The sequence below is a fragment of the Erpetoichthys calabaricus genome, chromosome 11 (assembly GCF_900747795.2).
Source record: "Erpetoichthys calabaricus chromosome 11, fErpCal1.3, whole genome shotgun sequence".
Taxonomy (NCBI): Eukaryota; Metazoa; Chordata; class Cladistia; order Polypteriformes; family Polypteridae; genus Erpetoichthys; species Erpetoichthys calabaricus.
Genome location: NC_041404.2, coordinates 100773338 through 100845426, shown reverse-complemented (window position 1 = coordinate 100845426; position 72089 = coordinate 100773338). Strand labels below are relative to the sequence as shown.

At 40.3% G+C, this 72089-nt stretch overlaps 3 long non-coding RNA genes across 3 annotated transcripts; 2 read left to right on the top strand and 1 right to left on the bottom strand.

Moving 5' to 3' along the window:
• Window positions 1–34376: 34376 nt before the first annotated feature.
• On the top strand, window positions 34377–54129 carry LOC127529578 (uncharacterized). The gene is made up of 2 exons (XR_007936198.1): window positions 34377–34676; window positions 54009–54129. It is a non-coding gene; the product is annotated as an uncharacterized LOC127529578 (long non-coding RNA).
• Window positions 51692–53286, top strand: LOC127529582 (uncharacterized). The gene is made up of 3 exons (XR_007936202.1): window positions 51692–52033; window positions 52720–52808; window positions 52889–53286. It is a non-coding gene; the product is annotated as an uncharacterized LOC127529582 (long non-coding RNA).
• A 56-nt stretch (window positions 54130–54185) lies between the features above and the next one.
• LOC127529577 (uncharacterized) lies at window positions 54186–55760 on the bottom strand. The gene is made up of 3 exons (XR_007936197.1): window positions 55640–55760; window positions 54761–54930; window positions 54186–54318 (listed from the first exon to the last, which is right to left on the bottom strand). It is a non-coding gene; the product is annotated as an uncharacterized LOC127529577 (long non-coding RNA).
• Between the last annotated feature and the right edge of the window lie 16329 nt (window positions 55761–72089).

The window sequence follows — 72089 nt, the reverse complement described above, 5'->3', positions numbered from 1 at the left end:
TGATAGGCTAACCCACATCAGGCCGATTCTCAAAGATCACCTGACGCATGCTCAAGCAGCGCAGGCGCGCTGCTACAATAAGAACTCCACCCTCAGGGAATTCCAGCCTGGGGATCGGGTGATGGTGCTCGTACCATCCTCTCACTCCAAATTATTGATTAATAAAGTATCTATCTATCTATCTATCTATCTATTGGCACATTGGCTAGGGCCTTACGAGGTTATAGAGAGAAAGGGAATGGTTGACTATTTGGTCCGACAACCAAATCGCCGGCCACGCGAAAGGGTGTATCATGTGAACTTATTGAAGCCGTGGAGAGTTCGGGAAGAGGCCCCGATCTCCGGTACAACCCTCTCCCTGTTTTCAAAGAAAATGCCACGTAACCTCGGTCCGGATTTGTCATCATCCCAACGGCAGGAGCTGGAACAGGCTATCCTAGCCGTCCCTGAGGTGGTAAGCGAGACACCGGGCCGCACCGCGCTGATTGAGCACGACATCAGTACAGATGCCGGGGTGGTAGTCAGGGAAAGAGCCTATCACCTACCGGAGGCAAAGCGCGTGGAGGTCGAATTGGAGATCCAACGGATGTTGGACTTGGACGTCATTGAGGAAAGTCACAGCCCATGGTCCAGTCCTATCGTCCTCGTCTCTAAGCCGGACTGCTCCTGGAGGTTCTGTAATGACTTTAGGCATCTGAATCAGGTCTCCAAGTTTGATGCCTACCCTATGCTCCGGATAGATGACCTTATTGAACGTTTGGGTACGGCCCAATACTTGACTACTCTTGACATGACCAAAGGGTACTGGCAAATTCCCTTAACGGCATCCGCAAAGGAGAAAACCGCCTTCAGTACCCCTAGCGGACATTGGCACTATAAGGTTTTCCCATTTGGGCTGCACAGGGCACCAGCAACCTTCCAGCGTCTGGTCGACAGAGTGCTACGGCCCCACCAGTCCTTTTGTGCCGCCTATCTGGATGACGTCGTCATCTATTCCGGCACCTGGGAGGAACATATCATGCAGGTGTATGCTGTCCTGGCCACGCTAGCGAAAGCCGGTCTCCATATAAACCCTCGGAAATGTTTTTTTGGGTTGAAAGAGGCAAAGTATTTAGGCTACCTAGTGGGGCAAGGTCAGGTTAAACCACAATACTCCAAAATTAAAGACATCTTGGAATGGCCCCGTCCGAATACCAAGAGACAGGTGCAGGCTTTCTTAGGGTTGGCAGGGTACTATCGCCGGTTTGTACCCCGTTTCTCTGAAAGGGCAGCACCCTTGACTAACCAGACAAGAAAGGGGGCTCCTTTGTACGTGGTGTGGAATCCAACAGCAGAGCGGGCATTCAGTGACTTAAAAGCGGCCCTAACCTCGGCACCTGTATTAAAAACGCCTGATTTTTCCCTTCCATTCCTTCTCCAGACCGATGCTTCGGACACAGGCCTAGGTGCAGTGCTGAGCCAGAGCATCGATGGTGTCGAGCACCCCATTTTTTACCTGAGCCGGAAACTGTTGGACCGGGAGACCAGGTATGCGGCAGTGGAGAGGGAAGCCCTGGCCATCAAGTGGGCGGTTACACATCTGAGGTACTACCTGCTGGGCCGGGAGTTCACCCTTGTGACGGACCATGCAGCCCTCCAGTGGATGGCGTTACATAATGAGTCGAATCCCCGGGTCACCAGGTGGTTTTTGGACCTTCAGCCATACAAGTTTACCGTCACTTATAGGCGGGGTAACCTTCAGGCCAATGCCGACGCCCTCTCCCGGGTTCACGACCTCTCGGTCCGGTCCGCCCGCCCCGTTGGGACTGGGCTGAGGGGGGGGCCCTGTCACGCACGCGCGCATGGGGAGTCACAGTACGACCCGGGTAGTGGCGCGAAATCCGAAAGCCATAAGGGACGGACGGGCAACTAACCTTTTTCTCTTTGTTTCCTAGAAAGAAAGAAACGGCGACACCCTGAACCGTCCCCCATTCCTCCACTTCCGCATCTTCCTTCCCTCTGATGACGTCAGAATCCCAGAATACACCACAACTTACCACCCAGCATTCCTCTGTTTAATTCCGGTCCCCTCTATAAATGTTCCCCCATCAAGACATATGGTTGTTCAGCAGTTGGCAATTGATTGTACTCTGGACTGTATAACTTTGATTTGCAACTTCTTTACAGTATACGGGGCCGGAAACCCCAAACCTTTATGTGCAGTTGTGTCCTTTCTTTTACAACCTCTATGGTTTCCAGCATTTAGTCTCTTATTAATCTTTATTTAAGTTTATAAGTATAACGATTTATTAATAAAGCATTCTGCTTTAGGTAATTAAGTTTGGGGTTTACTTTTTAGTTTCAGTTGTTATCTCTGACTACTGAGGCAACAACAGCAACACCACCACCTTCTCCTTTTGCATATGTAAATACTGGGACTCTAACAGTACGTATCACAATTCATATTTTCTCTGTCACATTCTGTTCTTGTCTACTGCAGTGTTTTCTAGTGCACCAGAATAAACTAAATGGTCTTTTATAAAAGAGAAGAAAAAACTATATTTATTAAATGATGTGATTTTTTTTAGCATATTAATTTTTTGTTAAGGAGAGTTATACATTCTTTTAACTCATTATGTAGTAAATTTACAAAAACAAAGAATTATGAGAGGGGTGTAGGGTGCAGTTTGGAGCTTAGTTTTGAATCAGAGCTGTGGTTATTAAAAAATAATACTGTGCTTCTTGTGTGGTCTGCATTTTCAGTTTATTTATTTATTTATTTATTTATTTTTGTAAGATCCAAATACACCAGTCATATTCTGAGGAAAAGGAGTTGGATCTTAAATGAGGTACTATTACCATCCACTCAAAATTTCTGAGTGACATATGTGTCAGCTCATCCATTGTATACCACCTAGGTTCTGCAGGTCAGCCCTGCTTTCTATTTTGTTTAATACCTCCACTATAGACAATGGAATACTGTTAGATGATTTTTTTTTTGCACATAACAACAGCAGAGCGTAGCCTACCTACTGTGGAAAGCTTTGAAAGATCTTACTGCAGTCAGTGCACCTGAAAAACAGGACCTACTTAATTTTTTTTCAGTTCATGGCATGTATACTCTTCCTTCTACATCCAATTTTAAAAGTCAGCTGCTTTTAGTTGCACAGAATGAACTTATTATTAAGCCAATGTATTTGAATACATTCATTCGGCAATCAATACCAGAACTACACATGGCAATATTTTGGTCACAGCTAGACACAAACCTCATTTCTTATTTGTACTGGAAGGAGATGCCAACTGTAGATCATGTTTTACACTGCCTTAATACATGCGAACCTGACTTAAGACCTGAAGAAAATGTAGTCTATTATTACCTACGTGACTTTATTAAGTCACTAGACCTAGATGACGTGTAAATTTCTTCAGTTTGTAAGTGGTTCCCCACTGTTGCCATATGATGGGATAAAGGAATCTTTCAATAGACTAAGTGGCACACAGCGTAGACCTATTGCACATACATGCAGCAATATAATAGAAATTCCTGTAACTTACACATCTGTGCAGGAATTTAGACGGGAAATGAGGTCTGTTTTGTATTCAGATGAAGCATTTACAATGACAATGTTGTAATTTGGGACGGCATGGTGGTGCAGTGGGTAGCGCTGCAGCCTCGCAGTTAGAGGACCCAGCTTCGCTTCCCAGGTCCTTCCTGCGTGGAGTTTGCATGTTCTCCCCGTGTCTGAGTGGGTTTCCTCCAACAGTCCAAAGACATGCAGGTTAGGTGGATTGGCGATTCTAAATTGGCCTTGGTGTGTGTGTACCCTGCGGTGGGCTGGCGCCCTGCCCAGGGTTTGTTTCCTGCCTAATGCCCTGTGTTGGCTGGGATTGGCTCCAGCAGACCCCCGTCACCCTGTAGTTAGGATATAGCGGGTTGGATAATGGTTGGATAAAGGGTTTTGAAAATCACTGACACATTATTGTAATAATCTCAAATAAAAATGTCCAGTTTTTCATGTTTATTTGTTACACACATTGCTAAAATTACATATTTCAGAAACAACATTGTGTTGTTTAACTACAATTGTTATTATTACAATGTTGTTTAATAGAAGTGGAAGTCAAATATGTATAGTTTTTGCTGTTTGTATTACCTTCAAACATACTGTGTCTGTTTCAAACTGGAAGTGATATGTAATTTTTACAGAAATAATGTGAAGTGTTATGTATGATACAATTTATAATTGTTAATATTTTTGGTAAAGTGCTTAATAATATTGTTTTAAATCCAAATAAATTGGTATCTGACAACATTGCACAAAAAAATATTTGTTTTCTTCATGTCTGTCTGTGAATTATAGTTTGTACTGCTGCCTGATAGCACCACATCGTATTGATTAGTAACTCTGAGCTGGCCTTGTGTGAGTGGGCCCAGCCTGTAAAAGACTGACATCCAATTCAAGTGTGGTTTCTATGTTGTTCTCATTTCTTCTAGTGGTACAATCAAGTAATAAATTTAAATGCATTGCCTACGCAAGCTTGGATCCCCTGCATAACTGTGGAGTAGTTCACCCTCAGCACCCAAACATGGTACCCCCTCTTCCCTTCTTTAATCTCTCCCTCCTGCAGTTTCAGCCTTCAACACCAACCTTCCTCCAGACTCAATAAACTCTTGTTGTAAAATGGTTTTAAATCCCGTCATGGTGTCACAGACAACCTGTATTAGCTCCAGATGCTGCAGACTTTGTGCAGGCAACATCATCATTAATCTGTTATACAGGTCCTTCATTTATTTGGATCGGGCATTCAGACATGAGGCCCATGTTTTTGACCTATGTGGTGCTTTTAACAACACTACTGTAATATAAGCTAAGATCAGTGAAAATGGGTGGTTGCTGTGTGTCTGGGATTTCTGACAATAAATGGACCACTATTTGAAGCTACATAACAATGTGCAAGGTTAAATGTTTGGTAAGTGACACAGGGACTCTCTGAAGAACTCCCTGATTTCTTCCTCCTTACCCTATAGTAATATTCTGAGACTAACTGCTGAGATTCTTGTATGGGTATGGCAATGTGGGCAGTACAGGAGGCCAGATACAGAGGCCTGGCGGAAGACTTCTTTTAGTGAGGAATGAGGAAGCATATGCAGCTTAATGTTAGCAAAACAGAAGAGATGATGGTATACTACTAGAACTGACCAATTCCTTAATCCAAGAAGTAGGTGTATTAGTATCCAAGGATGTAACTGGACAAAATATGTATTGGGCTGCAAACACTGAAACAATATACAAAATTGGCTAACTGTGTTTCCAAGGGTTGCTGAGGTCATTTGGCATGAGTAGAATATATCTGCATATGTTGCATGAATTTAAGGTACCAAGTGTGCTCTTTTAGATAGATAGATAGATAGATAGATAGATAGATAGATAGATAGATAGATAGATAGATAGATAGATAGATAGATAGATAGATAGATAGATAGATAGATAGATAGATAGATAGATAGATAGATAGATAGATAGATAGATAGATACTTTATTAATCCCAGGGGGAAATTCACATACTCCAGCAGCAAAAAATATTAAATTAAAGAGTAATAAAAAATGCAGGTAAAAAACAGACAATAACTTGAATAATGTTCAACGTTTACCCCCTCTGGTGGAATTGAAGAGTCGCATAGTTTGGGGGAGGAATGATCTTCTCAGTCTGTCAGTGGAGCAGTTGCCAATATACTGGATAAGTTAATCAAGAAGACCAGTTCTGTTTTAGGAGCAGGCCTGGACACTGTTGGCCAAGCTGCTAGCTATCAGGAACAACGTCTCATACCTGCTGATACCCTGGCAACCTGTGGATCACGTTTAGTTCTAGGCTCTTCTACTGTGGTGCAGTGAGTGCTATTGGATATCTTTCTTTTTTTACTATTTACCATTAGATGTTAAAACATAAACCTTGAATGGACAATTTGTTTTCTGACATTGTAATAGGTTAATGTTAAATTTATTATGGTCAAATTAATTTTTTTTTGCTCTCTGTCTAGTATTTAATATGACTAATAACTAATCTAAACTAACATTTTCTTTGCATAGTTCATAGTTTAAATTTTCCAATCCCTTCTGTTACATTATCCGCTGTTTTTAATTTTTATTAATTTTATTGTAATCATTCTATACAAATAGATCAATTTATAACAAAAAAAAAAGAAAAATTGAAAACAAATCAAACCCCACCCCTGAGAAGGAGGGCTTAGCCAAAGGAGAATTGCTTAGGGCTTTTTAATAAGGCAACAATAAACAAAAAGAAGGTAGAAATATATATAGGTATATAAAAAAATGGAGAAGGAAAATAAATGCGGTAATAGCTATTTCTCTTATTCTAAAATAATATTGATTAGATCCTGCCAGGTTTTGAAAAAGTTCTGTTCAGATCCTCTAACTGAGAATTTGATTTTTTCCAATTTCAAATAATATAAAACATCGGTTTCCCACTGACTTATCAGAGGAGAGTTAGGATTCTTCCAATTTAACAAAATAAGTCTGCGTGCCAAAAGTGTAGTGAATGCAATCACCGTTTGCTTGTCCTTCTCCACTTCAAGTCTGTCTGGAAGAACACCGAACATAGCTGTTAATGGGTTAGGAGGGATTGTGACCCCAAGGCTGTCTGAAAGGCACTTAAAAATTTTGGTCCAAAATGATGTTAGTTTGGTGCTGGCCCAGAACATGTGACCCAGTGAGGCAGGAGCTTGGTTGCAGCGTTCGCAGGTTGGATCTTGCCCTGGAAATTTTGGACAGTTTTAAGCGAGACATATGCGCTCGATATATAATTTTTAGTTGAATAATTCTGTGCTTTGCGCATATGGAGCTCGAGTGAATTCTCTGCTTTGATACCTTCCATTCCTTTTCTGATATATTGATTAAGAGATCTTCTTCCCAATGTCCTCTTGGGTCTTTGAAAGGTAGGGACTCTAATAAGATTTTATATAATGCCGAAATGGTGTTTAATTCCTCGAAATTGAGCAGTATTTTTTCCAGCATGGTGGAGGGTACGAGGTGAGGAAAATCGGGCAGTTTCTGTTTAACAAAATTTCTAATTTGAAGATAGTGAAAGAAATGTGTAGTTGGGAGGTTAAATTTGGAACGTAATTGTTCAAAAGATACAAATATGTTGTCTATATATAGATCTCTGAGCATTTTAATTCCAAAACTTTTCCAGGTATTAAAAACTGGATATGTTTGCGAGGGTTCAAAGAGGTGGTTCTCTTGCAGAGGTGCCGCGGATAAAAGATTTTCCATCTTAAAATGCTTTCTAAGTTGGTTCCATATTCTGAGTGAGTAAAGCACAATTGGGTTATTAGTATATTTGCGATAACTTGCATTTATTGGAGCGCAGAGCAGGGAGTATAAAGAAGTACTACAGGATTTTACTTCTATTGCGAGCCAAGCCTGTGTATGTTCATTTATTTGTGTCCAGGTTTTTATGGCTTGTATGTTTGCTGCCCAGTAATAAAACTGAAAATTAGGTAAAGCCATGCCACCTTCTGCCTGAGGTCTTTGTAGGGTCGCTCTTCGGATACATGGGTGTTTTGAGTTCCAAATGAATGAGGATATTGTTGAGTCTAATTGCTTAAAAAATGATTTATTGATATATATTGGAATGTTTTGAAATAAAAAAAGAAGTTTAGGAAGGATATTCATCTTAACAACGTTAATTCTTCCGGCTAGAGTGAGATGAAGGGTTGACCATCTGTGCAAGTCTTGCTTAATTTTTTCCATACAGACGGCAAAATTTTGTTGATAAAGAGCCTTATGTTTACTTGTGATATTTACCCCTAGGTATTTAAACTGATCTGCTATGGTAAAAGGTAGGGTGTCCAATCTAATATTATATGCTTGTGAATTCACTGGAAAGAGTATACTTTTATTCAGATTAATTCTGAGACCGGATATTTTTTGAAATTCTGTTAGTGCTGTTAGAACTGCAGGCACAGTGTTTTCTGGGTCTGATATACAGTAATCCCTCACTTATCGCGGGAGATAGGTTCCAAGGCCGACCGCGATAACTGAATTTCCACAAAGTAGGGACACCATATTTATTTAATTATTTAACGTGTATTTGGACGTTTTTAAACCCTCCCTGTATTGTTTACAACCCACCCTTTACTCTATTAATAACAGGGACAACTGCTAAGCAATATGAAATCGGTAGATAAGTTTACACTTACTGTATAGCGAAGTACACGTAGCTATATATGACGTGATGATGGTGATGAATATGCTGCGCAGTAAAAATGATGACGATGAAGGTGATAATCCCCTGAATGCAGTAGCAAGAGCACGTTAATGCTGAATGAGTGAGATGAGACTTCCTAATGCTGAATGAGTGAGATGAGACTTCCTGGTTAATGCAGCACTCCGTCGCTGAGCCAATCAGCAGCACACAGGAACTTAACTGCGTGCTCTGATTAGGTAGCTTCTCAGCCATCCGCCAATAGCATCTCTTGTATGAAATCAACTGGGCAAACCAACTGAGGAAGCAAATACCAGAAGTAAAAAGACGCATTGTCTGCAGAAACCCGGGAAGCAGCGAAAAATCAGCGTTATATATTTAGATATGCTTACATATAAAATCCGCGAAGTCGTGAATCCGCGAAAAGTGAACCGCGAAGTAGCGAGGGATTACTGTATATAAAACCATATCATCTGCATATAGAGAAATTTTCTGCTCCAGTCCTTCTCTGATAATACCCTTTAGATAGATAGATAGATAGATAGATAGATAGATAGATAGATAGATAGATAGATAGATAGATAGATAGATAGATAGATAGATAGATAGATAGATAGATAGATAGATAGATAGATAGATAGATAGATAGATAGATAGATACTTTATTTATCTGATAAGAATTTCAACAGTGAACTGCCAGTGGTTCCATGGTGATTGCAAACAGCAGTGGTGACAAGGGACATCCTTGTCTGGTACCACGTTCTAGCTTAAAGTAGTCTTAGCAAATTTTGTTAATACAAACTGAAGCTTCTGGATTGGTATACAATAGCTTGATCCATGCACATTATCGGCTGTTTTAACTCAGATTTCTTTTGTCTATTTAAAGTGTTCACTGAATGGGTTTTTTATTTCTAATATTTACCTTTCCTTGATTTTATCTTTTCTATGACTCTGACACTCCATTCTGCCCTACTGTCCACTGCACCTAAACATCAGACGTTTTCTCAATTCTTTTGCAATTTAGAAACTGGAAGTAAAGTTGATTTTTTTTGTCTGCTTGTGCATTGTGTATTTTAAGGCAGGAAATATAAGACATACATTTACTAAAGATGCAGTCAAAGAAAGAGATTGTTTACTAAGCATAATTGTAAACCTATTATATTTACTGCCAGCACAATACAAACCATAGAAAATTATAATAAAAAATGTAACATGAAATTATATCTTTAGAGTTCTTCCATTAATACCAAAACTGAAAATGAAATCATGTTTGACAACTCTCTTAATTCTTTTTCCAATATGCTGTTAAGATGATGATGCAGTGCTGTCTGCATTAGACTGTAAAAGCTCAACAACACAATAGACACATTGAGAATATTTATCCTGTAATCCTTCTCCGTTCTGAAATTCAGCAGAAAGCATTTCCATCTGCTGATTAGTTACATTTAATGTGTTGGATGACTCTTCTTCCTCAATCACATCAGAAGAAATGAAAGCTGGCCCCCCAATTCTTTGTAAATTTTCTAATAAAAGCTGTTCAATAGTAGCATTTGATGGAGCAAAATTTGTGATGAGAAGCCCATCTGACCAAATCTGTTCTGGTGTTCAGTTTCCTTCTGTTCTAATTCTGTGCATATTCCAACCATTTCTAAATAGTTCAAGTCATTTGTTGATTTCATTAAGGTACACTAAATGAAGACATGCTATGTGTACATTATTGTCTGGATTCAGAATAAGAAGATCCTCCATTTCATAGAACTCCTTGTAAAATGGTTCAATGACCTGTGAGAATATGCCTTTCCAAAGCCTTTCAATTCTTTGGTTATGTACTGATTGTCCAGTAATATGGCTACCACGCTGCAGTCCTCTCAGGATATTCATGAGCAGTGCTACTTGAGTATTTTCTCCTCCATGATCTGATCTTACTCAAGATGGTAAGCCATACTTCACAACAGCCTTGCAAAAAACTTCTAAAACTGTGAATGATTTGTTATCCAATGCACAATTTAAATATGGAATAAGATGTGAGAATCCATCAACGCATCCATGAACAGTAAATCCCCATCTACAAAAAAAAATTTTAAAGGAAACCAGAACATAAATTATATATCCTAAATATTTTTTGATCAGAAAATACTGATCATTATGTTGATTGACATTCTATTACTTTTCTCAAATTAATGAGATTACAATAAACTGGCTTACCTTGGTCAGATCAAATTCAGTAATAAATAACTCAGGTAGCTAAAAGTGTAAGACCTACCTAATATACTATACAGCAGTACAAAAATGTACAAGAATCAACTTCATGTGGCTGTCCATGTGCCAGAGACTGTTTGGGGATGCAACTCGGTATGATCTTCTTTGGATTACCTGGGCCCATCTTCCTGCAGTACTCATAGGGTCAATTCTCATTAAAGAGCTGCGTATTCTTTTTCTTTGAACAATTAATCCCTTTGCTCAAAGATATCCACTGATCATCTGTTAGGAATTCATATAGCAGCAATGTTTTAGTAAGCTAAAGAACACTAATATGTTGGTGTGTCTGAGTGTGTATAACCACAGGATTAAGTAATGAAAGGCTTCTTCTAACTTTTTAAAGGCCTGCATAAAAATACCACATAAAACAAACTTAATAAGTGATTGCAGAGAAGCAGAGGTCACTGAGGCAGAACTACTGTAGGTTAAAGAAAGGAAGAGAAACTGAAGCCAAGCCTATGAAAGAGCAGAACTAAACACATTCACCCATAATGTTCCAAATAAGATTAATGTAACATCCTTGGCCTTTGCATTGTGAGAAACAACTATGTCTGCAGAGACAACACAAACATGGGGAAAACTTGTAGACTCCACATTGTTACTACATATAAAATATGCAAATAAAAATAATTCAGCTTTCTAGAAGCTAAAAAAAACTTACCTCTGTCCCACAATTTGAATATTGAGAATGGAGCAGTTTTACTTCATTATCAAGTTCATTGTCAGTAATGCCACTGAATTTACTGCGTGGGGACAGTCCTTCTTTTTTAAGTCTCTTGTAGATATATGACACAGAACCACCTAAGTGCTCAGCAATCTTCTGTCCAGTATATACTCGTAAAATGTAAATTTGAAGTTGTTCTCTAGTAATCAATATCTTTGGTAAACCATGGCCACCTGTGTATTATATTGTTTGAATAAGTATGTATTCTATGTATTATTTTATACTGCATATTTTCTTAAAAATACACTAACAGTATTATAAGAAAAAATAAAAAATGGAAAAACTACATATATTTTTGTATTGCAGTTGTACATAGTTGGATAGCTTGGAACATCATACTGTACATTACAAAGCAAAACAGCATGATTGTTATAAAGAATTGTAAGTAGTAAGATAATTGAAAAAATGTATGGCCTACAGCAAATATATCATTTACCAAGTTGCATATTTGTAAGTAATTATAAGTAATTCAATCATACTGCACATTACATGCATTTAACCAAATGGTGACTGTTCCTAGCATGAAATATAAAGGAATTAGCTTATTCTTAGCCTGTTTAGTTCAGTTTAAAGTGTACAGCATTATGGCCATTCATTATATCATAAGTAACTCATGAAGTAATGAAGCATTGTAAGCTCATTTTCAAAAATCACTCAAGTCTCAGCTTTTAAATCCCGGCTGAAAACTCATTACTTCAGTTTAGCATATCCTGTCTAGAGCTGCTGATTAACTGTACAGACTGCATCTCTGTTGTTAGTCATTAGCACTAAAACATAAGTAATATGATAGTTATAATTGGATACTAACCCTCACCTGTTCTGTTTCTCTTCTCGGTACTCAAATGTGGCACTTGGTGCCACGGCCCACCTGTCAAGTTGTTTTGCCTGCCTAAGGTAAAGTCATCCCTGATGGAGGATCGCAGGAATCATGGGAAGGAAGGGTCCTTTCATCGGATTGGCCGGCCCAGTGCTATTTCAGCCATGGAATGGCCAAATGGGAGAGGCAGCTTGATGGATGAAGTCTCCAGGACTCTAAATATAACCAAATCTTCTTATGTGATATACCATTTACTGTTAAATTATGCTCCGTACTTCTAAATTTTTTATTTTTATACTGTATTAAGGATTTGTTCTGTTCTGTGTATTGTATTGTATTGTATTGACCCCCTTCTTTTTGACACCCACTGCATGCCCAACCTAGGTCTATCTTTGAACTGCTTTTCCCAAGGTCTCTCCCATTTTTCCCTACAAGGTTTTTTTGGGACTTTTTCCCTGTCTTCTTAGAGAGTCAAGGCTGGGGGCTGTCAAGAGGCTGGACCTGTTAAAGCCCATTGCGGCACTTCTTGTGTGATTTTGGGCTATACAAAAATAAATTGTATTGTATTGTATTGTATTAATTTCCAAAGAGCCTTCTTCAGCATTTCGCTGAAAGGTTCTAAGGATATTTTTAACTTCCCTGAGAACAGAACGTGATCCTGATGTTTCTGCCATGATTACTGGTTGCTAGAAAATAAATATGATCCAGAGATGTTGTTAGTTTAGCAGAAAGGGATGTAAACATATATTTAAATAAGGAGGAAGTGATTTAAAGATATCTGTAATTCATTTGAAGTTATCTCTAAATAAAGAGGAAGTGATTTAAAGATATCTGTAATTCATTTGAAAATGTCTCTAAATAAAGAGGAAGTGATTTAAAGATATCTGTAATTCATTTAAAGATATCTCTAAATCATTTAAAGATATCTATAAGTATGCAAGCACTCTTTTAAAGATATCTGCAAATCTTTTAAAGATATCTGTAAATATGCAAGTACTAATTTAAAGATATCTGTAAATCATTTAAAGATATCTTTAAATACAAAGTGCTCATTTAAAGATATCTGTAAATCATTTAAAGATATCTGTAAATCATTTAAAGATATCTTTAAATACAAAGTGCTCATTTAAAGATATCAGTAACAAACTTGACTAAAAAAAAAAAAAACTAAGTCAAAGTGACATTTGGAGATATCTGTAATTGATTTAAAAATATCTGTAATTGATTTGAAGATATCTGTAAATCATTTAAAGATATCTTTAATAGCATTTCATAAGGATATCTTTAAAGGAATTGCAGATATCTTTATTGCATTTAAAGATATCTTTAAAAGATTTAGAGATATCTTTAAATGTTTTCAAGATATCTTTAAATACGGCAACGGCTCCCAAATGGCTCTTCATTTAGTATCACTCTGAGCTTTCTATTTTAGCCTAATTTAGCAATTATGAATGGGCTGTGTGTTTGTAAGCATTATTTTATTCAGTGTTTTCATAAAAGCCTTATTTTTGTGCATTTTTATTACAATTGTTTAACATTTTAATCAAACCTTTAAATTAACAACTGAACACAGAACCACAGCAAACAAATCTAATACATGAGCAGGGAAAGATGTGCAGCAGGTTAGGATGATAAAGGATAAAGATGGAAACATACTCAGAAGCGAGGAGAGTGTGTTGAGCAGATGGAAAGAGTACTTTGAGAGGCTGATGAATGAAGAGAACGAGAGAGAGAAGAGGTTGGATGATGTGGAGATAGTGAATCAGGAAGTGCAACGGATTAACAAGGAGGAAGTAAGGACATCTATGAAGAGGATGAAAAATGGAAAGGCCGCTGCTCCAGATGACATACCTATGGAAGCATGGAGGTATTTAGGAGAAATGGCAGTGGAGTATTTAACCAGATTGTTTAATGGAATCTTGGAAACTGAGAGGATGCCTGAGGAGTGGAGAAGAAGTGTACTGGTGCCGATATTTAAGAATAAGGGGGATGTGCAGGACTGCAGTAACTACAGGGGAATAAAAATGATGAGCCACAGCATGATGTTATGGTGAAAGATTAGTGGAAGCTAGGTTAAGAAGTGTGATGATGATTAGTGAGCCGCATTCCAAGAAAGAGCACCACAGATGCAATGTTTGCTCTGAGGATGTTGATGGAGAAATTTAGAGATGGCCAGAAGGAGTTGCATTGCGTCTTTGTGGACCTGGAGAAAGTATATGATGGGGTGCCTCGAGAGGAGCTGTGGTATTGTATGAGGAAGTCGGGAGTGGCAGAGAAGTACGTAAGAGTTGTACAGGATATGTACAAGGGAAGTGTGACAGTGGTAAGGTCTGCGGTAGGAGTGATGGATGCATTCAAGTTGGAGGTGGGATTACATCACGGATCGGTTTTGAGCCCTTTCTTATTTGCAATGGTGATGGACAGGTTGACAGACAAGATTAGACAGGAGTCCCTGTGGACTATGATGTTTGCTGATGACATTGTGATCTGTAGCGATAGTAGGGAGCAGGTTGAGGAGACCCTGGAGAGGTGGAGATATTCTCTAGAGAGGAGAGGAATGAAGGTCAGTAGGAACAAGACAGAATACATGTGTGTAAATGAGAGGGAGGTCAGTGGAATGGTGAGGATGCAGGGAGTAGAGTTGGCGAAGGTGGATGAGTTTTAATACTTGGGATCAACAGTACAGAGTAATGGGGCTTGTGGAAGAGAGGTGAAAAAGAGAGTACAGGCAGGGCAGAATGGGTGGAGAAGAGTGTCAGGAGTAATTTGTAACACACAGGTATCAACAAGAGTGAAAGGGAAGGTCTACAGGATGGTAGTGAGACCAGCTATGTTACATGGGTTGGAGACGGTGGCACTGACCAGAAAGCGGGAGACAGAGCTGGAGGTAGCAGAGTTAAAGATGCTAAGATTTGCACTGGTGTGATGAGGATGGATAGGATTAGACATGAGTACATTAGAGGGTCAGCTCAAGTTGGATGGTTGGGAGACAAAGACAGAGAGGCAAGATTGCATTGGTGTGGACATTTGCAGAGGAGAGATGCTGGGTATATTGGGAGAAGGATAGCGCTGCCAGGGAAGAGGAAAAGAGAAAGGCCTAAGTGAAGGTTTATGGATGTGGTGAGAGAGGACATGCAGGTAATGGGTGTAACAGAGCAAGATGCAGGGGACAGAAAGATATGGAAGAAGATGATCCGCTGTGGCAACCTCTAACGGGAGCAGCTGAAAGAAGAAGAAGATATTATTTACATTACACTGCCTATTCCACCACCAGGTTACAAAATTTCAACAGAGTTGTGATTGGTGAAACAAATCTTTCTGGATCATCAACACAACTGAAATTATTGTGCAGTAGATTACTTAGTGTTAAAAAAATAAAACGACAAATTTTGCACATTGCAAAGGTGGCGCAGTGGTAGTGCTACTGCTTTGCAGTAAGGAGACTGTGGAAGATTGTGGGTTCGCTTCTCGGTTCCTCCCTGTGTGGATAGTGCTTTGAGTATTGAGAAAAGCGCTATATAAATGTAATGAATTATTATTACATTAAACGGCTGACTATTAGCATAAGAAGAGCTGTAGTAATACGATTCAAAACACTTCCTTCACCATAATACTTTGGCTGTTCTCATAAATATTCCTGTCTCTGTATCACGCTGCCTCACTTCTATAGTGAACAGTGTTATATGTTTATTCACTGTATTTAGAAATATATATATATATATATATATATATATATATATATATATATATATATATATATATATATATATATATATATATAGTACAGTTGTGCTTGAAAGTTTGTGAACCCTTTAGAATTTTCTATATTTCTGCATAAATATGATCTAAAACATCATCAGATTTTCACTCAAGTCCTAAAAGTAGATAAAGAGAAACCAGTTAAACAAATAAGACAAAAATATTATACTTGGTCATTTATTTATTGAGGAAAATGATCGAATATTACATATTTGTGAGTGGCAAAAGTATGTGAACCTCTAGAATTAGCTGTTAGTTTGAAGGTGAAATTCGAGTCAGGTGTTTTCAATCAATGGGATGACAATCAGGTGTGAGTGGGCACCCTGTATTATTTAAAGAACAGGGATCTATCAAAGTCTGCTATTCACAACACGTTTGTGGAAGTGTATCATGGCATGAACAAAGGAGATTTCTGAGGACCTCAAAAAAAGAGTTGTTGATGCTCATCAGGCTGGAAAAGCTTACAAAACCATCTCTAAAGAGTTTGGACTTCACCAATCCACAGTCAGACAGATTGTGTACAAATGGAGGAAATTCAAGACCATTGTTACCCTCCCCAGGAGTGGTCGACCAACAAAGATCACTCCAAGAGCAAGGCGTATAATAGTCGGTGAGGTCACAAAGGACCCCAGGGTAATTTCTAAGAAACTGAAGGCCTCTCTCACATTGACTAATGTTCATGTTCATGAGTCCACCATCAGGAGATCACTGAACAACAATGGTGTGCATGGCATGGTTGCAAGGAGAAAGCCACTGCTCTCCAAAAAAACATTGCTGCTCGTCTGCAGTTTGCTAAAGATCACGTGGACAAACCAGAAGGCTATTGGAAGAATGTTTTGTGGATGGATGAGACCAAAATAGAACTTTTTGGTTTAAATTAAAAGTGTTATGTTTGGAGAAAGGAAAACACTGCATTCTAGCATAAGAACCTTATCCCATCTGTGAAACATGGAGGTGGTAGTATCATGGTTTGGGCCTGTTTTGCTGCATCTGGGCCAGGATGGCTTGCCTTCATTGATGGAACAATGAATTCTGAATTATATCAAAGAATTCTAAAGGAAAATGTCAGGACATGTGTCCATGAACTGAATCTCAAGAGAAGGTGGGTCATGCAGCAAGACAACGACCCTAAGCACACAAGTCGTTCTACCAAAGAATGGTTAAAGAAGAATAAAGTTAATGTTTTGGAATGGCCAAGTCAAAGTCCTGACCTTAATCCAATCGAAATGTTGTGGAAGGACCTGAAGCGAGCAGTTAATGTGAGGAAACCCACCAATATCCCAGAGGGGAAGCTGTTCTGTATGGAGGAATGGGCTAAAATTCCTTCAAGCCGGTGTGCAGGACTGATAAACAGTTACCGGAAACGTTTAGTTGCAGTTATTGCTGCAAAGGGGTGTCACACCAGATACTGAAAGCAAAGGTTCACATACTTTTGCCACTCACAAATATGTAATATTTGATCATTTTCTTCAATAAATAAGTGACCAAGTATAATATTTTTGTCTCATTTGTTTAACTGGTTTCTCTTTATCTACTTTTAGGACTTGAGTGAAAATCTGATGATGTTTTAGGTCATATTTATGCAGAATTATAGAAAATTCTAAATAGTTCACAAACTTTCAAGCACAACTGTATATAGTCATGTTATGTTATATAGTGTTAAATGTTATACACTTTTTTGTTTGATATTCTATATGTTCTATTTAATGTCCTATATGTTGTTTTTGTACTGTCTGCTACAATATCACTGTTTCAGTCCCTTCTCATAAATATTCCTTTTCTTCCTCAGGTTCATTATTACTGCTATAATTACTGCATTAATGTTCAAGATGTCAGTCAGTCACTCATTGTTCAACCCTCTATATCCTAACACAGGGTCACGGGGGTCTGCTGGAGCCAATCCCAGCCAGCACAGAGCGCAAGGCAGGAACAAATCCCAGGCAGGACGCCAGCCCACCACAGGACACACACACACACCCACACACCAAGCATACACTAGGGACAAGTTAGGATCGCCAATGCACCTAACCTGCATGTCTTTGGACTGTGGGAGGAAACTGGAGTACCCGGACGAAACCCAAGCAGACATGGGGAGAACATGCAAACTCCACGCAGGGAGGACCCGGGAAGCGAACCCAGGTCTCCTTACTGCAAGGCAGCAGCATGATCAAGATGTACAGTGCATCTGGAAAGTATTCACAGTGCATCACTTTTTCCACAATTTGTTATGTTACAGCCTTATTCCAAAATGGATTAAATTCATTTTTTTCCTCAGAATTCTACACACAACACCCCATAATGACAATGTGAAAAAATATACTTGAGATTTTTGCAAATTTATTAAAAATAAAAAAATTGAGAAAGCACGTGTACATAAGTATTCACAGCCTTTGCCATGAAGCTCAAAATTGAGTTCAGGGCATCCTGTTTCCACTGATCATCCATGAGATGTTTCTGCAGCTTAATTGGAGTCCACCTGTGGTAAATTCAGTTGATTGGACATGATTTGCAAAGGCACACACCTTCCAGAAGGACAACCATTTCTGCAGCAATCCACCAATCAGGCCTGTATGGTAGAGTGGCCAGACGGAAGCCACTCCTTAGTAAAAGGCACATGGCAGCCCGCCTGGAATTTGCCAAAAGGCACCGGAAAGACTCTCAGACCATGAGAAAGAAAATTCTCTGGTCTGATGAGACAAAGATTGAACTCTTTGGGGTGAATGCCAGGTGTCACGTTTGGAGGAAACCAGGCACCACTCATCACCAGGCCAATACCATCCCTACAGTGAAGCATGGTGGTGGCAGCATCATGGCTGTGGGGATGTTTTTCAGCGGCAGGAACTGGGAGACTAGTCAGGATAAAGGGAAAGATGACTGCAGCAATGTACAGAGACATCCTGGATGAAAACCTGCTCCAGAGCGCTCTTGACCTCAGACTGGGGCGACGGTTCATCTTTCAGCAGGACAACGACCCTAAGCACACAGCCAAGGTATCAAAGGAGTGGCTTCAGGACAACTCTGTGAATGTCCTTAAGTGGCCCAGCCAGAGCCCAGACTTGAATCCGATTGAACATCTCTGGAGAGATCTTAAAATGGCTGTGCACCAAAGTTTTCCATCTAACCTGATGGAGCTTGAGAGGTGCTGCAAAGAGGAATGGGCGAAACTGGCCAAGGATAGGTGTGCCCAGCTTGTGGCATCATATTCAAAAAGACTTGTGGCTGTAATTGCTGCCAAAGGTGCATCGACAAAGTATTGAGCAAAGGCTGTGAATACTTACTGTATGTACATGTGATTTCTCAGTTTTTTTATTTTTAATAAATTTGCAAAAACCTCAAGTAATTTTTTTTCATGTTGTCATTATGGTGTGTTGTGTGTAGAATTCTGAGGGAAAAAATGAATTTAATCCATTTTGGAATAAGGCTGTAACATAACAAAATGTGGAAAAAGTGATGCGTTGTGAATACTTTCCGGATCCACTGTATATTATGTTACAATAGGTAAACTGCAGGTCTTGTACTTTGAATGTTAGGTGGTATATGTGTATCAAGTCTTATTTGCGTATGCTTCGAGATACATGATTAGTATGGGCTGCTCTTACGGTAAACAAGAATAAATGTTTCTGGCAAAGACATATTTTTTTGGAAATTATTATAAATATGGATAGCTGCCTGCTCTTTTTTTCCAGTGCATAAGTATCTTCATGTCGGCGTCTGTATCAATCATTGAAGTGTCTACAGGGTCATCATTAACAAGGCTAACATGGGGTGAAGTAATTGACTCAGTTACAGCGTTGATCAAAGTAACACACAACAGATCTCGGTGACATTTGGCTTTGCTTCCCCTTCATCATGTCACGTGCACTTTTTAAACAAGCTTCAAGGTGTCATTTCGAAACATTTGTGCCTCAAAAGCTCAGTGTCTCATTTCCAAAGCACGTGATGATGTGGATGTGTAGCGCCAGTTCGTATCAGTATATCAGTGACATCAGTGACACCTGGACCTTTGAATGTCACAGTGTCCAAAACACTCACCTGATCCCAATTCAGTCTATTACACACCTAAACTACTTAAAAGTAGTAATGCATGCGTCTCAGTTTGAAGGTTATTTTTTGGAGACAAGTGAGTGAGTGATAGATATACACATACCAATAATACGACTAATCTACTTTGCGATTAAATTTGGAATACACTATGGAAGGTTCACGCAAGAGGTCTCGATCTCTGGTATGGAATTACTTTGATTTAGTATCTCCATTAAAATGCATGATTTGTGATAAACAACTTGCATTTAGTAATAACACATCTTCAATGCTTTGCCACTTGAGGTCAACGCATCCTGGCGTTACAGAGGAGTATGACAATCCCGCTGTATCTGCTGTGGTGGATTGCCGGCTTCATATTCCGGCCCTCACCCCCAGGCCGCCAGGAGGAGCTCTCCCGACAGCATGGATGTGCCCCAAATTCCAGCAGGGCCTCATGGACTATGTTGTTTTTATACACAGCCCTGCTGGATACCTTGGGGACCACGGGAGTTGCTGTCGGGAGGCCCGTGGACTCATATGTGCCCTATAACCTGGAAGTACGTCCTGGTCACGTGAACAGGAGAGATGACGTACTTCCAGGTTGAAAAAAAGGACTTCTACCCTGGCCCGGAAGGAATAAGGACTTGTGGGTAATGGAACAGGAACACCTCCGGGTCAGGGAGTATAAAGGACTCTGGGAAAGCCCAGTACACTGAGCTGAGCTGGGAGGTAGGGTGGCTAAGTGTCTGGGAGGACAGAGAGAGAGAGAGAGTGTTGTGATTAGTAGAGAGTTGATTTATTGTATGTAGTGTGGAGTGGAGGGTGCTTGGTGCACTGTACTATTGCAAAATAAAGAAGTCTTAGATAGATAGATAGATAGATAGATAGATAGATAGATAGATAGATAGATAGATAGATAGATAGATAGATAGATAGATAGATAGATAGATAGATAGATAGATAGATAGATAGATAGATACTTTATTAATCCCGATGGGAAATTCACATTCTTCAGCAGCAGCATACTGATACAATAAATAATATTAAATTAAAGAATGATAATAATACAGGTGAAAAAAACAGACAATAACTATGTATAATGTTAAATATTAACGTTTACCCCCCCTGGTGGAATTAAAGAGTCGCATAGTTTGGGGGAGGAACGATCTCCTCAATCTGTCTGTGGAGCAGGACAGTGACAGCAGTCTGTCGCTGAAGCTGCTCTTCTGTCTGGAGATGACATTATTTAGTGGATGCAGTGGATTCTCCATAATTGATAGGAGCCTGCTGAGCGCCCTTCGCTCTGCCACAGATGTTAAACTGTCCAGCTCCATGCCAACAATAGAGCCTGCCTTCCTCACCAGTTTGTCCAGGCGTGAGGCGTCTTTCCTCTTAATGCTGCCTCCCCAGCACACCACTGCGTAGAAGAGGGCGCTCGCCACAACTGTTTGATAGAACATCTGCAGCATCTTATTGCAGATGTTGAAGGAAGCCAGCCTTCTAAGGAAGTATAACCGGCTTTGTCCTTTCTTGCACAGCGCATCAGTATTGGCAGTCCAGTCTAATTTATCATCCAGCTGCACTCCCAGATATTTATAGGTCTGCACCATCTGCACACAGTCACCTTTGATGATCACTGGGTCTATGAGGGGTCTGGGCCTCCTAAAATCCACCACCAGCTCCTTGGTTTTGCTGGTGTTCAGGTGTAGGTGGTTTGAGTCGGACCATTTAACAAAGTCATTGATTAGGTCCCTATACTCCTCCTCCAGCCCATTCCTGATACAGCCCACGATAGCAGTGTCATCAGCGAACTTTTGCACATGGCAGGACTCCGAGTTGTATTGGAAGTCCGATGTATATAGGCTGAACAGGACTGGAGAAAGTACAGTCCCTTGTGGCGCTCCTGTGTTGCTGACCACAATGTCAGACGTGCAGTTCCCAAGACGCACATACTGAGGTCTGTCTTTAAGATAGTCCACGATCCATGCCACTAGGTATGAATCTAATCCCATCTCTGTCAGCTTGTCCCTAAGGAGCAGAGGTTGGATTGTGTTGAAGGCGCTAGAGAAGTCTAGAAACATAATTCTTACAGCACCACTGCCTCTGTCCAAGTGAGAGAGGGATCGGTGTAGCATATAGATGATGGCATCTTCCGCTCCCACCTTCTCCTGATATGCAAACTGCAGAGGGTCAAGGGCATGTTGAACCTGTGGCCTAAGGTGGTGAAGCAGCAGCCTCTCCATGGTCTTCATCACATGTGATGTCAGAGCAACAGGCCGAAAGTCATTCAGCTCACTAGGACGTGATACCTTTGGGACTGGGGTGATACAAGATGTTTTCCAAAGCCTCGGGACTCTCCCCTGTTCCAGGCTCAGGTTGAAGATGCGCTGTAGAGGACCCCCCAGCTCCGATGCACAGACCTTCAGCAGTCGTGGCGATACTCCATCTGGACCCGCTGCTTTGCTGGCACGAAGTCTCCTCAGCTCTCTGCTCACTTGCGCTGTTGTTATTATGGGTGGGGATGTTTTTCCTATGCTGGTATCAGCAGAAGGATGTGTGGAGGGTGCAGTACTCCGAGGTGAGAGTGAGAGTGGGTTAGGGTGGTCAAACCTGTTAAAGAAGTTGTTCATTTGGTTTGCTCTCTTCACGTCTCTCTCGATGGTGGTACCCCGATTTGAGCTGCAGCCAGTGATGATCTTCATCCCATCCCACACTTCCTTCATGCTGTTATTCTGCAACTTCTGCTCCAGCTTTCTCCTGTACTGCTCCTTCGCCGCCCTGAGTTGGACTCGGAGTTCCTTCTGCACGCGCTTGAGCTCATGCTGATCACCGTCTTTAAAAGCCCTTTTCTTCTGATTCAAAAGGCCCTTGATGTCACTTGTAATCCATGGCTTGTTGTTAGCATAGCAGCGTACTGTTCTTACTGGAACTACAATGTCCATACAGAAGTTGATGTAGTCAGTAGTGCAGTCAACAACTTCCTCAATGTTCTCATTATGAGATCCCTGCAGGATATCCCAGTCTGTAGTTCCAAAAAGTTCTCTCAGAGTATTCTCAGCCTCCGGGGTCCACTTCCTGAATGATCGTGTGGTTACAGGTAGGACTCTAACTTTTGGTTTATAGTGAGGCTGAAGCTGAACCAGGTTATGATCTCCTTTCCCAAGCGCAGGCAGCGGGGTGGCGCTGTATGCGTCTTTAACGTTTGCATACAGTAAATCAATAGTCTTATTTCCCCGGGTGTTACAGTCCACATACTGGGAGAATGCAGGCAATGTTTTGTCCAGCGTCACATGGTTAAAGTCTCCAGCGATTAGCACAAGCGCCTCAGGGTGCTGCGTTTGTAACTTAGCAACAGCGGAATGGATGATGTCACTCGCTGACTCCACGTCTGCCCGAGGAGGAATGTACTTGTACTTTTACCTGGTGTTTGGAGTGGTACTTGAGGGTTCAAGAGGTGGATACATGCCTCTACTGCTACACTGCTCACACTGGAACTTCTAAGCAAGGTTTGGCAAATTTTTATTCTTATAGTATTACAAATATTTTAGCAATTCTGAACCAGCAGTGGTGAAAGTTTGTCTAGAGCGTGAGGTCTGCTGGGGATGTACACAGTTTGCTTGCTGCAATAAGCATGTTTTGTGTGTTTTTTTTTCTTTTTTAGGCAGTTTTGTCTTGGTAGAGTAATATATTGCTCTACTTTCCCCCTCTGTATTATTATGTAGCCTTTCTCGGAATGCCTCAAATCTCACAGACTTTCCACTGTTTATAAGGTATTGTCCAATATAACTTCTCCCCACCTTCCCTTCTCCATTTATAGCCTCATGCAATTAGGTGTAGTAAAAGACAAGCAGGAGTTTAGTTACAATTTAAACAATGTATTATTGCATAATATTCATAAATAATAACAATATGCAAAGTACATTTGAATATTGGCAATCATACAACCTGATTAAATGCTGATGTGTAGTTTCAGGCCGCACACAGACTTTTTAGTTACTTAAAATGTCTCTAGTTAAAGCATCATTGGTGGTCATCTTTCTTCAGAACAGGCCGCATGCCTGTCTCAATATGGCTGCCGTGCTGTGTTTTTCATTGTGTGTGTGAATTGCTCCTTCATCAGTTGGTAAGAGAGAGAGAGAGAGAGTGAGGGAGTGAGCAAATTTATAGATGTTCTGTCCAACCCCTAGAGCCAATAGGACGTCATGGTACTTAAAGGCCTCTGATACAAGCCAGTTCCAAACAGCCATACTTCAGACCAATGGGGCAAAGAACATCTTAAAACCTGCCATCCCCCAAAACCATATGTTTAAGGTAAAGCTTGGCAGTTAGGCTGCCTGGGTTTGTGTGGGAGTTGAGAGATTTCAGATAAACATTTACCAAACTTGTTTCAGGCACTTCCCCCAAATCCTGCCGTAAAATTCAAAGAGACTCAGTCCTGTTGGGGGGAAGGGGTTCTTAACACTAGAATTACCAGAGCCTACGAAAAAAACTCGTAAATCCGTCCCACCTTAAATCGCGTCTTAAATCCATTTGCACATCTCCGCCAGAGTCTTTTGTCATCTAAATGTGCTGATAAACACAAGCTACTAGCAGCCAGCTATTCCATCCCCCCACCGACTTAGAATGAACTTCTCCTAGCTCATGCCTTGCCTTGATTTGATTATCTGGGATTGAAGTGGAGTTTTAGAGTGGAAATAATATAGCGTTATTTGGAATACACGCATTTCATGTGTGTTCCGTTTCTATAGTAGTCTGTGCAAACACATTTTTAAAACAGAAACGTTTTTCATATTCTAATAGTAAATGACAAAATGTAGGCATAAACTATATAACGTATGAAGCCTGAAGTCCATATATCAAAGAAACACTTTTACAAAAGGTACAAATAAGAAAACACGTGCGCTTTTAATCAAAAATATCCATCCATCCATCCATTTTCCAACCCGCTGAATCCGAACACAGGGTCACGGGGGTCTGCTGGAGCCAATCCCAGCCAACACAGGGCACAAGGCAGGAAACAATCCTGGGCAGGGTGCCAACCCACCGCAGGACACACACAAACACACCCACACACCAAGCACACACTAGGGCCAATTTAGAATTGCCAATCCACCTAACCTGCATGTCTTTGGACTGTGGGAGGAAACTGAAGCGCCCGGAGGAAACCCACGCAGACATGGGGAAAACATGCAAACTCCACGCAGCGAGGACCCGGGAATTGAACCTAGGTCCCCAGATCTCCCAACTGCGAGGCAGCAGCGCTACCCACTGCGCCACCGTGCCGCCTATTCAAAAATATAACTGCACAAAAAAAAAAAAAGCCACGTTAGCATGCCACATTGACACTCTTACTACAACTGCCACAGTGGCGTAATGGTATCAGTTCCTGACTGGGAATCAGAGGGTGGCAAGTTTGATCCTGCATGGCTCCACTTCGAGAAATGAACTGCTCTTATTCTTACAATTTTAGAATAACAACATAAATTTGATTTCAGTCTGTAACAGCCGGTGTAACTTATGATACTGGTAAAGGTTAGCTTTTTTTTTTTTTTTTAATTCACTTTTCATTCTCGCAGTCGCATTCAGAATCAATCCATACAACCCCATCTGACACAGCTGTTTTCACATAAATAAAAGTGCACTTTTATTCAAGACTATAACCGAAGAATAAAGAAAGCAAGTTACAGTTGGTGGTTGATACGACAGCTTGCGTGGTGCAATGTTAAGAACTGTTGATTTCCGATCCGTGCTATATAAAATCATCACATTCAAATATTAACAGTTCCCACACACCCAAGGTCCGCCATTCCTACATTTACGACATGTGTACTTGTTGCAGTGTACACACCTCTCTGTGCTATGGTTCCTATTACAGTGAATGAGCACCTGACACTGTACTTTCTTCCCTGGGGGAAGCTGAGGTCTTAGAACAGAAGTTTGTTGATGCTGTATCATCTTTTCTTTTTCCATCGCCTTTTCCTGTAAGAAGCGATGACGAAGTTCCTCTGCAAAGTGAGCCATGAACACTCTTCTTTTCTCAGTGGACCCCGTGCATGCCTTATACAGTACGTGTGCATTCATCGCTGCTAGGTCAGGGATGTTGTAGAACACAGCAACCGGCCACCTGCGTGTTCCTGTTCACTCTGAATAAGCACGCGCCTTCTGGTCCATGATGTCAACGCCACACTGGGGAAAAAAGAACGACAAATATATGTGACATTTTGAAGAAATCATTTTATCACCAGAATAGCACCAGAATACTTCGTCACACTAATATTTTTTTCATTAGCATACCTTCATGTGGTTGTAGTCTGTGACCGTGTTTGGTTTTTTTTTTTATCTTGCCCAATCTCCACATCATGGTGCATTGTGCTGAGAATGCAGACAGACTTCTTCTTTTTGGGCACATACACTGTCAGCATGGTACTGGGAGATCTAAACACCAGCGTGGAGAATTGTTCGTGTACTGAACTGACTTTAGCTGCAGGTGGAAGTTCCCGTCGCACTTTATTCATGGTGCCAAGCAGAGTTGTATTACGGTGCAGAAGTCTATTAGCCAGCGAAAGTGACGTGAAGAAGTTGTCTGTTGTTACGGTTCTGCCTTTGTCCAGAAATGGCTCCATAAGCTTTATGACCACAGACTCGGAAAGTCTTTCTCCCGTGGGACGACTGGGATCTTTTCCTAAATAAGGAGTGGCATTGCACATGTACTTTGTCTCCAAATCTGCCGCAATCCAAAACTTGATGCCAAATTTGTCAGGCTTGCTCGCAATGTACTGTAAAAAAGGACAACGGACCTTGGTTGGAAACAGTTGCTCATCAACTGTAATATGCTGCCCTGGGTTGTAACTCAGAACACAGTTCTCAACAAAACGTTGCCAGATGTCCGAAATCGCAGCAAATCTGGTTTTTTTCACACGTTCTGCACAGGTGTCTTTGTTGTCAAAGCGCAAATGCCACATGATAGTCTGATAACGGTGCCGGGGCATCGTATCTTTGATTGCCGGTACAACAAATAGTTCTGACCAGGCATCAGCCACAGCACCAACTGTAGTCATCGCTGCTCTTGTCAAAAGAATGGAGATAAATGCCATCAGTTCAGAGAGGGAGAGGCTCCAGCTGGGGTCTGCTCTGTGACCTTCGTGGACTGTGCAATCTCTGATTGTCAACAACATAAGAAGCTCTGCAGTCAACTGGTTACTTTACGCTGTAGGAAGATAAGTAAATAAATAAAGGTAAATACGTAAACAACATTCGATGCATCTTTTATATAAGTAACATAAAAATGTTTCTCATATACAGACCATCAAAAAACATTATTGAAATCAGGACTTAGCACGAAACCTTGGCGAGCTCCGTAGGTCCGGTTGCTTCGCTGAAGGACATGTGTGTGACAGATCGACTGGCAGGACGACGCCCAACTTCTTACTGTATCCAAATGGTGCCATCTTTTGCCTTTATGCCTGGTGCAGCTGTGCTGTTCTTATGTTGGACTGGACAATTCTTGCGGGGAGGGCTTCTGTTCTCTTTGTCTGATATAGAATCCTCATCTGGGCTCTCCTCTGTGTCTGTCTCGTCGTCTTCCTCAATATCGAAAATAAGTTCCTTGCCACCGTCTGAGTCGCAATCGTCCATTTCTTGCAGCAGAGCCAAAGCCTCCGAAGGGGACAACCTCCTCTTTAGTGACAGAGCTGTGGCCATTGCAGTGTCTGTTTGCTCAAAATAATAATCAAGCACAACTGATTCACCTAGGTTTGTGTGTCAGGTTTTATCTCACCACATCAGAGAATTCCACATCTGAGAATTCCTTGCAATTTGCAGCTCCATTCATTATCTCAAAACACCACGCAACATCAAAGTAATTCCCAGTTATGTCCACCACTCACACCCACGCCCATAACCATACAGAAGTGATTCATTCAAGTTTATGTGTCAGCTTTTTATCCCGCCACATCTGTGAGTTCCCTGTAATTTGCAGCTCTATTCAGTATCTCAAAACACCATGCACATTCACAGTAATTCCCAGTTATGTCCACCACTCACACCCACACCCACATTCCACATCAGAGAATTTCCACTTCCAGCATAAATTCACACCTGATCTGACGCTGTTCGTTTTCAAATAATATTGCATTAGTGCGATGAAGTTTTCACATATATTGTCTCTTTCAGGTGTGTAATAGAAACCACAGCATAGAGAGAAGTGAGTACATTGCTTCTTACAGGAAAAGGCGATGGAAAAAGTGCATTGGTACGAGAATGCAGTCACGAGTATACTGCAGAGCTATAGCGCGTCTTTATGTGAAAACAGCATAAATAATGTAAAATCATTCTCTCCTCTGCATGTCCTGGAGTACAAAAGAAACAGCATACAGCAACATGTGGGGACTGGCAGGAACACTCAATAACACTGAATAAAAAGAAAATCAAGTGACGGTGAGATACGAAGAAGGCAGCTTCACCAGCGTTTGTGTGTCAGAACCCTTTGGGGTGCGGGGGGGGGGGGCGTTAGTATGCATTGTGGTACACTGCAGAGCGTCTTTATGTGAAAACAGCTGTGTCAGATGGGGTTGTATGGATTGATTCTGAATGCGACTGCGAGAATGAAAAGTGAATTAAAAAAAAAAAAAAAAAAGCTAACCTTTACCAGTATCATAAGTTACACCGGCTGTTACAGACTGAAATCAAATTTATGTTGTTATTCTAAAATTGTAAGAATAAGAGTAGTTCACTTCTCAAAGTGGAGCCGTGCGGGATTGAACTCACCACCCTCTGATTCCCAGTCAGGAACTGATACCATTACACCACCACGGCAGTTGTTGTAAGAGTATCAATGTGGCATGCTAACGCGGCTTTTTTTTTTGTGCAGTTATATTTTTGAATAAAAGCGCATGTGTTCTCTTATTTGTACCTTTTGTGAAAGTGTTTCTTTGATATATGGACTTCAGGCTTCATACGTTATATAGTTTATGCCTACATTTTGTAATTTACTATTAGAATATGAAAAACGTTTCTGTTTTAAAAATGTGTTTGCACAGACTACTATAGAAACGGAACACACATGAAATACGTGTATTCCAAATAACGCTATATTATTTCCACTCTAAAACTCCACTTCAATCCCAGATAATCAAATCAAGGCAAGGCATGAGCTAGGAGAAGTTCGTTCTAAGTCGGTGGGAGGATGGAATAGCTGGCTGCTAGTAGCTTGTGTTTATCAGCACATTTAGATGACAAAAGACTCTGGTGGAGAGGTGCAAACGGATTTAAGGTGCGATTTAAGGTGGGACGGATTTACGAGTTTTTTCGTAGGCTCTGGTAATTCTAGTGTTAAACCATCAAACCATTGCTGTTATTATCAATAATGTAATACTAATATTACATTGCTTTGCCTAAGTTACAAATAAAGACACACAAAATATTTATCAACTTATATGCAAAATCTCACATCACAACACTTCACCCCGATAAATCTTTTGTACAATGTCTTTATAATTAAATAGTCTTAATTGTTTTAAGAGTCTATTGAATAACTTGTGCTTTGATTTGCAGTATTTGCTTTCCCTGTATTAAAAGTTGTGCGTGACCATTTGTCCATTACATATCTTCTTTATTTCAATGACAATCTGAAGAACTTGGATGCGCTCTTGATGATTTGTATCTGCTCCGGCTTGCTTTAACTGTTTCTTTAGTATTCTGCAGTCTTCATATGTCATCAGATCTGGTGATTCAAAATGAGACAAGTCCACAACTTCCACTAACCTAACCTACTGCAATTTAAATCTATTGTGTGAATTATTTTCTTAATCTGTACTTGTTTTGTATCTAAATGCTAATTAGACCCCTGTCCCAAACTATCCATTTAAGCATATGCAGCTGTACTATTAACTTCAAAATATGAAAGGTAATATGCCACAGGTGCCAGTACAACCACTTCTGCCCATGTGAGAGCACATGTGCCATTGCATAAACTGTTTACAAACCAACGTTTGTGGCCCCTCTTCACACATTTGGGGTTGATTTAGTTGCCTCTTGTGCTTTTCCACCCATGATGTAACCTTTGACTGCCATCAGCCTTTACTAGTATAGGCTGGCATCACCACCATGAGATATCATAGCTATGCAACTCAGCATTCCCCCTGTAGGCCACCCCTAGATTTGTTTGCTCACCATTTGCATACTCGATGTGCTAAACACCTCGGTTCAGAATTGGCCCACTAGTCCTGTGCCTGTACCACAGCCAACAATCTCAGCAGGGTTTCCGTATTTTCCCAATTAAACTATACCTAAAACAATAAGATGCTGCAGATGTTCTATCAGACGGTTGTGTCGAGTGCCCTCTTCTACGCAGTGGTGTGCTGGGGAGGCAGCATAAAGAAGAAGGATGGCTCACACCTGGACAAACTGGTGAGGAAGGCAGGCTCTATTTTAGGCATGGAGCTGGACAGTTTGACATCTGTGGCAGAGCGACAGTCACTGAGCAGGCTCCTGTCAATCATGGAGAATCCACTGCATCCACTAAACAGTGTTATGTCCAGACAGAGGAGCAGCTTCAGCGACAGACTGCTGTCACTGTCTTGCTCCACTGACAGACTGAGGCGATCGTTCCTCCCCCACACTATGCGACTCTTCAATTCCACCCGGCGGGGGAGGGGAGGGGAGGGGGGGTAAAAGTTAACATTATACAAAGTTATTGTCTGTTTTACCTGCATTTTTAATCACTCTTTAATTTAATATTGTTTCTTTATCAGTATGCTGCTCCTGGAGTATGTGAATTTCCCCTTGGGATTAATAAAGTATCTATCTATCTCTAAACATCAGAGCCCATATGACTTGCAAATGTACCAGCTGCACTTGCTCTTTTGAAAAGTTCAACAATTTTCTTAGTATACTTTTTCTTAATATTAGTATTAATTATCCCACTTAATTAATACCCAGAATCTATACTTCAAAATTAATCCCCTTATTTTGGTATTCCTAACTGGTTTGTTCAGTTTCCACCCTTTGGAATATAAATTTGCTGCAGTAATGAACAAACCTTTCCTTTTAAACTATAGTTATTTTGACTAGTCAAATTATTTATGACTTGTGGACTTGTAACTCACTTAAACCCTAGTAAGTGTCTTTTTCTTGCTGTCTCTTCAGTTCTTCTTCATGTCTTTGTCTTTGGTCTTTGCTTGTCATCTTTTCCTAGCTTCATTATTTGTTCCGCTATGTAGGCATGACTGCAAAATGGAAGGTAACAAAGCAGTGTCTGTCCATCTCCTCCTCTTGGTTGTCGACCTGGTGCCAACACTTAAACTTTGCTTCTGGGCATTCATTGGAACAGCTTGGCCACTAGTGCCACTCCACTCCAATATGCTAGTTGTAACCCGATCTCCTGCATGGATTTTACTCTGCTAATTGCCTTCACTATTTATTACCTGCGCCAACCCAAAGTCTGTAAAACCTCACAACAGAAGTAGCACTATCGCTAAAGATCAGGAAATTGAAACAGAAATAACTATTTTCCCTATCTTGTCTTCCTGTGCTACCCTTCTATTTTTTTTTCATTGCCTGTGTGTCCTTTTTATTTTATGGTAACTGCTACCTAATGGGCTAAAAACTCTCTAGAATCCATGTGCCAAGTCCAGCATCTCTCCTAAAACTGACCTTTGTTCTTTACTCAAGACCAGCTCACTTTTCTCCATTTTATTGAAGGGAGTTTCATAGGCTGTCTTTTTAAACAACTGGTCAATCAGGTTTCAAATTACTGTACCTATGTGTGTGTGTTTAGTTAATCAAAACCTTGTAATCTGACAGTCTGAGTCATCTCTGAAGAAAAATTATCAGCCTTGTGTGACATTGATGCGGAGGACATTTGTGTTTTTATGCAGACATTGTATGTATTTGTTCCTAGTTTTAGTCCTGTTCCAATTATGAATTCAGTTTTTGTACTCTTGCCAGCACTTTTTCTAGTCCTTAACTTTCTGAATCATTAGCAGGAAAAAATCTGTAAATGTTCATTAATGCAACTGAAAAGAACTGGTTGGTTTTTTGTACAAATTACTTTGTCTGCTCATGTTTTTGGGTTGTTGCAAACTATTTCTTTATTAAAACTTAATTTGAAATATCAAATGGGCTGAAAGTGTAGGTTTTTTCTTGATTTTTGAAGGATGTGCAACAAATTGACTTTGCATTGTTCAGATTTGTTTTCCATAGTGACACATTTCTTTATATTCTACAAAGATGGGACTATTCTGGGTTGAATTTAGGAGTTATTTTTATAAGACTCGTGCACAATTGATGATAAAGGAAACTGTAATGAATTGCCATGGGGTTATTTCAATTAAGCAACTGGGTATTGCATTATATGTAAACATTACAGTACTTTAGTGCAAATTTAAGAGCATTTCACATTAGACTACTGGCAGTGTAATGTATTGTAGCTACAGTATTACTGTTTTTACTAGCAATTCTTCTAGTTATTGTAAAATTTAGAGTGACAGTGATGGACTAATCGCATTTCCACGAGCTGTAGTCTAGTTTGGTTGAAGAGTTTAATTCAAATACTGATATATCATGGTTTTACATTGGAATTAAAATATGAATGTGCATTGTGCAGATTAAATTCCTGATTAGGAGTCTAACACCATCCAGGGCAGGCTCCTGTTTTCAAGTTTTCAAGGAGCATTGTCGCATAATCAAACACATCAGGCAACGGAAATCTGCAATCACCAAACAGATGCTGACCAGGTTTGTTATCAAACATGAGACCGGCACTGTGCGACTGGCGCAATTGTTCAAGCCACCGTTATGCATACATTTGGCGCCTGCACTGATTATACCGTTGTTTAGAAGAAGTAAACGTATCTAGTCAACGTTGACCCGATTACTGCAGCATGATTGCTTGCTAAGCGTATGCCGAGTTACAAAGCTTGACATTATTGCCAATTATAATTTTGACTTCAAAGATGTCTATCACAACTTCATAAACATTCGGTATTCGTCCGTGTCGCTACCTGATCTGCGTGCCTGCCCAATTTGCAGGTGCAAGCGTATTGAAAGCCTAGCATGCCGTAAAAGTGTTCACGCATGCGTCAAACAAATTGGGAGCACCGTAAAGTGTGCAATGACGTAGCCTTTCAATACGCACGCGCGCAGATCGGGCTGGCAACAGGAACCAAGTAGTGACACACACCGCATACGCTTAATGAAAAAAACAAAGAAATCCACTTTACTGCACAGCTCAATCTGAACTGTGCATGCCGATTTACAACTTGACATTACGGTATACTCATTTTAGTTCCACATTAGTTTACCATAATGAAAATATTAATTCTGAAAAATAAACAAAGCAGCTTTCGTGGCGTAATGTTGACATCCAAGGTTCGATCACCGTAAGGGGAAGCATAGGTGTGCACACCTGATGAGCCCCAATTAGGGCGAAACACATGTTGTGTACTCTTGGTATTATTTGGCAGTTACTGTGTGTGTATATACGTCTGTAGTGTTTTTATTTTTCCACTCACGTAATAAATTATATAAAAGCCCCTTTCTGTTTTGATCTATTGTTGCAATATCCTTCTATGGACAAATTGTGTTTGTTTAAAAATATCTTTTTATATCAATTATTATTAATAAAATTGCCATTTGACTTAAGGCATCAGGTTTACAAAACCTAATGTTGCCAACCAATTTTATAGAAATAAATGGTCCTTTTTCAACAAAAAAGAATTAACACTGTGTTGCATTTCTTTGTGCTGACTGTCCCCCTTAGTGTTAACGGTGACAGTCCACTTGTTAAAATTCATTAATTCATTCTCAGTTGTACAATCAGGTCAGATGTTGAAGGAATCAAGAGTATAAAGCCACCGGTTCAAATCCTCATTTATTCCAACAGCTATTAATCTTACAAAGAAATTTAACTTTACATCCACAGACTTAAGTGAATGAGCTGTTATCACTTCAATTTTTTTACAGTAAATGCTTGTTGCTGTAGTTCAGGTTTGTTCTTAGTGATGTGTTTTTAATGTTGTTTCAAGGTGTCTCTGTAAAACCCCCCTGAGAAACCAAACTTATCTATTAAGACAATAAAACTGAACTGAATTTAACAGCTGTAAAACAAAATATTCTGCAGTAACTGATCAGAATTTAAACAGCATGAAATAGTTCAGTTTATGATTAACACCATGTGAACAGAGTGCAGTGACATTCTTTCTTACAAGTTTAAACAACATAACATACCATTGTTTGTGTGCAGATTCATCTCATGTGAATGGTTTTATTCACCCATATTGATACAGAGCCAGTTCATTTTTATAACTTTAAAAGAAGAAAGACAATACACTTTTTCAGAAATTTTTTTTGAATAAATAAATGGTATGTTTAAAAAATAACAAAAGTGAAATATCTGTGAACAATGTTTGTCAAAAAAAAATTACACACACACACACGCACACACACGCACACATACATGCACACACACACACACACACACACACACACACACACACACACACACACACACACACACACAATGAAAATGGCCAACAATGGGGATGTGCTAAAAATTATTAGGGAAAGGGAACACAAACCTATTTTACAGATTTTTATACCTTGGTATTAAAAAAAAATGTTAGCCAAGGTTTTGAACACAGTAAAAGTGAATCATTAAATTTGTCAAAAAAGGAAAAATGCTACTTTAGCTTTATGAACAAGATACTACTCAGAGTCAATGAGTTATTATCCAGCAATATTCCATAAAAAATGTGTTCTATTTAAGCTGACATTTTTCCTGATCTGTCCTTTAACATTTGTTCACTAATAATATTTTTATATCACCTTTGCTTACAAGTGTAGCTCAAATTGCTCTACAAAAATATACAGTTACAAAGAAAATTGAAGGTATTACAAAAGTAAATAAGAAGCAAATGGATGGGTCCTTGTCCTTTATAAAAAATACACTGCATGGTCAAATGGCCAGGGACAAACACAAACTTGCAGCTTTCAAGGTTGCCGGAGATAATAAATCTCTGGGGGTCCCAAGCCAAAGCCTGCACAGCCCCCGCTGCACATCCCAGCATACATAATTGTGGCCGTCTCAGTCCAATCACAATTCCATTTCAGGACGTCTTGTGAACTTTTCTTCTCTCCGGCATCACAGGCGGTTTGAGTTGATGTAACAGCCAGTGGAGATGCAGGGGGACATCATTGCAATAAACTGGAAAAAGACAACAGAGAAACACAGCATAAGTTACTGCCCAGTGCAGATCTTACAAACTGTACACAGTACCACTTATAATCTATTACAACCAATGCAAGTAATTAAGAAAAAGCCAAATTAGAAATTTTGAAATGATCGACAATTGTAGCCTGGCACTTCTCTATTGGGAAAGTATTCGAGATTTTGTTGCATGAGTACAGAAAGCTTCCGGTTTTTATGGTTGATCTTAGAATAAAAAGCAAAGCAACGTTTGAAAAAAGAAATGTTGGGAGCAGTGTGGTATAGTGGGTCCCCAGCTCCCATCAAAGGCCAGTTTAAATTAAATAATCATCGCGGGTGATTGCAAGGGGGCGTGGTGGTTCTGTGGCTGAAGCAGTTCTCAGGGCGATTTGCGATGTGGGCGTTTCTCACCTACTGTACGTGCACAGGTAAGAGACCGCCTGCATCCGTGATTGTTCCTGGGGCTGCTAATTTGCCGCAGCTGCTATGCCCTCTTAATAAAATAGAAGCACAAGTCGACTAGAGGGAAAAAGGAAAATGAAAGGAAAGAGAAAGAAAGACGGAGGTTGCTGGAGAGCAGGAAGCAGGGTGGAGAGAGCTGGTGTGAGCGAGCGAGAGAGAGTATGAGCGAGTGCGTGCAGGCTCGCAGCCAGGCAGCTGAAAGGTGAGCCCCAAGAATGGGTGTTTGGCCAACACTCGGTGGGGGCAGAAGGAAGTGGTCACTCCCGCTGAGCATTGTAGGAAGGAAATGGAGTGACCGACAGAGGAACGACTGGCTGCCTAAGGCCAGGAAGGCAGCGGGAGTCAGGAGGCTTGGTGGGTGAAGTCCTTGACGTGAGCGTCCTGGTCGTCAAGGAAACCAAGTCTCGGTCTAGGATGAGTGCGCGACCGAAGCCAGGAATCAGGAGGCCTTCAGACCCGGTCGAGCGGAGTGAAGGTCAGCTGCTGAGAAAGTGACTCGCCTGCTGCGGGGCCCAGATGGGAGAAGCGGTAGAGATGCCAGGGTACAAGAAGCACCGGGCTCTGTAAATGTTTTAATGTACTGTTACCAGCATTGTGTATTAACCTTGGTTTTTAAAGGATTGTTTTTTTTTTCTATTTATTGATTTTTACCTCGACGTTTTGTTTTAATGGATTATTTATTTAAAGAATGACTCTTTTTGGAAGCACTGCATTTATTTAATTTGAACATTTTTTTTTGTTCTGTTTTAACAAAAGCACTTTGCACTTTTGGACCATCCCCTTGCTATGTTGTTGCCTCACTGCTTAGCTCATCGGTAACATTACCGATGGTGTTGGGTTAAGGGCTCCCGGACAGCAGACGGGAGCATGCAGCAAACCCGCAACGTCACAAGCAGACACTCCAAAATACAGGCAGGGCCTAAAATAAGCAAAGCCTTCTAATTATTTACTAGAACCTTGAAATAAATTCTATGTGAGACAGGCAGCCAGTGTAATGAGACTGAGACAGTTTTCAGAAGAAGAAAAAAACAAAACAGTCCAATACCTCATGATCACTTGGCAAAAGCACAACAGATCAGAGCAGAGGTTGAGATGGAGGATTCTAGAAGTGCGGGCAGGACGAACAGCCACTACTTCAACAGGACACACATCTCTCCTTCCTTCTTTAACTGCTGCCCCATAACACGGCCAGACTCTTCTACTTCACTGTAACTGTTAAAAACATAAACACAGTAGGTATTCACTCACAGAGTTCAAACGTCAATAAAGTGTACCCTTACTTCTTGTTCTGCCTCCTTCCTTGGTACACCAGCAGATCAATTATTACCAAAGTAAACCATCACAATAGATAAAGTTCTGCTTAGAGTAAAGTCCAACTAATAATAGTAATTACTATGTTTTTTGTTGGATTTTGAAAGAACCCCAACTTAATGGTCATTATATGTAGCAGCATTTTTTTTTCTTTTACATTGCACATACAGTAGATATTGTGTTACAATCTCTGTATATCTGAACTTCAAATGTGACGTGCTCAGTGTCATTACTTACATGAAAACACCTTTATTTTTCTCTCCTGCCTTAGTTTTGTTTTAATTTAAAATTAAGTCTTGGTTCTTTCAAAATCCAACAACAAAGCACAGTAACTTAAGAAAATAAATGTTATTTTGCAAAACGGAACAACATCCCTGTTTAGTGACTGCTGGTACTGATACACCTCAGTCTCTGTGTTTGTGAGGATTCACACTCTGAGGATTTCCTGTCTAAAATTAAAAAGCCAGTGTTAGTTACTGGACAGAGTAAGCAAGCATACAGTACAGTATTCAAGGCAACAAAATATTATAGATCGAGTAATAAATATGGGGAGGCTTTGCAGGAATTGTGCATAAATTACTTCTGAAACTGAAAGCCTCAGTAGTCTTACCTGTAGAAATAGCAAGTCTAACATGAACTACACATCATTTTGAATTGGAAATCTTAAAAGCAGAAGAAAAGAACATCCAGTTGTGTCTCAGAATTCGGGTACACTGGCATCTGTTCAGCCACTTGGAAGGCTGGTTACCACCGGGCATCCTATAGGTTCAAGAAAAAAAATACAATGAAGGGGCATTGTATTTCTAACTGCAGCAATAAGAAATGTTATTTCTAAGGAGCAAGCCTTCTCTATTATATTCAGTTAAATGTGTGTACACTCCTAAACCAACAACTTAAATGATAAGCTAATGACAAATGACAACAGCAGGTGCCCAGCCTGTCATTTTGCCACATCAGAGGCACACCACACTTCTCTGATGGCTTTGGATATAAATTTTAAAATTGCCTGTTTTCTGCCATAGAATTTTTTCCTCCAAACAAGGTCAAAGAAATCCATTTCAAAATTATGAATAAATAGTACCCAACTATCAAATTAATTCATAAGTATGACATTAATATATCGCCAAAATGTAGTTTATGTACAAATGAAGACAAATCCCCTCTCACATTTCTTTTACTTCTGCTCCTATTCCAAATTTTCTTATAAAGATTTATTTCTGTTACTGTCTTGAATGACAAACCAATATCTCAGTTTAATTCTTGTACTTCTTCTGTATACAATTTCGAAGACTAAATGTTAGAAAATGGAGTAACTGTGGTTTCCTAAAATTGCTGTTAAATTTCCTATTCATAAGTGTAAAGTTCAGAACGTTAGACCCTCTGTTACATTTTTCTGTATGGACATTACTATGCTAGAAATAGATTTTAAAAACAGAAAACACACTAAAATAATTAAAACGTGTAAGATTCTGATCTGCTTCATTAACAATTCGTAATCCTATTATCTGCATCTCGCTTTCTTGTAATAACTTAGCTATTGCTACTCTTGTATGTAATTTAGCCTTCATGATTATATATTTGTTAACTTTATTATGGAAAAACTGTTGTAATGATGTAATCTGATATCAACATAATAAAAAATACCGATGGCTTTGGAGGGCACACTTTACATCGGTCGAGTGCTAGTCGTGCACTCCTCATTCTATTCCAAATTCGACACCTCGATTACATTGTTTTGCTTAATTATTAGCATGCCGTTCACTCATTAAGATGAAAAATGCAAACAAATGTTAAAGGAAACACACCACCAAATGCTAATAGGGTGTTACAAAATAAATGAAATGCATCTATTAACCCAAATACGGAAAATGACGTGACTTTCACATTTAAACCATGAGATTACCAATATCGTATAGCAACTAAAAATGAAAATCCTTATTGCCTTTTTCATCGATACGATGTACTTACAAAAAGCTATACATATCCATTATAAAGTTCACGGACATAAGTCGCATTTCATTTCACTCCCTCTTCATTCAAATGGAATTACAATTTTCAGGCAACAAATATTCTTCCAGCACGTTATAAAATTCAAAAGTTGCCATCTTTTCCAGTAAGAAGTCCACTTACAGACGGAGATAAACAACAACACAAAAATGACTCGCAAGTACAATTCAAACCTGATGAGTGACGTGTGTCGTAAAACATTAGACATGCGCAGAACAAATCGGGAAGCGTCGTGAAATGAATTTTAATTAAGCAGAGAGCGCGTGCGCGAGACTTATGTCGCAAAGTAAAAAAACGCAGATTGGGCAGGGTCGTAATAGTAAAGCTCTGCGCATGCATAAACATGTGCACGCAAACCGGGCAGGCACCACAGATCGGATAGTGACAAGCATAGACATAGAATTACTAGACTCCTCATAACCAGCAGCATCGTACGTCAACATCGCCGCCATATTCCGAGTGGCACTGCTGTGGAGTGAAGTAATGGATAAAGATACCTCACGCATGTGCTGCTTGGCATTGTACAAACCGCTGTACTCTCCAAACCAGATCACAGGGATTACATTTCATAGTTAAACTGAACAATTATTTTGGTTATATTTGGTCATTAGAAAATCTCATTTTATAATCTGAACTTTAGCTACGCCAGGCTAAGTTAGCAAAGCTATGCATTTATGTGCTCAATTGAGCCTCCAAACAACGGTTTGGCTAAACAAATTTAGTCACTAACTATGTAGAATGTTGTTAGCTGTTAACATTTCTCAAACTTTGAAGGTTTCCCAAATAAATCCACCTCATGAAGCAGTGGGAGGTAGCCCTTAGACGGGATTTTGAGAAAGCTGTCCTGTGATGTGTGCCGTGCAAGTTTGGTAACAGATGCCATGCCGGCATCATATGATCAAAGCTACCACTTGCTCACATTAAAAAACAAAGGAGATTTGATGATTCCGTCTGAGGGTACAGTCAAGGTGGTCAAAGTAGCTGAGCGTGTTATCGAACAGTCGACATTAGGGCAAGCTGTCAGTGTATCTTTGATCAATCAGTTTGTTCGGGCTGAGATTGGTTCAGATGATGTGTTTTTTCTCAAGGAGCACATTGAGGAAACACAGTTTGAAATTGACAACCATCATTTTATGCTCATGTCTTTAGTTGTGCCTGTCTTCCACAAACTAAGGCTGCACCATATTGCCAGACTGAATACTCTCAAATTACATAGTGGCAACACATGGAAAAAGCTATAAGACAGTTCTGTTTCAAGGATTTTAGATCCTATCCTTTGTATATTTAAGTAACCACATTGTGTGTGTGTATGAGAAAGAGAGATTGAGGGATGAATGAGTGAAATGTTTTCATAAATTATTAAGCTAATTTGTATACAATAAAATTGTTTATTTTTGTCATTGAGTGTATCATTTCACTGTTAAAAGAAAGACCAGACTGCCAGTTGCAGTCTTACTATTTTGACTTTCAGACATTGGTCAAGTTTTCGACTCAATAATTAATAATAACTAGCGAACCCGCGGCATACCATACGCCGCATAATCAGGCCGCTTGTTTAATGATTTTTAAGCACAGGGAGAAAATGAACATTTGAAAAATCGGTAATGTAATAAATCACCAAGAAAAGTAACATTGTAACAATGCATGGAACGAACCAACATACAATTGTCCGTGACTGAAAACTGGCGGACCTCCGTCGCGCCTTCTCCTCCCAGAGCGAGGGATCGGGGTGGATGGCACTCAGGCGCGGAGGGCGGAACGGGAGGAGAGGGGAAGGACGCCCATTCCGCCCCCTCCGTCATGCTAGTCTGCTGATTTCTTGTTCAGTATTCACTGGCCTGCTCATGTGCCCACCCCCAACTCGTCACCTGAGTCGTTTTCCTCTTTGCACAGTCCACATGCACCTGTGAGTCACGTGGACTTTTCATTGTTCTTTGCGGTTTTGGCTGCTTTTCTATATATAATCCACCAAGTCACCCGACCACGGTAGTAGCGAGGGGGGGGGGTGTGTACAAAGGGCAGGGACGTAATCAGTGTGAGCGTATGACCCGCTAGCCAACCCGCGGTGTAGCATACGCCGCATAATTATGTATTGATGGGTGGAACACTTCCTGAATGACACAGTTGTCCAAACAGAAATGAAAACAAAATCGAGCCCAGTGAATTCTTTAACTGTCTTGTAGCACAGTGGTAGTGTTGCTGCTTTGCAGTAAGGAGACTGTGCAAGATTTTGGGTTCGCTTCCCGGTTCCTCCCTGTGTGGATAGCGCTTTGAATACTGACAACACCATTATATCAATGTAATGAAGTATTATTATTCTTTGTGTCCAGCGCTCTCTCTCTCGCGTGCGTGCGCCTGTATGTGTGTGTCTCTCGCTCGCTCAATGCACGTGTTCCTGCAGGCATACCAGTAAGTGAATGAAAAGATGGAACTCTGGAGAGAGCAACATACAACTGTCCATGACTGAACACTGGTTTTGGCAGATACATGCATATCTTTTTGAAAGTTTGGCCCTGTGCCTTATTAATTGTCATCGCAAAGGCAAATCTAACAGGAAATTGTCTTCGTGTTAAAGTAAAAGGCAAATTATCCGCGACAAACAAACTGTTTTACACGCTGCATACCAACCCGCGGCGTACTATACACCGCATAATCACGCTGCTTTTTTAATGTTTTTTAAACAGAGGGAAAAAAATGAACATTTGCAAAATCCGTAACGCTGCTTTCAGTAAGTACAATGCACACGTGTTTAATTTGTTGGCCACTTTTTGCCAGCCGTCTTTTCTGGTTTGGGCTGCTTTTGCAGTGTTACCGCTTGTGTATTAAATCTTGAAGTTCTTCTAGTAACTAATTAACTAACCAACACACACCCACCCACCCAGCTTGTGTGAAAAAAATGCGCCCGTTCTTTCATCATTTTGTTGCAGCCTGCATAATTCGTTTAGTGTTGTTTTTTTAAATGTACGTTCAGATATCTCTGCACTCAGAAGATTTTGGAACAAAAGGTGCATCAAAAGTCCTGTGTGGAATGCGTGTGTTCAGGGGAGTGTATCTTGAAATGTTTTTCAGGAAGAGGAGAGTGGGCAGATGACGTCACATTAGTGTTGCGAGCAAGTGGATGTGCACCCTGTGTGCACATTCCGACAGTGTCAAAAGATGTCACCAGAAGGTTATCACGTGTGTATTTGAGAGGCATGAGAACCTCGTAATGCCCATGATCCAAAGGACCGCTAAAGAGCAGGGATATGGAGAGACGCTGGGCCGGACTGTAAACTCGAGGAGAGGCATGAGGACGTTCTTGGAAGTAAATGCTGATAGTAGCTGGAAGGATTTGGGACATTGCCACAATTTCTGCCTCGCCACCATAGACTCCGGACGTATTCATGTAGTCGGCGTATTGTTGAGCAGACTGTATAACAATGCCTCTGTGACTAACAACAACGGACACCACGTCGCCGAAGTTATCCCAATGTTGGCAAACAAAGCCAACAGCCATGTTGCAAAGTTTGAGAGCAACAGTTTCGTCAATGACATTTTTCCAAAAAAACCCGACTGATAGAAACAAACAGTTACCTGATGCAGGAATTTCTTTGAAAGAAGTGTTGTTTCCATGAAATACATTTGAAGCGGTAGCCATGGAGGGCAAAAGAACAGTCAACGTGGCTCACAGCTGGATTTGGACAGCAGCACAGACCAAAGCGAGTGAGTATGTGTTTGATGAGCTGTTCGAGTTGGCGGGCAGTGCTCTGAGGTGCGTTCCCGATCACGTGGGAGGAGGGGTAGAGTTTCTGGGTGGGGCTTCGTTGTTCCTTTCCCATGGTTTTCAATGGTGGACGCGGTCGGATGTCGTAACTGAAAAGAATAATGAAAAGTCAACGTGGTTCAGAGGTGCATGTGGACTCCTAGCACAGACGAAAGGGACTAACTGGGTGGTCGGTGAGTTTTTGCGTCCGGGCACATGAGCAGGCAGTGTGAATGCCTAAAGAGCGAGGGTAGACGCGGGCCGGGGAAAAAGGAGTGTTGGTGGGCGGGGAAATGTCTTCCGTGTTCCTGCAAGACCATCTAAGAAGACGCATGTTTGTCGCAGATGCGAATTGCTGTATGTAGCGTGTAAAACAGTTTGCTATGGTGCACGCGGTTGTGCGTCGTAACCAAAAAGTCAATGTGGCTCAGAGATGCATGTGTACTGTAGCACAGACGAACATAAATGACGGCGTTTTTTCCGAGTCATCGCGTCCGAGTTGGTGGGCGTGGCTCTGCGAGTTGTCATTGTATCCAATGGTCTTTGAGTTGGTGGGCGTGGCTCCTTCCTGCGTGCGCCATTGGCGTCTTACTTGTCGGCGGTTTAGTGAATTATATATATAGATAATACATTTTATTTAATAGGCGCCTTTCTTAGCACTCAATGTCACTTTACAATAAAATTAAACAACATTAGTAAAATTAAAACAAGAGAATGATAAATCAAAAAGCAATAATTAGCAAACAAACAAAGATTACTGGCAGTAACAATGCAAAATTCACAATTGATATGCCAGTTTGAAAAGATACGTTTTGAGGGTAGTTTTAAAATGTGTTATTGAATCGAGCTGACATATATGAGAGGGAAGAGAATTCCAGAGTTGAGGAGCATGAGAGGACGCTCAAGCTCCCATAGAACAGAGTTTGATGTGTGGTACAGAAAGTGGAGTGGCAGATGAGGATCTGAGGGAGCGAGAGGAGCGTAAGTCTGTAGAAGATCAGTGAGGTAGGGGGGAGCAACACAGTGAAATGTTTTAAAAGTTAAGAGCAGTATTTTGTATTATATTCTGTAGTTAACAGGAAGCCAGTGAAGTTGAGAGAGAATAGGTGTAATATGTTCAGTGGATTTAGAACAGGTTATTATCCTGGCAGCAGAATTTTGAAGAAGTTGTAAGAGATGGATAAGTTTTTGTGGGATGCCAGATAGAATAGCATTACAGTAATCTATACGTGAGGTGACTAGGGCATTAACAAATACTTCAGTACTGTGTTGCGTAAGAACAGGACGAAGTCTAGAAATGTTTCGGAGATGGAAGAAGGCAGTCCGAGAATTGTTACGTATATGGGAAGAATTATTTAATAATAACAATAATTATTATTATTTAATAATTGCTATTATTAGTGTATAAATGGATATAAATAATTGCATTTAAACATTTCACCAAAATCTGTTGTATGTAAACGATACTGTTTTAAACGTTATTGTTTATTCATCAGAAAACCCGGTTTCCACATCTCCCTGTATTAGTTTAAATGGCACTTTTGCCACTCACAATATGGCGGACGCGCTGACGTATTGTGTCAACTGGGCCTCTGAGCCATAGACATAGAATTACTAGACGCCGCATGACCAGCAGCATCGTACATCAACGTTGCCGCCATATTGCTAGTGGCACTGCTGTGGAGTGAAGTAATGGATAAAGATGCCTCATGCATGTGCTACTTGGGATTGTACAAACCGCTGTACCTCTAAACCAGATCCCGGGGGATTACATTTCCATAGGTAAGGCTGAACAATTGTTTTGGTTATATTTGGCCATTAGAAAATCCCATTTTATAATCTTAACTTTAGCTACGCCAGGCTAAGCTAGCAAAGCTATGCATTTATGTGCTCAAGTGAGCCTCCAAACAACGTTTTGGCTAAACGTATTTAGTCACTAACTATGTAGATTGTTGTTAGCTGTTAACATTTCTCAAACTTTGAAGGTTTCCCAAAGAAATCCACCTCAGGAAGCAGTGGGAGGTACCCCTTGGATGGGATTTTGAGAAAGCTGTCCTGTAATGTGTGTCGTGCTAGTTTGGTAACAGATGCTGTACCGGCATCATATGATCAAAGCTACCACTTGCTCACATTAAAAAACAAAGGAGGTTTGATGATTCCTTCTCAGGGTACAGTCAAGGTGGTCAAAGTAGCTGAGTGTGTTATCTGACAGTTGACATTAGGACAAGCTGTCAGTGTATCTTTGATCAATCAGTTTTGTTCGGACTGAGATTGGTTCAGATGATGTGTTTCATCTCAAGGAGCACATGAAGTAAACACAGTTTGAAATTGACAACCATCATTTTATGCTCATGTCTTTAGTTGTGCCTGTCTTCCACAAACTAAGGCTCACCATATTTCCAGACTGAATACTCTCAAATTACATAGTGGCAACATACAGAAAAAGCTAGACAGTTCTGTTTCAAGGATTTTAGATCCTATCCTGTATATATTTAAGTAACCACATTGTGTGTGTGTGTGTGGGTGTGTGTGTGTGCGTGTGTGAGAGAGAGAGAGAGATTGAGAGAGGAATGAGTGAAATGTTTTCATAAATTATTAAGCTAGTTTGTATACAATAAAAATGTTTATTTTTGTCATTGAGTGTATCATTTCCCTGTTGAAAGAAAGACAAACAAAGATAACTGGCAGTAACAGTGCAAAATTCACAATTGGTATGTCAGTTTGAAAAGATAAGTTTTGAGGGCAGTTTTAAAATGTGTTATTAAATGTGTCCCATAGAACAGAGTTTGATGTGTGGTACAGAAAGTAGAGCTGCAGATGAGGATCTGGGGGAACGAGAGGAGTGTAAGTCTGTAGGAGATCAGTGAGGTAGGGGGGAGCAACACAGTGGAGAGCTTTAAACGTTAAGTCCTCAATCTGCGTCAAGAATGATTAGCGAAGGTGGTAGGGAATGAGAACGGCGCCCATACGCATGCGCTGCACGGCCGCCCTGCTGCGCGCTGCCAAGAGTTGATTCTACAATACAGTATATCCATCCATCCATTTTCCAACCCGCTGAATCCGAACACAGGGTCACGGGGGTCTGCTGGAGCCAGTCCTTCTACAATATAATTAAATAAAAATGAAAAAGTAATAAAAATCATCACCCCGAAAGGGACAGTAGACGTCACGTAGTATATGCGTACCAAATTTCAAGTCAATAGGTGAAACGGTTTGCGAGCTACAGGTGATTTAAAATCCTGGACAGACAAACGAACAGTCACGGTTGCGTATTATATAAAAAGATAATTATGATACAATAGAATGGGCAGGCAGTTTCTTTAAGTGTTATTTTAATTATGCCTTTTGTCCATGTGTTCATTGACAAATCAATCATTCATTAAACAGTTATTGTTTAATCAAAAAAGAATAATAAACAACAACTTCTGCAATGTAGGATTCAAACCACCGTTTGTTTAAGAGAAAGTTTTTTTTTTAAATTTATTTTAGAGATACCTGTATATTCTTCCATTGAGCAATGTGCCATGAGTGGGATTCAAACCCGTATCCTTTCTATAATTCTTGGTAGATTGTCTCTCAAGAATCGCAGCTATACCTCGACTAATACAAACAATCCTTGGGCTACACAATGAATGCGGTGTCTATCTATATATGTCTATGTTTGTCACTGCAGTTGTAGACGCGCAGTTACAGACCCGGAAGTAACGTCGCCGTCGTTTCAGGACTGACTTCGTAAAATTACTTTTGGAAGGTTTCGGCAGGTCTCGGTAAAGCCCGGAAAGTAACGTCGGGTCAAGAACCCATTCAGAAATTAAGTGATAAAAATGAGAAGGAAAAACAGTACATCAAACCAAATAATACGTATCATTGTTATGTTCAGCGGGTTTCTGCCATCACGTCGTCTCATACATCAAACTAAACAATACGGATCGTTACTGTGAAATACACTATTAACATTTACGTTGTGTTCGGGTCTATGGGAACCATTTAACATGTCGACAAAATTAAAATCAAGAAGATCTGTGTTAATTGAAAATAGTTTTTCGTTCACATTCATAAAACGAAATATACAACATAATTACAATGTTTGCACCACGTTAGAGTTTAGTAAAACGTTAATAATGACAGTGATTACGTTTTTAAAAATGTACTATGAATGTGTACAGTATTGTTCTAAACCAATTTAGAATAAACATTTATGCCAATCTAATATTTTTAAACATGTATGTGAAGAAAACGGCAATACATATTCTACACTGAATTATGCTATATATTAATTGCCTTATATAGAACTATTCTAATTTTTGTCAGTTATTATAAACGATGGGCCATCAAAAGAAAAAAAAAAGAAAAATACTAATAAGAACACAATTTATTTACTGTATCACTTTCCCTATGCCCAAAATTCAGAAAGAACAAAAGGACCTATATAACATTGGCTACAAATAATATCTTCACTAAATAAAGATAAATACAGGATATACAAAACATTCAAATAGAATAAAAGACAATAAGCCAGACTAAAATACAACATATAAAACAACAAAAAAATCTTGAACAAATAACATAAATAGTGAAAAAAATGCAAACCCTGAGTACCTGGACAGATAGAGGGGGTAAACTGAAAGAAGGTGCAGAATGTCAGCTCTGTTTAATGTCTTCCTAAACAAATGAGTTAAAAAAAATGAATGGAGTCAGCTGATCTCATTAATTTTGGGAGGTCATTCCGCAGTCTGGGCGCTATACAGCTGAAGGCTCTGCTGTCACTCACAGGGTACAGATTAGTGTGGGGCACAGAATCAGAGGACCTTAGTGGGCAGGTCAATAACAGAATGTGAGATTCAGTCCTGTAAGAAACAGGGAGCCATGAAGGTGCAGCAGGATGGCTGTGATGTGCTCGCTGTTGTTGGTTCGTGTCAGGACTCTTGCAGTTGAGTTTTGAATCAGCTGGATCTGTGATACGTATACGATTATATTATTATAAAATTAAGATAACTTAATTATTATATTATAAATTAAGGCATGAGGGTTGCCCTGGACATGATATAGGATACATAGTGTCTGACAATGGGTCCAAGGATTTCATCCCGATACCTAATGGCAGTCAAGTTGCCGTTGGCTAGCCTATTGAGGTCTGTGCGTTCCTCCATGCATCCGCCTCTTCAGACCATCACTAACCCACCACCAAACCGGTCATGCTGAACAATGTTACAGGCAGCATAATGTTCTCCACGGCTTCTCCAGACCCTTTCATGTCTGCCACATGTCCTCAGGGTGAACCTGCTGTTATCTGTGAAAAGCACAGGGCGCCAGTGGTGGACTTGCCAATTCTGGTATTCTATAGCAAATGGCAATCAATCTCTATGGGGCCCATTAGAGGACGTCGGGCCCTCAGGCCACCCTCATGAAGTTTGTTTCTTTTTGTCAGAGTTCAGAGACATTCACATCAGTGGCCTGCCAGCTGGAGGTAATTTTGTAGGCTCTGGCAGTACTCATCCTGTTCCTCCTTGCCCAAAGGAGCAGATACCGGTCCTGCTGATGGGTTAAGGACATTCTACAAAGGACCTTATCCAGCTCTAATAGAGTAACTGCCTGTCTCCTGGAATCTCCTCAATGCCCTTGAGACTGTGCTGGGAGACACAGCAAACTTTCTGCCAATGGCATGTATTGATGTGCCATCCTAGAGAAGTTGGACTACCTGTGCCAGCTCTGTAGGGTCCAGGTATCACCTCATGCTACCAGTAGTGACACTGACCATAGCCAAATGCAAAACTAGTGAAAAAAGTCAGAAAAGATGAGGAGCGAAAAATGTCAGTGGCCTCCCTCCACCTGTTAAACCATTCATTCCTGTTTTGGGGGGTCATCTCATTGTTGCTCTTCTAGTGCACCAAAGCAGCTGAAACTCATTAACAAGCCCCTCTGCTACTTAACTGACCAGATCAATAGCCCACAAGTTTCACTGACTTGATGCTATACTCAGATTAAAAAGTGGTCCTTTAATTTTTTGATCAGTTTATTTTAATGTAATATTGTGGTTTTATAAGTCACTACACAAATTACTGAAATACAGTCAATGATAGTTTTGGATAGCCCCACACTTCAGTCCTTCACAAATGCAGTAATTTACAAATATCGTATTTTAATTTTTCTTTGAGAAGCATGAAAAATAATTGTGTTGAATCTCAACTTATGATTACATTTTTGCTACGTATATACTATCGAGGGATTTTTTTTTTTAAATCAGATGGTCACTTTATTTTAACAAGCAATGTAAATAACCTGTTTACTCTTTACCGTCAGATCACATTCTATTTGTTTATCAAGCAGAACTGAATATTTTCATTTTCTACACAATACTGTAATAACTGTACAGTTCAGCAGGCTAAAATAACACAGTGAGACACACAGACACACTCACTATGCATACAAACTACGGGTGCTGTCATTGGTTCCCCTGTGGATTGGACTCTTGAATGTTCACAATGGCTGTACATGCTGGGGTCTTTGGCACATGTCATCCCATTAGCATGCTAGGTGTCACCAATGGTTTATCCTGCTCCTCAAGAAGGCTGTGTCTCCTTCTCCCTGTTATTGTCCCTGAAGTCTCTGTTCAAGGTTGTCGAGATGACAAAAGTATTTTTTTCTGAGATGTTCAATATGTTGAAAAATTTGCCTGTGGCCAGCATCCAGCAAAATGTTTTGTCTAAATTCTTCACTTTTCTTTCTGTAGCATTATAGTCCATTATCATTTCTGGCCGTGGAATCTCCTATCCCTGTGCAGATCACATTGTACACCAAGGATATGTCATTTGTTTAGAGAAACTTTAATGTTTTCACTGGCCTATTCTGTGTGGCCAGCAGTTGAGATGGGAGCTCTGGCTTATTTTTCCTTATTGTGTTAAGCATTGTTACCTTCCTCTTGAGGAGCTACTGTCCCAGTTTGTGTAAAAGTAAAAGTTATCGCATGTGGCGTTGTGGCCATACAGCTTACAGTATATCATGTCCAGGGCAACCCTCATACCTTAATTTCTCACAGGAGTTCCTCCATTTGACTTCCTTTGTTAATGAAATGACATCCTCTGCTCTTCTGTATCTTTTTGCTTCCCCTTGAGCATGTTATTCATAGCTTTGGATTGGGCTATCATTTTTATGCATATGATGCTTAGATCTATTTCAGTGTTAAAAGTGACACTTCATCACAGCTTTCTCAACTCACAGCTTGCCTCAGTGAAATTAAATTAAAATTAAAATCTGAACAGAGCAAAACTCTTTAAAATTAAATTGCAACATAACTGAACTCCTGCAAAGTGGCACTAAAGTGCAACTTAACAACTTAATCAACCATACTTGGTGATGATCTCATCAGACTTTCTTTTAATGCATAGAATCTTGGTGTCACTTTGATTCCTCCTTTTCTTGTTTCACCCATTTAAGCCATATTAAGAAACTTCCACCTGTGTTACATTTCTTATGTTTGCTCATTCCTCTCCTTTTCTAATGCTGAGAATCTTGTCCCTGCTTTTATCACATCCCACATTGATTATTCTAAGTCACTACTGGAAGGTGCCACTTCTCATCTTATATCACAGCTCCAGCTGATTCAAAACTCAACTGCAAGAGTCCTGACACGAACCAACAACAACAAGCACATCACAGCCATCCTGCTGCACCTTCATGGCTCCCTGTTTCTTACAGGATTGAATCTCACATTCTGTTATTGACCTGCCCACTACGGTCCTCTGCACCTTCTTTCAGTTTACCCCCTCTATCTGTCCAGGTACTCAGGGTTTGCATTTTTATCACAATTTATGTTATTTGTTCAAGATTTTTTGTAGTATTATATGTTGTATTTTAGTCTGGTTTATTGTCTTTTATTCTATTTGAATGTTTTGTATATCCTGTATTTATCTTTATTTAGTGAAGATATTATTTGTAGCCAATGTTATATAGGTCCTGTTGTTCTTTCTGAATTTTGGGCATAGGAAGAGTGCTATAAATAAAATGCGTTGTTATTAGTATTTTTTTTTCTTTTGATGGCCCATCATTTATAATAATATGTGACAAAAACTAGTGCAGTTCTATGTAAGGCAATTAATATATAGCATAATTCAGTGTAGAGTATGTATTGCCGTTTTCTTCACATACATGTTTAAAAATATTAGATTAGCTTAAATGTTTATTCTATTTGGTTTAGAACAATATTGTACACATGCATAGTATATTTTAAAAAACGTAATCACTTTTATTATTGACGTTTTACTAAACTCTAACGTGGTGCAAACATTGTAATTATATTGTATATTTCATTTCATGAATGTAAACGAAAACTTTTTTTGAATTAACACAGATCTTGATGATTTTAATTTTGCCGACATGTTAAATGGTTCCCATAGACCCGAACACAACGTAAATGTTAATAGTGTATTTCACAGGAACGATCCATATTGTTTAGTTTGATGTATGACACGCCGTGATGGCAGAAACCCTAAGAATTCACAATGATACGTATTATTTGGTTTGATGTACTGTTTTCTTTCTCATTTTTATCGCTTAATTTCTGAATGGGTCCTTGACCTGACGTTACTTTCCGGGCTTTGCCGAGACCTGTTGAAACCTTCCAGAAGTAATTTTACGAAGTTAGTCCTGAAACGACAGTGACGTCACTTTCGGGTCTGCAGCAATATCTACTTGGGTCCACAACTGCGGGTCTACAACCACAGACATAGAATTACTAGACGGCGCATGACCAGCAGCATCGTATGTCAACGTCGCCGCCATATTGTGAGTGGCACTGCTGTGGAGTGAAATAATGAATAATGTGCTGCTTGGGATTGTACAAACCGGCGTACGCTCCAAACCAGATCCCAGGGGATTACATTTCATAGGTAAGGCTTGTCATTACCCGATCTGCGTGCCTACCCGATTTGCGCGCGCAGGCGTATTGAAAGCCTAACATGCCGTAAAGTGTTTACGCATGCGTTAAACAGATTGGGCAGCACCGTAAAGTGTGCGATAATGTAGCCTTTCAATACGCCTTTCATCTGCTGTGCCTACCCAATTTGCGCGCGCATGCGCAGAGCTTAACTGTTACGACCCTGCACGATCTGCGTTTTTTTTACTTTGCGAGAAGAGTCTCCATCCGATTTGTCTCGCGCACGCGCTCTCCGCTTAATTAAAATTCATTTCACGACGCTGCCCGATTTGTTCAGCGCAAGTCGAATGTTTTACGACACACGAGAAAAAAAGTTACCGCAGGATTTTAATTTCTCGGTCTGCATTAACAAATAGAACTTCCGCCGTTTGAGTGAGAAGGGGAAAGAAGAACGCCATAAAGAATAGGAGCATATTGAATTTTTCTCCGGGAAGAAGAATATTTTTCACTTCTTGAAAAAATGAAGACTTTTCAGTTTTACAACGACTTGAAAGAATATCTTTTACGGGAAGAATTTAGCAACAATTTAATGGTCAGAGAGCAAAGTGAAATACGACGTGTGTCCGTGAATTTTATGATTAAAGGTACTGTATGTAATGTTTATTGAATGCTTTTCAGTTTTTGAGAATACAGTATATACTGTAATATAATCTAAATATATTTAGGATTATCTGACGTTTTGTTTAATAATTGGAATATTACAAAATTTACCGTTTTAAATAGGCTGGTGATTTCAATGACCGCGCATGAATATTTTGAAATATGCAAAACTTTTAATAAATTGTGTTATTAAAAAAACTGCTCAGGTGGACTTTCCTGTTATTTACTGATTTATACTTGATTAATGGATTAGTAGGTTTTCTCTTTTTGGCAATATGAAAATCTGAACTGCCTAGATGTATCTCAGATCAGGTGTCTAAATTTTACAGTTCTTTTAAACAGAGAAGTAAATTGGTATCCACTAACGAATGTTAAAATGTGTTTTTTCTTATGCAACTATGCAATTTTTTTTCTCCCCAACATTAGACCACAATATTTTACTCTGTGTGTGAATCCTCGCAATCCCAGTAACTGTTGTTTTTCTCATTGTATGAGTTTCAATAAAAACAAAACCAGGCTGTTTCATTTGCAAAATAAAGCACACATTCTTAGGGGTATTATGCTTTGTTACTGGGTAATTAGTGTATGCCTTCACTTATAATGTGATGTGGTCATATTTCAGTTACATGCAAGCAACTTTTGTATTCTGTTCTTTCTTAATTTTGGATAGTCCATCATCCATGCCCTGGCTGCTCTACAGGGTGTATCAGGACAGGAGGCAGAAGACGTATTTCTTGGTGGCCCAGAATACAGTATCAGGTAAAAGTCAAGTCTATGAATGTTTGAAGTAAGCATTTAAATATTTCTTGTTTATTATTTTTATATTTTACTTGCCTTAGTGAAGTGGAAGAATTTAACCGAAAGATAGGGCAGCAATTAAAGAAGGAAGGAATGCTGTGATATCTGTTGGAATAGAAGATGATGCTACTGCCCAGTGCTTCCAGAATCCTTCATTTGAGTCATGGGTCTGAATCTACTGCGTCATTGCCAAGTATTCTGGGGTAATGTATCTTGTTTTGTTTACATTTTGTTTTTCTCCATATTCCAAGCTTATTTACTTGACCTTAGCTTTAATAAACTGGATGGCTGTCTCCTTCACAATTGATTTTAAAGTACTATACTATTCATTACATAAAAAGCTCTGAACAATTTAGTCCCTTCCTGTATTTGGTACTGTCTCTCTCCCAACACTCCTCAGTGTAATCTTTAATTCACAACCACTAATTTGCTTATGAAAGAACTGGTTTTAGCAGCTTGCACATGTATACCAAAAATATAGAATGCCGGCTATAAATGAAAAACCTTTCAAAATACTTTTAAAACTCCATTTTTTAAACTTCACCTCTGCTTAATTCCCACTTCTATCAGTTTATGATTTACTTCTGGTTTATGAATGGTACTGCATACACTTTGAAAGATTTACACCAGATAATAACCATTGTTTTTTTGCTGTTTTCTTTTTTTTTTGTCCAGTGATGCCCTTTGCCATGCACCCTGGTCAAGTCTTGTGCAACTGACTGTGGTGCTGAAGAGAGAAGATTGGATTAACACTACAACAGTATGCTTGCTGAGAATGTCCACATGGGCCTGGGGAGGCTGTGACCTTGTGACCCTGAGACGTTGTTTTGTCAATCATCCTGACCAACTAGACCTTTTTGTGTTCTTCAACAGGGCCATCTGACCATCAGATATATTTCAGGAGAAGGACCTTTCAATTTTCCTCGTGTACTTTTTAATTGTATATATATTTTTTCATTTTCATAAAGTTGTATATATTGTGTCCTTATTGTGTGTGTGTGTGCCCTGTGGTTGGCTGGCACCCTGCCCAGGGTTTGTTCACTGCCTTGCACCCTGTGTTGGCTGGGATTGGCTCCAGCAGACCCCCGTGACCCAGTAGTTAGGATATAGCGGGTTGGATAATGGATGGATGGAAATACACGGTTACACAGAAAATTGAAGGCATTATAAAAGTAAATAAGAAGCAAATGGAGGGATCCTTGTCCTTTGTAATAAATACACTGCCTGGTCAAATGGCCAGGAACAAAGACAAACTTGCAGCTTTCAAGGATGCTGGAGATAATACACCTCTGGGGGGTCCCAAACCAAAGCCTGCACAGTCCCCTCTGCACATCCCAGCAGACATAATTGTGGCTGTCTCACTCCAATCACAATTCCATTTTAGGACGTCTTATGAACTTTTCTTCTATCACAGGCAGTTGGAGTTGATGTAACAGACGGTGGAGACGCTGGGGGGCACCATTGCAATAAACTAGAAAAAAACAACAGAGAAAAACAGCAGACATTAGTGCCCAGTGCAGAGCTTACAAAGTGTACACAGTACCATTTCTAATATGTTACAACCAATGTAAGTAATTAAGAAAAAGCCAAATTAGAAAAGTGGACTTGTTGAAGTTTTTTGAAATGCTTGACATTTGTAGCCTGGCAGTCCTCTATTGGCAAAGCATTCCAGATTTTGTTGCATGAGTACAGAAAGCTGCCAGTTTTTATGGTTGATCTTGGAATAAAAAGCAAAGCAACGTTTCAGAAAAGAAATGTTGGGAGTAGACACTCCAAAATACAGGCAGGGTCTAAAATATTCAAAGCCTTCTATATATTTAATAGAACCTTGAACTCAGTTCTATGTGAGACAGGCAGCCAGCGTAATGAGACCAAGACAGATTTCAGATGAAAAAAAAAAACAAGGCCAATACCTCGTGATCACTTGGCAAAGGCACAAAACATCAGAGCAGAGATTGAGATGGAGGATTGTAGAAGTGCTGGGCAGGCGGCCATCCACTACTTCAACAGGGCACACATCTCTCTGTCCTTCTTCTTTAACTGATGCCCCATAACACGACCGGACTCTTCTACATCACTGTAACTGTTAAAAACATAAACGCCATAGATATTCACTCACGGAGTTCAAACATTAATAAATTGTACCCTTACTTCTTTTTCTGCCTCCTTTCTTGGTTCACCTGTAGATCAATTATTACCAAAGTAAACCATCACAATAGATAAAGTTCTGCTTAGAGTAAAGTCTGACTAATAATATTTTTTTAAATTACTGTGGTTTTTTGTTGGATGTTACTTAACTGTCATTATATGTAGCATCATTTTTTTCCTTTTACATTACGCATACAGTAGATACTGTATTGAGTTACAATCTCTGTATATCTGAACTTCTAATGTTATGTGCTCAAGTGTCGGTACTTACATGAAAACATCTTTGTTTTTCTCTCCTGCCTTAGTTTTGTTTTAAGTTAAAATTAAGTCTCGACTCTTTCAAAATCCGACAACAAAAGCACAGTAACTTAAGAAAATAAATGTTATTTTGCAAAACAGAACAATATCCCTGTTTAGTGACTGCTGAGACTGATGCTCCTCAGTCTCTGTGTTTGTGAGGATTCACACTCTGAGGCTTTCCTGTCTAAAATTAAAAAGCCGTGTTAATTACTGGACAGAGTGAGCAGACATAGAGGTCAGTATTCAAGGCAGCAAAATATTACAGATCAAGTAATAAATATGAGGAGGCTTTGCAGAAATTGTGCACAAATTACTTCTGAAACTGAAAGCCTCAGTAGTCTTACCTGTAGAAATAGCAAATCTAACATGAACTGCACATCATCTCGAATTGGAAATCTTAAAAACAGAAGAAAAGGACATCCAGTTATGTCTCAGAATTTGGGTACACTGGCATCTGTTCAGACGGCTGGTTACCACCGGGCATCCTATAGGGTCAAGAAAAAAAATACAATGAAGGGGCATTGTATTTCTAACTGCAGCAGTAAGAAAGAAGTTATTTCTAAGGAGCAAGCCTCCATTATATTCAGCTAAATGTGCGTGTGTGTGCTCCTCCTAAACCAACAGCTTAAATGATAAGCTAATGACAACAGCAGGTGCCCAGCTTGTCATTGTGCCGCATCAGACACACACAACTCTTCTCTGATGGCTTTGGATATAAATTTTAAAATTACCTGTTTTCTGCCATAGACTTTTTTTCTACCATCCATCCATCCATCCATTGTCTCCCACTTATCCAAGGTCAGGTCGCGGGGGCAGCAGCTTGAGCAGAGATGCCCAGACTTCCCTCTCCCCGGCCACTTCTTCTAGCTCTTCCGGGAGAATCCCAAGGCGTTCCCAGGCCAGTCGAGAGACATAGTCTCTCCAACGTGTCCTGGGTCTTCCCCGGGGCCTCCTCCCGGTTAGACGTGCCCGGAACACCTCACCAGGGAGGCGTCCAGGAGGCATCCTGATCAGATGCCCGAGCCACCTCATCTGACTCCTCTCGATGCGGAGGAGCAGTGGCTCTACTCTGAGCCCCTCCCGGATGACTGAGCTTCTCACCCTATCTTTAAGGGAAAGCCCAGACACCCTGCGGAGGAAACTCATTTCAGCCGCTTGTATTCGCGATCTCGTTCTTTCGGTCACTTTTTTCTACCAAACAAGGTTAAAGAAATCCATTTCAAAATTATGAATAAACAGTACCCAACTAACAAATTAATTCATAAGTATAACATTATGAGCTCAAGCGCGTGCAGAAGGAACTCCGAGTCCAGCTCAGGGTGGCGAAGGAGCAGTACAGGAGAAAGCTGGAGCAGAAGTTGCAGAATAACAGCATGAAGGAAGTGTGGGATGGGATGAAGATCATCACTGGCTGCAGCTTGAAGCGAGGTGCCACCATCGAGAGAGGCGTGGAGAGAGCAAACCAGATGAACAACTTTTTTAACAGGTTTGACCACCATAACCCACTCTCACCTCGGAGTACTGCACCCTCCACCCATCCTTCTGCTGATACCAGCATAGGTGAGAATTTACCCCAACCCACAATTACACAATGGAGACTTTGTGCCAGATGGAGTATTGCCACGACTGCGGAAGGCCTGTGCGTTGGAGCTGGGGAGTCCTCTACAGCGCATCTTCAACCTGAGCCTGGAACAGGGGAGAGTCCCGAGGCTTTGGAAAACATCTTGCATCACCCCACTCCCAAAGGTATCACGTCCAGGTGAGCTGAATGACTTCCGGCCTGTTGCTCTGACGCCACATGTGATGAAGACCATGGAGGGGCTGCTGCTTCACCACCTGAGGCCACAGATCCGCCACGCCCTCGACCCTCTGCAGTTCGCATACCAGGAGAAGGTGGGAGCGGAGGATGCCATCATCTATATGCTACAATGAGCCCTCTCCCACTTGGACAGAGGCAGTGGTGCTGTAAGAATTATGTTTCTGGACTTCTCTAGCGCCTTCAACGCTATCCAATCTCTACTCCTTAGGGTCAAGCTGACAGAGATGGGAGTAGATTCATACCTGGTGGCATGGATCGTGGACTATCTTAAAGACAGACCTCAGTATGTGCGTCTCGGGAACTGCAGGTCTGACATTGTGGTCAGTAACACAGGAGCGCCTCAGGGGACTGTACTTTCTCTGGTCCTGTTCAGCCTATATACATCGGACTTCCAATACAACTCGGAGTCCTGCCATGTGCAAAAGTTCGCTGACGACACTACTATCGTAGGCTGCATCAGGAGTGGCAGGAGGAGGAGTACAGGAACCTAATCAAGGACTTTGTTAAATGGTGCGACTCAAACCACCTACAACGGAACACCTGCAAAACCAAGGAGCTGGTGGTGGATTTTAGGAGGCCCAGGCCCCTCATGGACCCCGTGATCATCAGAGGTGACTGTGAGCAGAGGGTGCAGACCTATAAATACCTGGGAGTGCAGCTAGATGATAAATTGGACTGGACTGCCAATACTGATGCTCTGTGTAAGAAAGGACAGTTCCGACTATACTTCCTTAGAAGGCTGGCATCCTTCAACATCTGCAATAAGATGCTGCAGATGTTCCACCAGATGGTTATGGCACGTGCCCTCTTCTACGCGGTGGTGTGCTGGGGAGGCAGCATAAAGAAGAGAGACGCCTCACACCTGGACAAACTGGTGAGGAAAGCAGGCTCTATTGTAGGCATGGTGCTGGACAGTTTGACATCTGTGGCAGAGCAACGGGCACTGAGCAGGCTCCTGTCAATCATGGAGAATCCACTGCATCCACTAAACAGTATCATTTCCAGGCAGAGGAGCAGCTTCAGCGACAGACTGCTGTCACTGTCCTGCTCCACTGACATACTGAGGAAATCATTCCTCCCCCACACTATGCGACTCTTCAATTCCACCTGGGGGGTTTGGTAAACGTTAACATTATACAAAGATATTGTCTGTCTGTATACCTGCATTGTTATCACTGTTTAATGTAATATTGTCTTTATCAGTATGCTACTGCTGGAATATGTGAATTTCCCCTTGGGATTAATAAAGTATCTATCTATCTATTAATATATCTCCAGAATGTAGTTTATGTACAAATGAAGACAAATCCCCTCTCACATTTCTTTTACTTCTGCTCCTATTCCAAAATGTTTTATAAAGATGTTATTTCTGTTACTTTCTTGAATGACAAACCAATATCCCACTGTTTAAGTATTGCTCTTATACTGTATACAGCTTTGAAGACTAAATGTTAGAAAATGCAGTAACTGTGGTTTCCTTGCTTCATAAATTTCATATTCATAAATGTAAAGTTCAGAACGTTAGACCCTCTGTTACATCTTTCTGTATAGACATTAATATGCCAGAAATAGCTTTAAAAAACTGAAAACACACTAAAATAATTAAAATGCATAAGATTCTGATCTGCTTCATTAACAATTTATAATGCTATTATCTGCATCTCGCTTTCTTGTAATAACTTAGCTGTTGCTACTCTTGTATGTAATGTAGCCTTCATAATTATATACTGTATTTGTTAACTTTATTATGGAAAAACTATTGTAATGATGTAATCTGATATCAACATAATAAAAAATACCGTTGGCTTTGGAGGGCACACTTTACACCCGTCGAGTGTCAGACGTGCTCTCCTAATTCTATTCCTAATTCGACACCTCGATTATATTGTTTTGCTTAATTATTAGCATGCCGTTCACTCTTTAAGATGAAAAATGCGAACAAATGTTAAAAGAAACACACCACCAAATGCTAATAGGGTGTTACGAAACAAATGAAATGCATCCATTAACCCAAATACAGAAAATGCTGTGACTTTCACATTTAAAGCACGAGATTACGAATGTCGTATAGCAACTAGAAATGCGCATGCACGTGCAAATCTGGTAGGCACCGCAGATCGGGTAGCGACAGGCACGCAGATCGGGTAGCGAAATCCCTTATTCCCTCTGCTTCCTCATAGATAACGTCAGACTCCCATCCAACACCACGATTTACCCAGCATTCCACGTTTTAAAACGCAGATGGGCAGGGTCGTAATAGTAATGTTCTGCGCCTGTGTGCGCATGCTGCCGCAGCTCTGATTGTCTTTGTGCGCAAGCGCACGCAAATCAGGCAGGTACCGCATATCGGGTAGCGACACTTGTCGTAACAATTGTTTTGGTTATATCTGGCCATTAGAAAATCCCGTTTTATAATCTTAGCACTCAAGGTCACCTTACAATAAAATTAAACAACATTAGTAAAATTAAAACAAGAGAATGAAGAGAACAGCCAAGCAAAATGACACCTTTTATTGGCTAACTTTTTATTTAGCCAATAAAAGGTGTCATTTTGCTTGGCTTTTCTCTACATTCATAATGGCTAACGTGGTACAACACCCTAGTAATACAAACAAGAGAATGATAAATCATTCATCCATCCATCCATTATCCAACCCGCTATATCCTATCTACAGGGTCACGGGGGTCTGTTGGAGCCAATCCCAGCCAACACAGGGTGCAAGGCAGGAAACAAACCCCGCGCAGGGCGCCAGCCCACTGCAGGGCACACATACACACACACACACCAAGCACACACTAGAGACAATTTAGAATCGCCAATGCACCTAACCTGCATGTCTTTGGACTGTGGGAGCATCCGGAGAAAACCCGCTAGCAAAGATAACTGGCAGTAACAGTGCAAAATTCACAATTGGTATGCCAGTTTGAAAAGATAAGTTTAAGACTTAAGACTTTGTTTTTTTTACTCTTTGCTGCAGTGCAGCATGAGCATCAAATGGTTATGACTAGTAGTAGTTCTAGTAGTTTTTGTTAAAGGTCTGTATACTATATATTAAGGCGGAGTGGTGGCTCTGAGGCTAGGGATCTGCACTGACAATCGGAAGGTTGCCAGTTCGAATCCCGTAAATGCCAAAGGAGACTCTGCTCTGTTGGGCCCTTCAGCAAGGCCCTTAACCTGCAATTGCTGAGCGCTTTGAGTAGTGAGAAAAGCGCTATATAAATGCAAAGTATTATTATTATACTCTAGTCTTTACCACTGTCAGTTGTGTCCAGAGGGCAAATACACTCCAGGAAAGTTTTCACAAACAATATAGGTTTTGAGGGGCATATTTAAAAAGCAATATTACACAAAAGTAAGTTGGATTTTTTAATCTGAATTTAGAAAATATGTGAACATTTGCGCATAGTAGTACTGACTGACTGTCCTTTTTCCAGCTTTTAAAATATGTTTGTGCAGTTTTGATTACAGAAATGAATCAACTATATTTACTATTTATACTTCAAGGCAAATATCCATTAGTGTGACTTTATTAAGCATTTAAATTTTCAACATACAAACTCTGCTGACCCAAAACATATAGACTTTGGGAATCACTTTGATAAAACTGGATTCACAATAGTTATTTTACCATCATTGTAACTTTGTGTAAAAACAATTTTTAAGTTCATAAAAATGCAAAATCAGACATAAATGAGACATGTCACTTGCAGTGTTTGTACTGTATTGACAAAAAACTTGGCATTTGGGCATTATAAGAGGCCTGGAATAGTCATTTACAGGAAAACATGGGCTGAGCTCCAGAAAACAGTACAGTCATGGCCAAAGGTTTTGAGAATGACACAAGTACAGTATTGGTTTTCTCAAAGTTTACTGCTTCTGTGTTTTTGGATCTTTTTGTCAGATGTTTCTATGTTATACTGAAGTATAATTACAAGCATTTCATAAGTTTCAAAGGCTTTTGTTGACAATTACATTATGCAAAGAGTCAATATTTGCAGTGTTGGCCCTTCTTTTTCAAGACCTCTGCAATTCACTCTGGCATGCTGTCAATCTTGCAGCCCATTCATGCATAATTAATGTTGGAGTTTATCAGAATTTGTGTATTTTTGTTTGTCCACCCGCCTCTTGAGGATTGACCACAAGTTCTCAATGGGATTAAGGTCTGGGGAGTTTCCTGGCCATGGACCCAAAATTTCAATGTTTTGTTACCCGAGCCACTTAGTTATCACTTTTCCCTTATGAGACGGTGCTCCATCATGCTGGAGAAGGCATTGTTAGTCACCAAACTGTTTTTGGATGGCTGTGAGAAGTTACTCTTGGAGGATGTTTTGCTACCATTCTTTATTCATGGCTGTGTTCTTAGGCAAAATTGTGAGTGAGCCCACTCCTTTGGCTGCAAAGCAACCCCAACACATGAATGGTCTCAAGATGCTTTAATGTTGGCATGACACAGGACTGATGGTAGCGCTCACCTTTTCTTCTCCTTCTTGGAAAGGAGATTTATCAGAGAAAATTACTTTACCCCAGTCTCTCAGCAGTCCAATCCCTGTACCTTTTGCAGAATATCAGTCTGTCCCTGATGTTGTTCTTGCAGAGAAGTTGCTTATTTGCTGCCCTTCTTGACACCAGGCCATCCTCCAAAAGTCTTCGCCTCACTGTGCGTGCAGATGCACTCAAACCTGCCTGATGCCATTTCTGAGCAAGCTCTGCACTGGTGGTGCCACGATCCCAAGCCATGAATATAGAATGGTACCAAAACATCCTCCAAGAGCAACTTCTCCCAACTATCCAAGAGTAGTTTGGTGACGGAACAATGCCTTTTCCAGCATGATGAAGCACCGTGCCATAAGTCAAAAGTGATTGCTAAGTGGCTCGGGGAACAAAACATTGAAATTTTGGGTCCATGGCCAGGAAGCAGGTCTTTGTTCTTGCTCGAGTCCATGTCAAGCATTCTGACTCAAGATGTCTGCAGAGGGCCCTCTGGAGAGAGGTCAGTGCATCTCTGATTTACACATTTGTTATCAGATGAAGTCCAGGCAGATTGTGGTACTAACTGGGGCACAGTCACTTAGTTTGGAATGCAAGTGGAGATTTTGTGCAGCTGGATACCTACTTCCCTGTTAAATCTCCTTTTTTAAAAAGCCTGGTGTCCTGTGAAAGCCTAGGAGCATGGACAATGCCCACTTTGTACTACAAAGGAAAAGCAGATTAAGAAGACTTTCTAAACAAGTTTATAGCGTTTTTGAAAGTAGACTAGTGCTACTGATATATTACTGATTATAATGATAATTTATATATTTTAGGTTTCCACTATTCGCAAACCCTGTAATGAGTGCAATACTAACTATAAGGACACCTTGTTCGATATGCTTGCTTAGAGATGATTAGCAGACACAAGTATTATAAAATATGTGAAAACAACTCTGACTTGCATCTGGTAAGTGCTTTATTGTTTTTACATTTTATTCAATTACATTTTTGCATTATAGAGCTCAAACATATTTATTTTTTAGGTCACATAGAGTTGTGTATAGCTTATACTCTTGAGAGCCCAAAATATTTTGCAGACTTGAACCTGTCCCATTGGTACTTGCCTAATGTCACAGTTTATGACTTTTCAAGACATCGTGCAACTTATACTAATTTGAGGTGTCCAGGGCTGATACCTTTCCATCCCCATGAGGGAAGAGTTGTTGCCCTTCCCAGGAAAAATTGCTGTTGAAACTTAGTAAAAAGAATTTTCTAGATAATTACTGTGAATCTGGCATATGTGCTAATACAAAATTATTAATGTATTTTTTGTTAGCTTGAAGATGTTCTCAGTAAATGGTACAGACCATGCCTGACTAGAGAAGGCTTTTGGTCACTTGGCACCACAGAAGGCATGGAATCAATCAACAGTCAATGAAGATATTTTTTGTCCAGTTAATGCTCTCTGACTCCCTCTCACCATCTCTCTCTGTCTCTGTCTCTCTCTCTCTATTTATTCATTGTATTTATTTATTACTCTCCTCCTGTAGGTGGGAAATACATGTTTTGTGCTTATCGAATGTCTCAAGCACAGGTTTGTTTTTATTACAAGAACATTACATTTATTGTTATGTTTAATTCAACAGGTCATCAACATACTAGTTATAGATCTCTAATGTTCCACCATTGTGGCTCTCACCAAACAGCTGGGATCCAATGTACAGCTTCCTATAAGATGATATATTAGTTAAAGCATGTGCTGTGTTACTGTTTATATGTTGAGAAATGTAACTCTGACTGAATGTTTGTTCTCATGATTTCTCTAGAGTAATGCACATCTCAAAGATTTTCTAATCATACCGGCTTCAAACCCTGGTCATTGTTTACTCTCTGTAAGTGCTTGTATTTTTGGAATTATTCTAATTATGTGCAGGTATTTATATTATATTGAATGCCAAAACAGGCAATTATGTGATATGACTGTTTTCCAGGCACTCGCCACATAAAGCATGATCAGCATATCTCATGGAATTGTGTTCTAGTCTGGCTATTTACTGTCATTAATGCAATTACACCATTGGTACATTTTTTAAAATATATTAAGCATTTACCTCCAATGTGTCTTATTGTCAAATAGATTATGAGACCACACTCTTAAGAAATATATTTCTTTACCCAATGTATTCCTTTAGACCACTTGGGTACTAGGATCATACTGGATATAGAATCACTGTTAAGTTCAGTACAGGATATTGGGAAGTTGGGAGGTCATGTTCATTTGAATGTTCAAAGTCATTTGACATGTTAACTTAACAGTTTATACCTAGACATTGGATTGAAAAAACTGGATATTTCAGTACTAAAAGGGGATGTGGTGCCAGTGTAATGTCAAAAGAAGAAAATCTGTTATTGTAACTTAAGTTGTTACAGTTTTTGTGAATCTCTGTTTTATTTTATTTGATGTGCAAATGTTTCACTGAGTAATATTTGCATAGAACAATGATGATAGAAAGAGGGCTGAATAAATATTAATAAACGGTACAAAATGCCCATCTTTTCTCTTCAAATGAGCGTTTGCCTAACGCCTGTGTAGTAGAAATAAGCAGAACTGTGGAAAAAAACTTACATAAATATACATTAATTCAATGTTTATTATCATTCTTGCAGAAACAACCAGTTTTTCGAACATTTCCAGCAGCCCAACAGCAATTAACAGATAATGCTGATAAACTGAAAGATAAAGTGCAGGAGCTGCTGTTCCGTAATATGGATTCAGAGAGTGCTCAGCAAGTCTTTGAAATATGGGAGTATAGTGAAGACACAAGAAACATCTTTGAATATTACAGGACATGAAAAATGTCCTGTTTGAGATACATACATGATAAAAAATATGTCTTCATGCTCAAATCCTGAACAGACATGACAATAAAGACTCTGACAAGAAATCCGAGTAAAGTCTAGTTGCCTAAACCCCAGTGGTCAGTGAGTGGTGACCATTCACCAAACCACCAAACCTGTTTCTTGTATTTCTTTGTTTTGGTGGGGTTTTTTTTTTCAAATATTTTAGGACATCCTTTTTTACCTGCAAATAGTGTGGTGTTCTCAAATTCTGTTTTTACAAAGTATTGGATTCATTGTTTTGTTATTCAAAGTATTTTTTCTTGATATGTGTGTTTATAATGTGTTTGTGTGTTGTGAAATAAACAACTGGACATACAACAAAGGTTTGGGGCAGCCACCCGTATAGTTTCCCTGGCTGCAAAAGGCTTTGAGTTGAGTACAACGTGTACAGGTTCGAGTCCAAAGTAAAACTGTTTAAATATGAAGGATGACAGGTTTTTATAGTTGGTTCCCAGAAAGTGATGTCCTCGGGGCTGGGACAGGAAGTGATGTCCTCGGGGCCGGAACAGGAAATGACATCCTTTGGGGGCCGGGATAGGTAGTATTTCTCATATTTGGTCTGCTGAGAGAAAAGAGAGAGGTTTAGCGCAACCCGCCACTTGTAGGTACAGTAGGTGCTGTAGGTGTTCCCTCCATGTACTGGAATAGATGATAACATCATCCAGGTAGGCACCACTGTAACTGAGTTATGAGGCTGGAGCACTTTGTCCACCAAAGGCTGTAAAGTTGCTGGGGCCCCATGTTACCCAAATGAAAGGACGCAATATTGCCAGTGTCCAACCCGGTCTTTTCCTTTGCGGAGTCCATTAAAGGAACCTGCCAGTACCCTTTTGTCATATCAAGGGTGGTGAAGAATTTAGAGTGCCCTAGTCGCTCGAGAAGGTTGTCCACGTGTGGCATCGTTTAAGCATCGAATCGGGAGACCTGGTTAAGCCGACGGAAGTCATTGCAAAACCTCCAACTCTCATCAGGCTTTCCGACCAACACAATAGGGCTGGACCAGGGACTATGACTCTCCTCTATTACACCAAGTTCCAGCATTCGTTTGATCTCCAGCTCCACTTCTGCTCGTTTTGCCTCTGGAAGGTGAAAGGGGCGTTCTCGGACTATTACCATGGGCTCTGTCACTATGTCATGCACAACCAGTGAGGTCTGCCCAGGTTTTTCATTCACTACCTCAGGAACAGCCGAGATGGCTGCTTCGAGCTCCTGGCACTGCTGGGTTGTCAAATCAGAACTGAAGTTAAGGTCGGATTTACAAGTGAAGAGTGAGCGGGGCTGTCTGGAGGAGGGGTCAGAGTCCCTGTCCTTCCATGGTTTCAGCAGGTTTACGTGGTATATCCACTCTCTCGGTCAACGGTTTGGTTGTTTAACCAAAGAGTCTACAAGCCCCTTCCTCTTCTTAACCTCATAAGGGCCTTGCCAATGGGCCAGTAATTTAGAATGTGAGATAGGAACAAGGACCATGACACGATCACCTGGTCAGAACTTCCGAAGCGATATGCCACAGTCGTAACAGCAGGCCTGAGCTGCTTGCACCTTTTCTATGTGAGTTTTTAGGACGGGTCGTATTTTATCGAATCTATCGCGTAACTGTGCAATATATTCCAATATGTTTGTGGAAGGAAGGGCCTCTTCCTCCCAGCCTTCCTTTAGAATGTCTAATATGCCCTGGGGCTGTCGTCCATATAATAATTCAAACGGTGAGAACCGCGTAGAGGCTTGCGGGACTTCCAGTATAAAAAAAGAACGAAGGATAGGAGCTGATCCCAGTTCCTTCCATCCTCACTGACCACCATGCGAAGCATCTCTTTGAGGGTTTGATTAAACCACTCCACTAAACCATCGGTTTAAGGATGATACACCAATGTTCTTAAATGTTTTATACTCAGTAACTTAGCTGTTTCCCTGAAGGTTTTCGAGGTAAAGGGCGTCCCTTGATCCATCAGGATTTCTTTAGGGATGCCCCCTCGCGAGAAGACCCCTACCAACTCGGAACAGCTTCAGGATATTGGGTGGCATAATCCACCAAGACCATTATGTGTTTTTGGCCCCTGGCTGAGGGTTCTAGGGGTCCCACCAGGTCGACCCCAACATGCTCAAAAGGGACGTCAGTCAGGGGCAGAGGAATGAGAGGAGCACGGTCCCTTCTGGGAATCTGCCGCAGTTGGCACTCCGGGCAGGACACGCAAAAGCAGTGGATCTCCTCATTGATTCTTGGCAAAAAATATTGGAGCTTTATATGCTCCATGGTCTTTTTGGGCCCCAAATGGGCTCCGAGGAGGTGGGTATGTGCTAGTTCACAGACTTGTCGCCGGTAAGTTCATGGGACTAGCAACATTGACCGCACCTCTCCTTTGTGTTCAGCCACCTGATATAGGATGTCATTATTTAGGACAAAGTGAGGATCCTGTGACATAGGATGCTGAGTGTGGTGGCCGTTTATCAGAACGACTGCATTTTTTACAAACTTAAAGAAATCATTGTTCCATTGTTCCCTTTTAAAAGAAGCCAGAGTCTGCCTGAATTGAAAATGCAGTTGGGAGAGAAGGATCGGAGGCGACTTCAAGGGGCGTGGTTTCCACCCGTCTTTGCTGTGGCGTCTGCATTTGAAGTATCTGCTTGCGACGGTCCGGGAGTTTCTACATCATTAGTGGAGGCCGCGGTCCCCCTCTCCTTCGGGTATAAACATGGCGTGGAGTCAGCCGAGGATGCCTTCTCAACGTCCATCACTAGGCCCAGCAGTTGGTTAGGGGTGATGAGTGTTATCCTCTTTTTCTGTTTGACCAGTCTCTCCCGAGTATTACGGGGAACTTACAGCTACTGCTAGTGTCTTTACCACCCTGTCAGAGCTGACAAAGCACAAGCCGAACTTATACTGGTGGATATCCCCATGTACACAGGTTATACTGGTCTTAGGTTTAAGCCATTGTCGTGGTGGGCAACAATTGAAATGTTACTGCCAGAATCAAATATGGCTGGTGTTTTAATTCCATTTAATAGCACCTTCCCTGTATGTGCACAAGCCAGAGGGTTAGCAAGAGCACACCACCTCCCTGTCTCCGTGCCTCCGCAGACCCCTTTCTCCCCGCCGGAAAATGGCGACTGCGGGTCAGAGGTTCCCGGGGTTTGCTTCATAGTCTGGCAACGAGGCATTGCAATAGGGATGCAAAAATATCCAGGTTCACAGGGTTACTTTTCTGATTCTCCTGGATAAGTTCCCATTCTTAATGATTCTATGACTTCGATTAATGAGGCCATGTTCTCAATTGGCCGACCCCAGACCAGCTGAGCGAGGTCGGATGGCAGAGCTCTGAGTAGCAGTGCAAACACCACCTGCTCAACTATTTGTCGGGTGTTATTGAGGTCTGGTCTTAACCAGCACCTGACTTTAGTGCATAATTATGTGGCCTGGGACGCAGTTGGCAGCTGGGAACTGAACTCTCACTGCATCACTTTCCCTGCCTACCAGCCTGGGGTACTCCCACATTTATTAAGGGTCTTTCCCTTTGTGGGGACCTGTGGAGTGGTCCATTCACCCGGGAGCCCATAGTCAGTCCCTCGTGTGTTCCCTTCTGAGCCCGGCCTAGTCCGTAGGCCCTTTGTCCACATGCCCCTGGTACTTTAGCAGCCCCTTGGGTTGAAGCGTACCTTGGGTTCCCCCCACCAACATCAACCGACCCCCCAGTGGGAGTGCGCGACCGATAATCTCCCACCTGTCTCCTCAGTGGTCAGTTATTCGACTGGTGTGTCCAGGCTGTTCTAAGGTCCGTCTTCTGTTTTCTGAAGGAGGCCATCCTGCCGACTATGCCAATGTGAAATAAACAACTGAACACACAACAAAGGTTGGGGGCAGCCACCCATATAGTTTCCCTGGCTGCAAAAGGCTTTGAGTTGAGTACAATGTGTACAGTAGAACTGTTTAAATATGAAGGATAAGGTGCTTTTATAGTTGGTTCCCAGGAAGTGACATCCTCTGGGCCGTGACAGGAATTGATATCCTCGGGGCCGGGGCAGGAAGTGACGTCCTCGGGGCCAGGATAGGTAGGATTTCTCGTATTTTCTTGTATTTGGTCTGCTGAGAGAAAAGAGAGTGGTGTAGAGCAACCCGCCGCCCCTCGGCCAGGTGTGGGATTGGCATTTTCTGGTCCCTTTAGTTAACTCCCAAGTGCATGTGTGTGACAGTGTTTATAAATAAATGTTTGTTGAAAAGCTTACTGTAAACTGTTGTCTTATTATGCACTTTACCCTAAAATAATTCAAGTCCACTTATGTACCTCTAAAAACTGCCTAAAATAATTTGTTTTCCCACCTTTGTAAAACACAATCTGCTTCTTCTGATACACACTATTTTTTATGTTTTAACTAGCAAAATACCCACGCTTCGCAGCGGAGAAGTAGAGTGTTAAAGAGGTTATGAAAAAGAAAAGGAAACATTTTAAAAATAACATAACATGATTGTCAATGTAATTGTGTTGTCATTGTTATGAGTTTTGCTGTCATATATATATATATATATATATATATATATATATATATATATATATATATATATATATATATATATATACATACACAGACACACATAAACATATATATACATATACATATATACATATATATACATTCTGCTCAAGCTGCTACCCCCGCGACCCGACCTCGGATAAGCGGAAGACAATGGATGGATGGATGGCATATATATACATATCTACATATACACATATATACACATATATATATATATATATATATACACATATATATATATATATATATATATATATATATATATATATACAGATACACATACACATATATATACATATATATATACACATATCAATATATATATACACATACATATACACACATACACATATACATATACACATACATACATACACATACATATATATATATATATACACACATACATACATACATACATACATATATATATATATATACACACACACAGACACATATATATACATATATATATTTACATATCCACACACATATATATATATCTACATATATATACACATATATATATACATATCTACATATATATATATATATTGACATACATATATACATACATACATTCACATATATATATATATATTTCAAAATCCCCGCGCTTTGCAGCGGCGAAGTACTGCTTTTAAATTTTTATTAAGAAGAAAAGAAAACCTTTTTAAACTGAGGGAAAATATACCAATTACAATTTGTTAAGGATCTGTTTTTTTGTGAAGCTGTCTTTACACAGCTTCTCCGCTGTTTCATAAACGAACGCCATATAAGTCCGTCCTTTCTGCTTGCTTCGCGGTTCTGTAGTGGTTTATTGTTCGTCTATTATGATTGTTTTTATAAACGAACGCCATATAAAGCCATCCTTTTTCCTTGCTTTGCCAAGGAAGCAGCCTTTTTATTTAATGCACGGGTTCTCCGTTGTTTCATTGTTCGTTTATTACAATTGTTATAGTTGTCTTTGTATACCACGTTGTCAGTTCAGCACTCTGGTTGTAATATGACCAAGCCGTGGAAGCTTACTGTTGAGAATGCAACATATAGTTGTACAGGAGAAAAATGGCAATCTTTTGTAGGTCTATGAACTTAATTTATGCCTGTATGCGTCAGTCGCTTCATATTCTTTTCGTACCTTATCAATTGTGTAATGTGTTTTTTGAACAGTTTTGATTCATCGAAGTGATCACTCGTGCTGTGTTCAGTCAGTTGACGTGAGCCGCTCTCTTGTGTGATGTTGCGATGTCCATGGCTTTATTTAATGTTAGCTAAGACCCGGCACTTAAAAGTTTCTCGCTACAGCAATTTTAACTCTATTTCAAAGTGATCCAAAGTCTCGTTTATACCTCGTGTCTTCTCATTAAACTTGTATCTCACGAATATGATATTGCAAATGGCAGGGGGAGCGTTTCTATAAACTTAATTTAAACTTACGGTTTACACCGTGCTTTTATGTGTCACTCGCTCGCTTCTTATTGTTTCGCTGCCTTCTCAATTGTGTAATGAATGTTTTCTTCAGCGCTCTTTGTGGCTGTTCCTTGTTTTCAGTTCACGTGATTACGTAGGAGGCGTGATGACGCGATATGCGACTCCGCCTCCCATGGCCATCGAGCTGCACTCCATTACAGTATATGGACAAAAAAGAGGTTCCAGTTATGACCATTACGTGTACAATTTCAAAATGAAACCTGCCTAACTTTTGTAAGTAAGCTGTAAGGAATGAGCCTGCCAAATTTCAGCCTTCCACCTACACGGGAAGTTGGAGAATTAGTGATGAGTGAGTGAGTGAGTGAGTGAGTCAGTGAGGGCTTTGCCTTTTATTAGTATAGATAACATTTAAACCTTTAGAGTAATTTTTGTGTTTAATACTTTTACATAATAGCTACGTTTGTAGATATCATTCTTATAAACATGTATTTTATATTTTAAAAAGTAAGCTTGAAAAAACATTCAGATGACATGGGTGGATTTTATTAAACTGTAATATAGGCAACATTTCCTGACACACATTAGTTCAAGTTTTATAGTGCTTTAAAATGATATGTTTGTGTCCAACAGGGGGCACATGCTCTCTACGAATCTGTTCTTTTGAGAAATGCAGCTCATAGTTTGAACCTATTGACTATGGTGGAAATATTCAGACAAGAGAAATATTGCACAAAAAACAGGATATATTCAACTTGCTTTAAAATGCAGCTTTCACTCCTATTATACATTGCAGTATAGTTTATACAATATAATAACCATCATGAAGTAATCATTTGGCTGAAAAAAGGACATAGCCAAACGCAAGCATTTTGACACACATATAAATGAATGTTGTGAATGACTCAGAAATGCCAATAAAAATATCTACTTACAAATGATAAGATCAAGAACTTTTAAGGATGCGTGAAACACTATATGAGACACCACACAATGCTACACCAGCACAACTTGAGACAAGGTCACAAGTATATTATAACATAAGTTTTAGAACAAAGTGCATGGTCAAATGAGACTGACCTTTACCAGAATGAGGAGATTAGGAAAGGGAGGAGGCAAAAACGGAACAACTTTCTTCAAAACATTATATAACTTCATCTGTTAAAAACATCAAATTGGACTCATCAGAACTCACTGGCTGACGCTTCACTGTGCAGCTATGCCATGATCCTAAGCATAAAGCCAGGGTCTCAAATTGGAATCAAATCAAAAAAATCATAGAACAAACAAAAGCTGAATGTGGTGGGAGTACAGGCATGACAGAGCATTACACATCTAGCGAGGTTTATGGATTAGAAATTCCAGGATCTGCAACCAGATACTAAATTTTATTTTATATTAGTTTGTGTTAATTTGTCCAGTTACTTCTGCCCCTTATACAATTAATGGACTTGTGTACACGGCTGAAATTCTTACACTGTTTACTTAAATATGAATGAAAAATCCACTAAATTACAGTTTTGGCAATTGACCCCAGTCACTGTTTCATTTCAAATCCAAATTTAGAATACCTATAAAAAGTATTCAACCCCTTGGAAGTTTTCATGTTTTAAAACAATAAATCACAGTGCATTTAATCGGACTTTTT